Source organism: Nicotiana sylvestris, chromosome 10 (genome assembly GCF_000393655.2).
Source record: "Nicotiana sylvestris chromosome 10, ASM39365v2, whole genome shotgun sequence".
NCBI lineage: Eukaryota > Viridiplantae > Streptophyta > Magnoliopsida > Solanales > Solanaceae > Nicotiana > Nicotiana sylvestris.
Window position 1 is genome coordinate 15,982,520 of NC_091066.1, and position 72,089 is coordinate 16,054,608.

At 38.4% G+C, this 72,089-nt stretch overlaps 5 protein-coding genes across 5 annotated transcripts; 3 read left to right on the top strand and 2 right to left on the bottom strand.

Annotated features, from left to right (window-relative positions):
• Positions 1–5,715: 5,715 nt before the first annotated feature.
• On the top strand, positions 5,716–9,611 carry LOC138880505 (uncharacterized mitochondrial protein AtMg00860-like). Its single transcript, XM_070160770.1, has 2 exons — positions 5,716–7,063; positions 7,532–9,611. The coding sequence occupies exons 1-2, from the start codon at positions 6,983–6,985 to the stop codon at positions 8,117–8,119; spliced, it is 669 nt and encodes a 222-aa protein (XP_070016871.1). The 5' UTR covers positions 5,716–6,982; the 3' UTR covers positions 8,120–9,611.
• Positions 9,612–13,694: 4,083 nt separating this feature from the next.
• LOC104230579 (RHOMBOID-like protein 12, mitochondrial) lies at positions 13,695–23,341 on the bottom strand. Its single transcript, XM_009783421.2, has 8 exons — positions 22,890–23,341; positions 19,372–19,492; positions 19,158–19,277; positions 18,024–18,134; positions 16,979–17,029; positions 14,853–14,957; positions 14,721–14,762; positions 13,695–14,002 (listed from the first exon to the last, which is right to left on the bottom strand). Exons 1-8 carry the CDS (start codon positions 23,255–23,257, stop codon positions 13,913–13,915), a joined length of 1,008 nt encoding a protein of 335 aa, XP_009781723.1. The 5' UTR covers positions 23,258–23,341; the 3' UTR covers positions 13,695–13,912.
• Positions 23,342–36,362: 13,021 nt separating this feature from the next.
• LOC104230583 (uncharacterized) lies at positions 36,363–38,693 on the top strand. Its single transcript, XM_009783424.2, has 5 exons — positions 36,363–36,553; positions 36,865–37,137; positions 37,556–37,733; positions 37,841–38,242; positions 38,325–38,693. The coding sequence occupies exons 1-5, from the start codon at positions 36,363–36,365 to the stop codon at positions 38,691–38,693; spliced, it is 1,413 nt and encodes a 470-aa protein (XP_009781726.2).
• A 1,030-nt stretch (positions 38,694–39,723) lies between these two features.
• On the bottom strand, positions 39,724–40,354 carry LOC138879043 (uncharacterized). Its single transcript, XM_070158617.1, has 2 exons — positions 40,032–40,354; positions 39,724–39,949 (listed from the first exon to the last, which is right to left on the bottom strand). The coding sequence occupies exons 1-2, from the start codon at positions 40,352–40,354 to the stop codon at positions 39,724–39,726; spliced, it is 549 nt and encodes a 182-aa protein (XP_070014718.1).
• An 8,986-nt stretch (positions 40,355–49,340) lies between these two features.
• Positions 49,341–52,136, top strand: LOC138879044 (uncharacterized). Its single transcript, XM_070158618.1, has 5 exons — positions 49,341–49,705; positions 49,814–50,023; positions 50,135–50,959; positions 51,325–51,885; positions 51,995–52,136. Exons 1-5 carry the CDS (start codon positions 49,341–49,343, stop codon positions 52,134–52,136), a joined length of 2,103 nt encoding a protein of 700 aa, XP_070014719.1.
• Positions 52,137–72,089: the final 19,953 nt, after the last annotated feature.

The following is a 72,089-nucleotide window of genomic DNA, read 5'->3' on the forward strand; positions in this document are numbered from 1 at the left end:
ACTTTAAGTTCCTAAGGGAAGTGTCATAGGATATTTACACCGGGGAAATATTGTTTTATCTTTTGTACTATTTTTACGATTTAGATTCTACATTTCTTTTCTTTAGCTGATCAGCTTATTGTTCTAAGGTCTAAGACAGTTGAATCGACTGGGTCACACACGTAATCAGACACCAAAGACGTATGACAATGACACATATGACTCCTTCTTTAGTTCCATAGCACCAACATAAACAGAAGAAAGAAGAAGAAGAAAACGAAGAAGGAGAAAGAGGAGGATAAAGGGGGCTGAAATTATTTAAAAAGTGGGTACAGGTTAAAAGTTTTAAAAAAATAAGTATAGGTTAAATGAGGGCGACCAAATAGAGCGCCCCGTGCAATTTTTACAACTAAGTTTCAGTCACTTTCTTAAATTTTCGCTAAGCTTTATTTTTGTTGGTGGGCTTAGAATCAGTGGCAGGGCAGACTTTAGGGGGCAAGGGGGTTCACCCAAATCCCTTTTACCGAAAAATTACATTGTATATATAAGGCAAAATCTATTTTGCGTCTCAATATATTATATTTTGAATCTCTTCACTGGTCATGCGGTCTCTTTTAATTTTTTAATTATTTCTTTTTTAAACCCCTTAGCAGAAATTCTGCCTCCGCCACTGACGAGTGGCTTTTAAGACTTTCAACAAGAGTTAAATCATCACAGGATATGATTTAATATGTATGAAGAATCTTATTTGGTTATGATAAATAATAATACTATACTATCATTTAAGCTTGTCGCGATTCAAGTTAATTAGGAGGTAAACACGATAAATTATTCCAATAATTATGGACATCAGTCAGAATATTGGAGTAGGGTAAATATTACCTAATTCTAGAAGATAACATTGTTCATATTTGTTTAATTCTCAATTTAATGTTTAAGTTTTTATATATCTAGGGAGTACAAGATTTATAATACTTCTAAGAAAGAGATTGGATCAAAACGTGACCTCCCAATTCAGACCATCTTTGACTATTTTTGTTGTGTTCTACATATAATTTCAGACAAAGGCGCAAAAGTAGAGGGAAAGGTCATGGTTATCATCAATATGAAACATCGGCATGAAAATTCCGAAGTTCGGCAAATAACCATACCATCTAGAAAGCTCTCTGGTTGACCTTTTTTTTTCTCGATAGTAGATTGATTCCTCTAGTGAATCTGATTTACTCCTGTGAAGCCACAACCCAAACAGCGATCCAATCTGCTAATGCGATGGAATTGTTGTGAAGTATGAAGTGTTGTTATTGTTTGTACCAGAGGCGGATCCAGGATTTGAAGGTTACAGGTGCCACTATACATATGTAGCATACTTACCACTAGCCACAAAGACTGAATAAGAAGAACAGATTGATGCTGTTAGTTTTTGGTTAATTCAATTACATCATTTATCCACAAATAAGCAAATGAGTTCGGTTGTAATTTATTTTTTTTATGCTTTATTTAATTATATTCTAGAATAAAATTGTAAACAATACTAATATTTCATGAAAATACACCTCCAATTGGAAAATTTTCTTTAAAAGTAGCTTAATTACTATATATTCTTTGTTTGTGTTTATTAATTAATCATTGTTGTTGGATAATTTTTCCAATTTAATTATCGAGTTATCTAACAATTGTTTCCAAACCAAAATTTTCAATTTTTTTTCAATCTATGAAAATCAACTCAAAACCTCTATTAATCAAGACATTTTTTTTTTCAAAAGCCAATAAATGATATTTCTCAAATTATACTCTAATATATAAACTAATATTGTATTGTTAAAAAGAAAGAAACTACATGTTACCTAGAATCATTTTAAAATTTTGCATTGAAATAGATTGCTCATGAAATAATATATAATTATAGAAAGCAAAATGAAGGCCAATGTAAAGAATTTTTAAAAAGAAGATAAGAGAGATTTAGTTGCAAATAACATAAAAGGAGGAAAGAAATAGTAGGGGAAGTTAGAAGAGGCCTAAACAGAGAATAAGGAGATAGGGACTGATAAGTAGGGGGAAAATAAAAGAATGGCCAAAATGCTGAACGGGTATCGAACTCAGAACAATGCAGCCAACATGAGACTTGATAGCCAGCACTGAACCATGGCACCCACACACCATTTGTGTAATGCGGGTGCCCATTCTTTTATATATCTCCTTTATTTCATAAATATCGACAGAACTACTAATATTTACTGAAGCGGGCGAGTGGCGTGCCACCCCAACCCTATAAGGTAGATCAGCCCCGGGTTTGTTTGGTTGTGACTGTTGGCTTGAGGCGCAAGCTTTTTCATAACAGTTTATGAAGCGCTGGCTTCTCTTTGGAGGCATTATTTGTTTTAAATTAGGTATTTAAGAAGGGTATTTTGGTAATTCAACTTTTAATTTTTTTTTTTTAGGAAAAGTACAAATAAGGGGGACAATAGCACCGGTATTGTTACCCATATGTCTTGGCTATATAATCACTCCTCTGCGCCTCACATTGCCTAATGATGGCAGCCTCATGTAGAGGATTCATGGTGTAGCTGCCGACACAGTCTCACAAGGGCCTATAATCTCATAGCCGTATGGATATTTTTCCAAAGGCATAGGACCAAGGCAACACAAACCGGGCTAAACCTTACCTTACTAATCCTATTGAGGCAAAGAAAAGGCCTCACCTACTAACAAGCATGTAAAAAACAAGAACTTGAACGGACTAAATATTCAATGATCATCACAGAGTTAACATACTCTGTGATGATATTACAAATGAGTATACTTATAAAATGATAAAATAGAATGTAGTAGGAATTAAATTCGTGTCCCTTCTTTTCCAAACTTGTAAAATCTTCAATTTGTAATTCTTTGTTGTTTTCCTCAACTGTGTTCAAAATGTATTCAAAAATCAGCATTTCTTTTTTGAACGGTTGGACCTCGTTGATGTAGTTGGGGCAGCCTGCTTTTGTTTGGCAACTCTCATTGGAGGTTGCCTAACATTTAAAAAATCACTAACCTTGTCGTCCCAACTATTTTTCCTTGTATGAGTCTTCTTACCTTTGCCACAATGCATTGGTGATAGATCCCTTTTTTTGCTGCCTCTTCTCTACACTGTTGTAGCATTGCATCTTCTTCTCCTTCTTCAAAAATCTCTCTCACTAAATTCACAGGTTGTGGTTCATTTTGAATCTTATCTAGTGACACCAAGGCAGATTCTCCAGTTGCCACCATTGCCTTACTTTGTTGTTGTCCAATGTGTTGTAGTTTGTTCTTTTTCCTACCTACAGGACATGTGCTAGATGTAATAGGAATTACATGTATGTAACTTACCATAGCTTCCAAAAGCTTTCTCTCCTCCTCTGGAATAAGTGGTTTAGTGGTCACCAATTGCTGCTGCCCAGATTTTGCTTGATCAGCTGTAGGATTTTCAGCTTTAACAGTCCGCCTTGTACCTGCAGTTGCAGCTTGACTTGGACTTGTAGTTGGGGAACTACTGTTAGCACCTATAGTAAGCTGCTTGGAAGATGTTGCTACATCTTGAGGCAAAATTTCAGCTGGTGCAATTGGAATCGCATCACTAGGAGACATTCTGGGAACAAATGCAGGAGCATGGAGGTTTAATTTGCTCGTGGGGACTGCTGCAATTTTTCCATGAGACTTTGACTTATCTAGAGAGTCAAGCTCCTCCCCTGCACTCTCCTGATCCTCCTTCTCGTCACCTTCTTCAGCTGAGTAACCTGCAAAACCATCGCCCCAGTCCTCCTCTTCATCTTCCTCTCGTTGAACTTGCCACAGTTTGGATTTAATAGCCTTAAGCCTCACGATTGTTTGTATACCTCGTTGTTATTCCCCGTTGACAACATAAGCTTCCCAGATTCACCTTCAAATTCCCCAAACGACCCCACAGATTGAGAAGGGATATCATGTACGGAGGTGTTTAAGGTTGCCAACGGTTGTTTCAGCAAAGTAGGATTCATCATCATTTCATTCTGGGCATTGGAAAAATGCAACTTAGGAGCATTGGAACTGTGTGCTTCTGCCTTTTGCGCATCAACAGGAACAATGTCCTTCGAAATAATTATCCGATCACTTGTGTTTGTGAAAGTTTGTTGCTGTGTGTTACTGCCTGGAGCTTGTTGTTGCCCATTTTTTGAAGTTGTGTTCCTCATCATAGTTGCCCGGGCATTCTCTACCATTTTAGTAAGCTCTGCATTTGAAATGTTCATTGTTGATTTAGAGTCACCGGGTACTTGACTTGCCTCACCAGAGTTATTATCAACAGTTGCAATCTCAAGTCGAGCACCTATGTCCTTTGAATTTATCTGTTGTTTCCCACTACCTGTAAAGCTGGTTTTTCCAACTATTGATCGTGTGTCATCATCCATCCGTTGCTCCCTATTTTCAGCCTCCTTCATAACATGCTCACCCTTATTCACCATAGCATCAAAAGCGTTCGAGACCCCAATAACATTTGATGGAACAATCTGATTTTGCACACCTGTAGCTTGCTTCTTGTTAGTAGATTTATTCACCACTGTCCATTTGGTACTCTTTATATTTGATTTATTTGGAGCTGTAGCAGATTGCCTTACCTGCCCAACACCTTTGGCAATTGAATTATCCACATTCAACACCTTAGATCCTGTTGGGGATGTATACTGTGATGCCACCAAATCCAATGTAACAGTAGGTTTCAAAAGTGCAGAAGCTTCAACACCTGTTGCAGCTGCACTACATGAGGCATCACCATCTTCAAGTTGTTGCTCCTCATCTTGCCCTACAGTATCTTGTGCATCAGTAGTATTGATAACCCCAGTATTAGGTCGATTACCAGTTGTATTTAGTGCAACAGTAGCTTCCAATTGTGAATCTACATGGCTTGGTAGTTTTTTTAACCTTGTCCAGTTGACCTAACTCTGTTACTGCTGCATTATTTTTGGTAAAAATTGCTCGCACAGCTGCATCTAATGCATTATCATCCATCATAAGTTGCCCAGATTCAATAGCTGAACGTTTAGACTCCCCAGATAAACCTCGATCAAGCACAGTACTTTTTGCAGCCATCAAATCTTGAACAACTCTTGCAATGGCTTCAGCAACTGGAACAATTGCACCAGAAATAGAGTTTTGCCCTAGAGTTTTGCCCTGCATCACCATAACCAACCTTATCAGTTACCTTAACACTGATTGAACAACTGCTCGATTCCCATCCACAACCTTATCACATTCAAATCCTTTGTCTCCAGATTGGTGAGATGCTTTTTCAACACCTTCAACCATATTTTGTCCACCTCGTTTAGCATTCAAAAAATCCCTAGCATCACCTTCTAGTTTGTCAAGATTTCCCAAGCCTTCAGATTCATTCACTTGAAATGATTCTTCATTATTTTCCTCTATCCTCCAACGACACGATTTTTCGTCATGTCCTTGATGTTTACAATACGTACAATATTTTGGTAAATTATCAAACACGATCTGCTGGTAGTGTTCAACTATTTTTCCAGAATTTTTGTCCACTATATTTATCCTAATTCTCTTAGGATGTTTGTCCATTAAATTGATTAAGACTTTAACCCTTGCCGTACTTGGTCGTGTTCGATCTTGAGTTGCCTTATCTACTGCAAGAGGCTTTCCCACTGCTGATGCTATGGACATTAACGATTTTTTTGCAAAAAAATTTGCTGGTAGATCAGGAAACGAAATCCAAACCACGGCTTTTGACGTTTCTTCACGATGATTAAATCCCATTGTCCATGGGAATGTCCTAAAGAAGAACTACTCTCCTTTTGACTTAATAAAACCAGTCGTTCTTGATAAGCACTGAACAAAATCATCAAACAAATCAAATCTTACCAATATATGTCGAAATTCTAGTTGTCCCACGTTACAGTAGCCCTTGATATCAAACTGTTTCGGTATCGTTTGTCGCAATTCTTGCAAATTTGGTTTTCCATATGAAAATTTGAGTATGACAGCTTGATGTAGTCCGTCTTCAATGGTGAAAGCATTAACTTCTTCAATGGTGAATTCCACTGTTGGTTCTCTATGAATAACATGGACAGGATTCAAGTCGATCTTGGATATAATTGTTGCAGTATTTTTTTTTTGGACTTGATCAGCGTAGGACTGTTTTTGCTTGGTGTTTGGAATTGTTTCTGAGGTGTTTTGGTTTGTCTCTCCCACAGCCAAAGGCTGGGGAGAGATCGCAGCATTCATGAATTCTTCAGAACTCCATTTACATGAAAAAGAAGATGATGAATTTGTAGAAATTCTGCTTGCTACAGTAACCACAGAAGAAAAATTAAGATCTGGAAAAAATGGTTATGAATTTGAAGATGAAACCAATTGGGGTTTGTGCGCATTGAGTAGATGCTTCTTTTGACACCAAATTTGCATAAATCCACCGCCGGATGCCGGAGTTATGGTTCGTGAATAGTTTAGGGGTTTCAATATAGATATGATTAGAGGGAAAAGTATCAGTTATTGCAATTTGAATCTAAGAGTTACAGGATATCATGAGAAGAGGCCAATTCACATTCTTATTGACACTGGTGGTACCCATAACTTCTTGGTACTACCTTCGTCGGTAATTTGGGACATCCGGTGAAGAGTATTAACGCTCATAATGTGAGTGTAGGTGATGGACGTATTGTGCGTGTTAATGAAGCTTGTGTGGGATTCTGTTAGATGCCACAGGATACATCTTTTATTTCTGACTTTTTAGTCATGCCCGTGGTACCCTGCGACATGGTTCTAGGAGTGCAATGGTTGTCAACTATAGGAGATATTAAAATGAACTTCGGTACTTTGACTATGGAGTTCATGTTTAATGGGAAGAAACTTCTGTTGAGGGGAGCAACCAGTAGAGTTAAAACTGTTGGGGCAAAGAAATTGGTGAAATCTTCTTCTGTGGGAAATCAATTATATATGCTACAACTGGTAAATTTGTCTCAATGCAATGTAATGGAAATGATGGCACAAGGAGATGACACCAAGATGTTGCACGTATTGTTGGATAAATATGATTGTTTGTTTGAAGAACCTATGGAATTTCCCCCATTTAGAGGTCAGTTTGATAATAGAATCCCATTACTTCCTAACAGTTCACCCATGAATCAACGACCTTACAGATATCCAGGGATGAAAAAGAATATAATTGAGAAATTTGTGAATCAGATGATAGATCAGGGAATCATACAACATAGTACTAGTTCATATGCTTCCCTTGTGGTATTAGTAGGTAACAAAGATGGAAGTTGGAGATTATGTGTTGATTATAAAGAATTGAACAAGCAAACTATTAAATATAAATTTTCTATCCCTATCATTGAAGATTTATTGGATGAATTGGGGGCGCTAAGGTGTTCTCAAAGATAGATCTTAGATCTGGCTATCATCAATTGAGAGTAGCACCTGAAGATGTTCATAAGACAGCTTTCAGGACACACTCAGGCCATTACGAGTACTTAGTAATGCCTTTTGGCCTTACTAATGCTCCTTCTACTTTTCAAGGGCTGATGAGTTTCATTTTCAGGCTTATTTGCGCAAGTTTATCTTGGTTTTCTTCGACGATATTCTGATATATAGCAAGGGATGGCAAGATCATTTGCAACACTTGGAGATGGTGTTCAATTTAATGATGGAACATAAATTGCTTGTAATGAAGTGTAAATGTTCATTTGGAGTATCTAAGATTGAGTACTTAGGCCGTTTTATTGTAGCAAATGGAGTCTCTACTGATCCACAGAAGATTACAGCAGTCAAACAATGGCCAAAGCCTGAAAATATCAAGCAATTGAGAGGATTCTTGGGCCTTGGCGGCTATTACAGGAGATTCATCAAGAATTATGGCCTTATAAGCAAGCCCTTGACTGACTTATTGAAAAAGGATGGATTCTATTGGAATACAGAAGCTGATCAAGCCTTTATCAAACTTAAAGGTGCTCTTACTTCACATCCTGTTTTAGCATTACCTGATTTCAATAAGGTATTTGTGGTGGAAACTGATGCAAGTGGAAAAGGAGTGGGAGTTGTACTTATGCAAGAAGGTCATCCTATATCCTTCTTAAGCAACAACAGATGGCTTTGTCAGTGTACGATAGCGAGTTACTTGCTTTGGTGATAGCAGCCACCCAAGTGGTCACAATATTTGCTTGGTAGACATTTTGTGGTCAAAACTGATCAAAAAGCCCTCAAGTACTTGTTGGAGCAAAAGATACATACTGATTCTCAATTATATTATCACATAGAATACAAGAAAGGAGTAGAAAACAAAGTTGCAGATGCTTTGTCAAGGATGACAGGTGCACAGTTCTTTTTTATTTTCATGTCATCAGCTGATTCTTCATTATTGCAAGAGATTCAGGAGAGTTGGCAGGAGGATATGGAACTTAAAAATCTGATCACTCATCTACAACAATCTTCTGGCAGTTCTTCACAATATACTTGGGTTAATAATCAGTTAAGGAGAAAGGGAAAGTTATTGGTTGGTAGAAACTTAGAACTGAGGAAACATATTATTTCTCTGTGGCATTCTACATCTCAAAGTGGTCACTCAGGGATAGAAGTTACTACTAAAAGAGTTTTAGCTCTTTTCTATTTGAAGGGTATTAGGAAGGATGCATAAACCTTCATTCAAGGTTGTGATATTTGCCAAAGGAGCAAGGCTGATTTGGCAAAGTACCCTGGCCTCTTGCAACCTCTTCCCATTCCTAAAGCTGTGTGGGCTGAAATAAGCTTAGACTTTGTTGAAGGACTACCAAAGTAAGGATTTGGTGATATATTGGTGGTAGTCGACAGACTATCAAAATATGCACATTTTATACCATTGGCGCATCCTTTTTTAGCTAAGCAAGTGGCACAAGCTTTCATGGATAATGTCTTTAAACTTCATGGACTTCCAGGGAGTGCAATTGCATCTGTCTACTGCCTATCATCCTCAGAAGGATGGGCAAACTGAGGTGGTAAACAAGTGTTTGGAGACATATTTGAGGTGTTTCTGCAGTGATTCCCCTGGTGATTGGAAGTTTTCAGATTATTAACAAGGTTGGACAAGTTGCTTATACCCCCTTCTGCTTCGAGATTCAGTTAAAATACACCCCACTTTTCATGCTTCTTTGCTAAAGAAATGTTACCAGCTTCCTACACATATATCTTTACCTCCCATACTTGATATTACTAGTCCATTGTGTCCCAAACCTGAAGCTATTTTGCAGACGAGAATGATTAAGAAAGGAAATAAAGCTATAGCTCAAGTTCTAGTGAAATGGGATGGCATTCCAGTCGATATGGCTACTTGGGAAGTTTTTCATGATCTCTGTGTTCAATTTCCTAATTTCAATCCTTGAGGACAAGGATCTCTTTATTGTCACGCTTATTTCCAGTTCATGGATGGAATATGCAACAGGGAATTTCAATTCTGAAAAGTTGCTTGCAGTTACTATTATTCTGGAAGAATTGCAGTTGACATTTTAATTAGCATTAGAGGGAAAAGTAGTAGTTATTGCAATTTGAATTTCATTTTCGGTTGTATAAAATCGATCATATAAGTACATGTAGACAAACAGTTGGATTATGTGTGTATTGTAGATATTTTCTCCTATTTCTTCTCTAAATCTCTGTTTCTTTACTGTTGAACTAGTTTCTCGAGATCTTCCGCGATCTCCTGGACTTGTTCGATCTAATTCTCGACTGAGTTCCTGAATTGGGTCCCAGAATGAGCCGGGAAGAAAATCTCATCCTTGTCAATATAGGACTTGGTCATATTAAACCTAAAGGTGTTAAACGGATGGGCCGGGCCGGTTCCGGGTTGGTTCTTAACGGGTTTAACGGGTTCGGGTTTATCCGGGTAAAAATTGAACCGTAAGGGTTACGGGTTGAGGGGGCCGGGCCGGGCCGGGTTTAGTGTATTTTTAATTTTTTTTTGGAATTTTGTATAACTATTGTAGGTTATATTAGTACAAAGTATTAACATAAAGAATACAAGGAAGATGAAAAAAAATGCACTTGTTGCAAGTGCTGTATTTATTTCATAATTCAAACTTACAAATTGAAAGATTTACATTTTTAACAACAAGTAAATTCAAAGGTTTTGCATTGCCTCAATAAGTTCTTCATAATCAATATGAACTGATTGACCTTCTTCTGGAGTGTTAAATTCGGATGAGTTACCATGTGTTAATATATCTCCAAGTTCCTCGTCTTCTGGGCTATCAACATCTTCACGTCCTTGATTTCTTCGTTCAGATCTAATCCAATCTCTGAAACATACTAAAACTTCCAAAGCATTGCTTCCCAATGAGTGACGGGTGTCTCCAAGTTGTTGTCTTGCTTGGCTAAATGCACTCTCCGATGCAACAGTAGAAATTGGCACATTCAGCACGTCCCGAGCCATAGCGAAAAGAACAGGAAATTGCTTTCCATTCTCATGTCACCATCCCAACGGTGAAAATTCCTTTGTGCGAGGCTCTTTTTGTTTCTGCAAGTAGAATTGAAGTTCATCAATGTTCCTGCTACTGGTTTGAGAGTTAGAAAATGTAGAAAAAATATTAAAATTATCAAGGCCTTCTTCATCATCCATAGTAGCATAAGTGGTACAGTGCATAGTGGGATTAACATTGCCTACAACACGAGCAGCATCATCAATTACATTTGCATAATAATTATATAATTGTTATAAATAATCATTTAGCTTGTTCATAGAGACATATAAATCTAGGATTTCAGTTGGTCCAATCTCCGTATAAGTATATAAAGCATCCAATATTTGGTGACAATCAGACATCTTAATAGAAGGATTTAAAACTCCACCAATTAAGTAAATCAGAGGAATTGGAAAGAAATATTTTTTGAATTTTGCTTGCATTTTTTCAACAACATCCTTATATTTTTCTTTCTTCTTAAATTCATAGAGTAGAAAAGTATGTACTAAAGCCATAGTAACAGTAGGGTAATATGCTCCAGAAAACTCAACAGTAATTGTATAAAATTTATGTAAAAATTTAACAACATCACTAATGACCTCCCAAGTACTAGTTGTTAACATACGGGTTGGATCAGTACAATGCACATTAGCAACTTTAGTTATTGGGAATCTATATTTGTAGCAACATTTTAAAAATATATATGTATAATTTCATCTAGTAACAATTTCGTCTGGCATGAATCTGGGTTTAAGGTTATACTGGACACACTTATTCTTAAATTCCTTTATTCTAGATTGTCTATTATTTCCTTGAATAACAACAACTGCTCTTCTAACATGAGTAATCTCAGTTGAAAATAAATCAAGACCATTTTTAACAATTAAATTATAAACATGACAATGACATGCACACCTACCATGAAAAATTTCATCAAGGGGTGGTTGCAAATGCAGTTTAATATTAAAATTGTGGCATTATTGTTAGAAGCATTATCAAAAGACATACACAATACTTTTTGCTTTAGATTATAAAATTCAACAACTTCACAAATAGTACTACTTATAAACGCAGCAGTATGACTTCTGATCTTCATCATATCTAAAAGCGATAATACGTTTTTGCATACAAGTAGTATCATCTATCCAATGACATGTAATTGTCAAATAATCATTTCCATTAACAGCATGGTCAATATCAGAAGTTAGAGAAACTCTACAAGGAAGGTGGCTAAACAAATAACATATGTATGTTTGATATTGTCCATGAAATCTAAAGATATCAGCTCTACAAGTACTTCTAGGGATACCTTTAAATAAAGGATTGTAAATCCTTTGAATATACATAATAAGATATGATGAAGAAGCAAAAGAAAAAGGTAGACAACCCAAAGCAATCATTTTTGCTAACTCCTCACGATCCTTCATTTTATCATATTTCACTAGACCTCCAATAGTAGGGTTAATAGTTGTTTGATTTCCATCACCATCAGTGCCCTCATTCTATGGGATGCTCAGTTCTCATATGTCTACTAAGCGTCCCAGTCCCCCCTAAATTTCCTCCAGTCAAATGTTTAAAATCACATTTACAAATTTTGCATTTAACACTATCAGTACCTTCTATTATTTCAAAAAAATTCCAAACCTTACTTCTTTTTCTACGATTAGTAGTCGGAGCCACAGGTGGTCTACTACTAGTGCCACGACCACCACCCCTTGTAGCAACTTCAACACTACCAGCTCCAGCACTAGTAGGTGTAGCTGATATCTCATCTTCCATTCCTATTTCATTATCTTCTATTCCAAAATCTTCTTGTAATTGTTCATAATCTATATCTATATTATCATTATGCGATGTTTCGGAAACATGTGAAAATGATAATGGGTTATTACTATTACTACCAGATGTTGAAGGACTACCTCTTTTTTTATTTCCCCTACCAGTAACTCTTTTACACGCTCTTTTAGCAGTATTAAACATATTGTAAAAATTAAAGTATAAGCTAAAATGAAATATGCAATTAAAATAGTAAATAAGAGAAAGAGCTGGAGGGAGTGCACCGAATTCGACAATAAATTGAGCACTTGATTACCCAATTCCGATGTTACCACGAACAAACGTCAAGCAAGTATTTCAATTTTGAACTTCAATTGTTCAAACTTCAAATTCCAAATGATAAAACACGATAAATTAAATTCAAGAAAAGAGAGCCAAATAAAATTAGAAGATGAATTGAAGACTTGAAGTCTTGCAAATTGGAGAATGAGAGAATGAGAGAAATTGAGATTGAGAAATGAGTATTGAGTGAAGAAATGAAGAGGGGGGGGGGGGGGGGGGGGTATTTATAGTTTTAGAGAAGGTTAGTTTTGTAAATTGAAAAAGGGTTAAAAATTAAAAAAAGGCTATTTGTGCAATTTTTCCGTTGGCCAACGGACCAATTCAAGGTCTGACCGTTGCCAACGGTCAGTGGGGCCCACCTATTTCGAAAATAAAAAAACAAAAAAAAATTCTAGCCGTTGTACCGGGTCGGTTAACCCGGTAAGGGTAACTGTTTATTGGACCGGGTTCAACCGGTCCGGTTACCCGTTTTAAAATTCTAAACGGACCAACCCCCTCTACCCCTCCTACCCAGCCCAGCCCAGCCCCCTTTAACCGGTCCGGGCCGGTTCCGGGTTTAACCGGTCTGGGCTGGTCCGAAATCGGGTCAACCCGGCCCATTTAACACCTATAATTAAACCCGAAAAAAGTGATCCAAAAATGAATTTGGCTATGTCCGACCAAAGATGTTACATATCCAATAATGTGATCCTGAATAGTGATTGAATTGAAAAAGTGCTACTTAGTAGAAAATCGAAGACACAAGCAGAAACAAGACTCTTTCATACTTGCTAACTCCTGGAATAAGAAGTAGGTCCCTTGTTTTAGGCCGGTTTTTGTGTGACAACATATGGAAGTTAAGTTGAAAGAGGTCCATCCATTGAGGGACAAATGTCACCGAGTGTCACGGGCAAGCTACACGCTAATAAGGGTGATCAATTGACCACCTTTCACCAGAAAATTATATTGCGTAAGCACCCTTTGTCGGAGATTTTTTTTACTTCTTTCAAGTTTGAACACCCTTGGGAAAATTCCTGGCCGAGGGTGACTATTAAGAGTTATCACTAAACCGTGGTTAAGTAGTATGTATTCACTCTTTTAAGTTGTAATTCTCAAATGTTATTGTTACCACTGTGAAGAAGAAGCAAACTAGTACCTAATTGGTCAGCAGCACCATGCTTTCAGGCTGCAAATTGCATTGATAATATCCATGAATTTAGAATGTGACAATTGCTGCTATTTAAAGGGACATCTCTTGGCACTTCACCCTAGAAGAAGGCAATAACTCAAGGGTGGGAAGGAATACATCCTAACTGCAATTTGGTAATATATATCCTAACTGCATTGTTCAGTTATATCTGCCGAAATTACATTTATAAGGACAAAGCAATGAGACTTCAGAATCTTCCCCTTCTTACTCGAGTCCATGCTATGGCAGCGGCGACAGCCCCGCCCAAATGAGCAGATCCTGAGACTCGAGTGTCCCCCTGATTAAGACAAGAGATAAGAAAATGCATCATTATTCATATAAAACAAGTCATAGCAAGACTAATGTTTACTCTTTTGTGGCAAAACTATAGAGTACGTTGAGATAGGATTAAGGCTCCAATGGTAGAACTGGCTCAAAGGCAAATATTTCAATCTGGCACGTGAGCACCGGGCTATCTGATTTTGTTAGTTCATTCCCTCAACCAACACAGAAAATCAGCATAAGGATGGAGTTGGAGAGGTCGTACGACCTTTTACAGCAGACCATGTAACTGCATGCATTGCTCTGCTAAATATTCTGATCATGCAAATCAAGCAGTGGAGAATCTAGCAAACTAAAATACAGAAGGCATTTTAATGATAGAACACTAGAACAGAACACGTAAACCTTACTAACATTTTGGTTTTTATTTTCATTAGCAACTGAGCCGAAGGAAAGCATGACTTCAGTGCATAGTAGTCATTGATAACTTAATTTCATGATAAAGTTGAACAACTAGGGTATCCCGGTGCACTAAGCACCCGCTATGTGCGGGGTCCGAGGAAGGGCCAGACCACAAGGGTCTATTATACGCAGCCTTATTCAGCATTTATGCAAGAGGCGGTTTCCACGGCTCAAACTCGTGAGCTCCTCGTCACGTGACAGCAACTCTACCAATTATGCCAAAGCACCCCTTCATAAAACAACAAATGACAAATAGAGCTAGAAGATCATACCTCCAAAATTCTTAAGACATCTTTTCCAATGAGGAAGATTCCCTGAAGATTAGGATCATAGGCGTGTACAAAATATTAGCCAAATTTAGCTTTGGAAACTACCATCTAGAAAACAAATACACAATTACATACCAGTAAGATTGCTGGAACGGGAATAATAAAATCAAGATAGAGAGTCTTTTTAGGGAACAGGAATATATCAAGCAGCATCACTGCATTTACAGCCCCACTTGCACCCTAAATAGAAAAGCATGAACAGAAGTCAAGGCAAAGTGTAAAGATTGCATGACGCTTTGACTATCAAGGGGGGAAAAACAAAAAAGACGTGCAGAATTTTCCAATATTCCAAAATAATACCTTTTTGTTGTAACTTCCCATAAAGAAGTAAAAGGTTCAATTTCATCCATTAACCATTCAATTAGGAATTTCAAGGAATTCGGAAATCAAAGAGTAGTCAACAGACATCTCCATGCAAAGGATGAGAAACCAAACCAAGAACCATGTTGTTTAGAACCTGGAATTATTGCCAAGATCCCACATGCTGAGTAAGATAAGGATTCAAATAGAAATTCATAGGACAAGACCGAAGAAACAAAACATCATTTTGGGTTTCGCTGGGAGTTACAAGGAGTTATAACAGTCACATATAGTGGCTAACGAAAATGAAAACTGGAGAATAATGAAAAGGAGTTCTAGATGTTACTTATGTGGGGAGGAGGCAGAGACAATCAATCATCTCTTTTTGCACTGCAGAATCACTTTACAACTATGGAGAATATTCATCAGCTTAAGAGGAATCTTGCAGCTATGCCAAGAAGAATATCTGAAGTTCTAGCCTGCTGGAACAGAGAAGGGAACCAATCCAGTCATAAAGAGATGGAGAATTGTCCCAGCTTGCATTTGGTGGACAATATGGGAAGAAAGAAATCAAAGATACTTTAAAGATAAGTCGAGCAGTATTCAGAAGATCAAAATGAAGTGCTTAGTTCTTTTCTATTTTTGGTGTAAAGGAGAGTAATTAGAAGATCATGAATCAATTTTTTATATTTTAGAATCCTTGTGAGATGACAAAGGATTGGAGAATTTTCTCCTGTATCCCACCTTGTAATTATGGGGGACTACTAAGGGTGTCTAACGGGTGGGCCGGGCCGGGCTGGGTAGGCAAAATTTGGAACCATACGGGTTGGGTTCCGGGCCGGTTACGGGTTGGGGCTTACCGGATTTAACGGGTTCGGGTTCATCCGGGTAAAAAATGAACCGTAAGGGTTACAGGTACAAGGGGCCGGGCCGGGCCGGGCCGGGTTAGTTTTTAATTTTTTTTTTTTTTGTATTTTGTTTTTGTATAACTATTGTAAGTTATATTAATATAAAGTAAAAATACAAAGAATACAATGAAAATGGAAAAAAATTGCAAGTACTACATTTATTTCAAAAAGGTTTACATTTAACAAGTATATTAACGAAAAAAGAGTAAATTCAAAGGCTCCATTATTAAAAAAAAAATTATAAAAAAAAATTAAAAAATTAAGTAGCCGTTATACCGGTCTGGGCCGGGCCAGGCCGGTTAACCGATTGTACAGTAAAAATCATTGATCGGGTTTGACCGGTCCGGTTAACCGGTAGCCCCAAGTTGAACGGACCAAACCTCCCTACCTCTTTAACCCAGCCCTACCCGGCCCCCTTCTACCGGGCCGGGCCGGTTCCGGTTTTAACCGATCTGGGCCGGTCCGGAGACGGGCTGGCCCGGCCCGTTAGACACCCATAGGGACTACACAACTTTTGTGTAGTCTACTTTATATATATATATATATATAGAAATATGGTACCTTATCAAAAAAAAAAAATGAAAACTTACGGCAATTTAGGAAACCATGGTTTGATAAGTGATAACCTTCCAAAAGTAATGTTCACTAATTACAAAGATCGAGACCAAAATGTATACAATTGGAGTGGCTTGTAGCCTTATACTATGACATTACTCCAATTCTTTTCTCCAGAGCATATCTATTAGTACAATTACCACAGCAAACACTACAAAGTCATGCAAAAAAGATGCTTAACTACTGAATTTGAAGAAGACAAAGTACTATGTTAAAGAAAACTTGATAATCTTCATTGAAGATGAGAGAAAAATGACAATCCTATTTCAGATCCTTAGGAGTCCCATAAATTGTTAACATGGTAACACAAGAAATTGAAACTGGTGAAGGAAAAGGAAGAGCTAGCAAAGATCAACAAGACGTAAGATATGAATTTACCAATCCCGGAACTTGCGATGGATGCATGCTCAGCATTTGTCTTCTTTGTCCCTACAAAAGAAAGGAAACGGCCATGAACAACTTTTACAACCAAAGAGGTAGTGACGTTACATTCTCTCCATCAATTCATGTCACACAATTATCCCGACAAAGAGCTTTTATTATGTAAATTTGACCGGCTAATTTATAGGTACTAGTGGAATAATTTATTTATTTATTCAATAAGGAGAAAATGAAGCTACAGAGGTTCGAGCTTGTGACAATTTTAAAGAAGCTGAAGCGCTTGACCAGTTGAGCTACACAACTGTTCTTAAGAAAATATTAGAATATTAGCTGTGGAGCAAGTTTGCTAGGAGACCATGACATTAAAACACAAATTTGATCTGTCAATTTATAAAAAATAATACTATCATAGATGTTTGTTAAACATTTTAGCACTCTCATCATGAAAAGCGACACAAATTGGAACAGAGGGATTAATTATGAAATAAAGTGATCAACTCAAATCCTGCAGCACAGTCCACTTTAACTTTTCCTCATCCTTCTTTCTCGAATGTGTGCATAACTGAGAAGGTGAAGTAAATCCAAAAACATACGCAAGCCAACTGAAAAACAGAAGCAACCTATAATTACAGTATAAGCCCGTACACAAGTACCACAACTAACACCAGTACAGTATATCCTAATTTTTCCACTACCATATTTAATCACTTTTCATGTAGCGTTCTAACTGCCCCCCCCCCCCCGGTTCCTGGATTCTTCTGAACCATTAATAGGTTAAATGATTGAGATTTCCAGCTTCACTTTGTTGTGCTTTTCATGTTTCAGAAATAAAGTCTAAACCATCGACTTCTTTAAAATATTAACCGTGAATTTTGCATGTATATGGCTGATCTTGGGTATTACCAAAAAATATCAATTGGACTGAGGATTTAATCATCATTTAGTAGGCAGGTAACATACACAGGTGTAATTACAAAACATTTCATCAACTTCTTGGCTATGGGAACAAATAGATATAATAAGGTTGCTGCGCCAAGATTACCTGTAGTGATGGAGCTATAAAGGCATGATATACCACATAAAAAACAGAGCCAACAACTGCTCCAGATAGATACAGCTTCAGAAGAAACTGAGGCCCAAAAGTACTACCGATCTGCCAATAGAAAGAAATTGGAAAAAAAAATACTAGTCAGTGAAAAGAGATGTCGAAGTGGGCACATATAATACAAGAGTTTCCTTTTAGGTTATAACAAATTTTCTTGGTCATCTCTCTAATATGTTAATACCACTTATTATGGCATATTGTTAAGGAAAATGCCTAATTTACAATATGCCAATGAAGTAATTGCTTAATATAAATTAAGTGATTAATCAATTACCCTTATACTAAAAAGGTATAAATAACCAAGACAAATTGTGACGTCGGGCCAAATGGCTTAGCATTAAGCCATGTCCCTTTAACTGAGTTGACAGATAAAGCTGGATCATTTCCACAAGTACTGCACTAGTTATCTTCTCACTTAATATTGACTGTGATCCTAAAGGTGTAACCATCTAATGCGTCATTTCTGACAAAAGTAGCTCTTTCATTTTTCCAAGATAAGGGCTGCAGTCTGTATGCAGAATAATGGTATAAAATAATCAGAAGTAAAGATGAAGATCTGCGGGTCATTCAAGAAGCTTGCTAATGCATTTACCCCATCTAAAATAAGTCATTTCAAAGTTTAAATATCACAAGGGAGGATACTAACCTTCTCAGCACTCAATCCCACCCATTTCAGTTATTTGGTTCTATCTAATGTCAATTCCTTTTTCCCCCTAAATACCATCACTTTTAAAACTGAGATTGCTTAGAGGAAAAAAAAGTAATGAAATTTTTTATCAGATCAGTATGCATCAAGTTTATCACTCTTCCATTCATTAGCCCAAAGTCAGCAAGTGCTCAGACAGGTTACTGAAACACTATACGTTTGAGCTTGGCCATATATCCATTAATGCCAGAGACAATGTTTCTTGCTAGGAAATATTTTTAAGACCCTTCCTTCCGAATGAAAAACAGTTACAATTCCATTAGTTGCTAGATTTCAACATCAAGAATTTTCAATGAGGTTACTGAATTACTACGAAGATATAAAGCTTAGACATGATATAGAAGTAGAAAGACAGGTGACCTTACACTTGTTCCAAAGAAGTAGAATCCAACCATGTTAGAGATAAGATGCCAAGGATCAATGTGACTGAAAGCAGATGTTATCAATGTGTGAACCCGTCCACTTGTAACATTGTCCACTGAAATCTGAGCACCAGAACAAAAAAAAAGTTAATCTAGTTGGAAAAAAATGTCTTAGCTGTCAATTGCATCAAAAAGATAAGTTATCTTAGTGACTTACCATGAAGTTCCTTATCATGAACCTATTATCAGCAGCACGCCATAACAAAAACACAGCTACATTAGCTAAGATTATTCCTAACACCACTCCATCATTAGAAAACCTCCCAAAACCTGATTGCCTACAAATTGGAAATGCCCATGACTTAGAAAATAGAAAACGTATGAAGTTGGACTAAAGGCAAGGGAATGGCATCACAAACATTGCCTTTTCTCCTGCCATAATTTTGAAATACAAGAAACAGGTGAAACATGACGAACTCCTAGCTGTCACAACTCACTAGTCACTGCATATCAGTGTCAACTAAATACTAATCAATTCATTCCATTAAAGGTGTCATAACATTCCTTATCAAAAATATGTCATAACTTAGAAAATAGAAAATGTATGAAGTTGACTAAGAGCAATGGAATGACATTACGCAGATTGTCGCCATTTCTCCCATCAGAAAATTGAAAATGTTAGAAACAGTTTAAACGATTACGAACTCCTAGCTGTCACAACTCATTAGTTATTGCAGGTCAGTGTCAATTAAATACAGCTCACTTCATCCCATTAAAAATGGCATACCTCCACCTTGGAGACTAAGAGTAAAACGTTCGAATAGATTACTAATATAGGGAAATAACTATTTAAATAATCAGTTTGTATGTGCAAAGAAAAAAGTACAATAGTTCCCGAAGACTATGTCAAATTAACTTTAAGATATAAAGTAACATTACTTTATATTAGCTTTTTTATCAGCAAAATTAATTTATAGGAGTATTAGTTAAAACGGTTGAAGGGTATATTTTTAGGCCTTATTTGTTTGCACTTAATGGAGATCTGAATCTTAATATTCAGATCTCAGACATTAAATACGTTTGTTTTTAAAGTCTGAATCTTAATTATTCAAATCTTAATCATTAAGTGTGTTTTTTTTTTTACCTCACAACCACTTAATGGGTCTGAATAGGTCTGTATGATTAAGATCTATAACAGAGACTTAATTTCATTAAGATGCTATCACATATTCATTATTAACTGCCGCCACCGCCTACCTTTATCAACTACCACCATGCCGCCACCGCCATACTCAACTACCACCACCACCACCACCACCTCCACTACCACCACGCCACCATCATCCTCAATCATAGCCGCCACCATTATCGACCATCACCACCCACTATCCCACCACTCCGATCACCATCATTCTCACCCACAATAACTACTCATCCACCTCAATTACCACAACTGACCACCCCATCACCATCAACAACCACAACCGGCGCTACCCATCATTATAACCTACCACCACCCGCCCACCACCTTCCTCACTCACAACTACTACCACCACCCGCCATATTAACTATCACCACCACCATCCTCAATCATAATCGCCACCACTACCAATCACTACTAGCTACTAGCATGAACCACTATCATCAACCAAAACTACCACCAACCACCGCCTCTACTCGGCATTCACCCGTTAGCCATCACCACCAACAACTATCATATTTTAAAAAACTATATATTTTATTGATAGAATATTAGATTAGTTAGCATTTCATTTGAATTTTATGTTTATTAATTTTTAAATAAAGATAAATTTTATACATTCAAATGTTATAAATCAAACAGTCTTAATTATTTAGTATTCAGATCTTAATACACATCTTAATATATTCAGATGTGTATTCAGATTCAGATGTCTTAATCTTAATACACATCTTGATATTCAGATGTGTATTCAGATTCAGACGTCTTAATCTTAAAAAAACAAATGAGGCCTTAGTCAGTTTGAGGAAGTGGGTCAAGATTTTCCGAACGGACAAGAAAGTACAGTAGCTATTTTTTTTCTTAAATTTTTCACAGAGCAATATTTATCTTACTGTTGTACATAACAGCACCAGAAGCTCAAGAAACATCTAAAGCTCTACTTCTATCATCAGCAGTGCTATTCTTAAAATTCAAATCAACCAGAGATCCCAGAGATCTTTGCACTTGCTGCTTTAAAGCATACTCCCTTCCATTATTTACACCTGTTTCTTTTATTTATTATGATCAATCCCATAATCTCTAGGGCTTTTTGCAAAATCATGAGTTAAGTGAACTGTAGGCCTAATGTATGTCCCGTTTATGATACCTGGCCTAAAGTTTTAAGCCTGCACATGAGAATAGGTTAAATTTCACATGAAGATATGCCAGGTCATAATTTTATGATCTAAAAGTGAAATTAGGTTGCACCTGTTATGAGATTTATGTGACTATCTATGAAGGACAAAATCAAAATATATAATTCAAACTTCTTTAGACCTTTTATTCTTTTTGACAATGATGGTGTTTGGGCTAGCTTGCGCTCACCTGGACGACGAGTAACTACGCCCACTAAGGCTTAGACAGATGGAAAAATCACCTAGTGTTTTTTCTCTATTTGGATTTGAACCCTAATCTCTAATATTTGTACCCACTTTATTAACTATTAGGCCACAGGGTTAGGTGCTTCTCTAGACCTAATTTCACATACATGAGATTGAGTTTGTTGATTATTTCCCACCTACTATACACGTGAGACCCAAAAAAGGAAAAGAAAAGCTCAAACCTTGTGAATGCACGATGAGCGGAGGTAAATAGAATTCTTAACTCACAAAATGTACCTAACAAACATGAAAGTATAATGATGAAACCAAATTTTTAGCAAGAACAGTTTGCCCCTTGGAGAGGTGCAAATTGATCTCACAATCACTAAGGAAAAAACTGGACCCAGTTTATTTAAAAAATGTAAACATAATCTCAATGGTTTATTAGAGGAAAAAATAGTGTGAGCATACATTATGGTGCAAAAGAACTTTACAAAAAAAAATGAAGAGATTAGGGTGTAAATCTGAAAAATATATAGGGTGCAATTACAAAAGACAACAACTGCTACAACAACAACCCAGTGGAATCCCACGAGTAGGGTCTGGGGAGGATTAGTGAGTAAGCGGGCTTTACCCTACCCTGAAAGGTAGAGAAGATGTTTCCGATAGACAGAGGCGGATCCAGTATTTAAACCTTATGGGTTCCCACTTCCCAACGATCTCAAATAATATACAATAATAACTGATTGGGACAAAAGGTTTCAGCAACTTTTTTATTTGGCTGGCCTCTTTTAATTTAACTTCGTTTGTAGTGTTTTTTAAGAAGAAAAGAGAAATAACAGTCCACAAAACCAACCCCTCGTCTCAAAGTAAAGACTAAGACTTTATTCACTATACTATCGCAACAACAAACAAATAAACTTAATTAGTCAAAACAGGAAAACTTGTATGTCAGTGTAAAGATAACTGTGAAATGAAAAGGAAAAAGAAAAACTAGAGAACCTCTATTTTGCCTTTTAAAAAAATGTATAACATTAGAACAAAATGGGTATGAATACAGCGTAATGTATATGATTTCTGTAACAATTTATTTAGTATTGCAATGAAATGGACAACCTCAAATAATTTGATAAATATATTAAAGCTGCTAAAAGGGGGGGAATAATAGAGTACCAGCCGCGGCGAGAGGAACCAAATGAGAAATTGGAGTGAAAATTTCTTTTTCCAAATTGAGTCCGCAGAATCCCAACTGTACGGTTAACCAAATCCTTGCTCGGATCACCTCTGAAAATTCTGTTTGTTAACAGCTGCTTAGAGAAAAGTGGGTTTGAGAAAATCCCATGGGAAAATTTCACATTTTGTAGCCTAATTGAGTGTGTGTGAGAGTGTGAAAAAGCAGAGAAAAATTGTTGTTGCTGAGAAGGGTGATATGGGTTTATCTTGGAAGTTAGAGAAAGGAAAGTTTGTGAGGGATTTGTGGTTGCATTTGAGAGATTTCTGGGGATTTTAGAGAGGAATTTGAGGGACAAGAGCCTCTGCATAATTTCCAATAGGCTTTTTTGTTTGAGTTCCGTTTATGCTTGGAATGGTGTTATTACTTATTAGTCTGGTTTTTTTCTTGTGGAAAAAAGATCAGTAAAATTGAACAGCTTCCATGTTATACAACTGACAGTAAACAAGTACATTTTTGGGTCATGAGGTCTACCCTACTTGCCAAACAGTTTTTTCTTCTTTTTCTTTCCTTTCATTTACCATCTTGTAAAATAGTTTGAGATATTTGTATGAATGTGCATGTATATATGTGTAATATTTGTATATGTATTTTAAAAATATATATCGGAGTCGAAATCACAAAATAAAACATATTTTTTTAGGAAAAAAACGATCGAAACTTGCCGCCTACTAAAACAAGAAATGATTCAAATTTGTCAGCAGTTAATAGTTAGATTCAAATATATCCTTGACGTAACTCTCCCCCTTCCTCTTCCTTTTTACTTTCTTCTTCTCTTTTATTAGCATCAATAGCAACTACTATCTTTCTCTTTATATTTTTTGCCATAAAAATTAAAGATCACTCGCTTTGAGGGTTACTCGCTTTGAGGGTTATTTGTGTATTTCACCTGCCAAATGACTATCTACGTAAAAAAAATCCCAAAAAAGGTTTCATTTTATTTGTGGAATTGGGCCTCATCCACAAATAGTCCATATACAGGTCCATTTGGTCTAGCGATGTGCACAAATAGCCACTAAGAGCATCTGTCTTTATTTTAAAGTCAGTGTTTTAAATATTTTTAGTCTTTAGCCACTGATTTAATAAACTTATACATGGCTAGACGAAAATACCCTTCTGCTATAACTTATACCTACGCTTTTATTAACGATCAGCAGCAGCAGCACACGTAACTAACTTCACTGTGATCGTCGAATTTCAAAGTATAGAATTGCAGAAGCTTCTCTTCCGATTTCAAACTATAGAATTCAACTTTCTCGTCCAAAATCGACATAAATTTACAGTAAGTTATACTTTCGTGTGTTTCTATTGATTTTTATTTCGTTACTAGGAATTTGATGCTAGAAATTTGATTTTTTTTTTTGAATTTCTGGATTGATAAGGTTAAGGACATCGCGTCCTGTGATAATTCAATAAAAATTGAGCACATAGTATTAAGGACATAGTGTCCTGATTTTGCAAATTGAATTGAAAAAGTTAAGGACACAGTGTCCTTAACTTTTTTGTTGTTCTTTTGTATATTAAGGACATACTGTCATAGTTTTGCAAATTGTTTTGAAAAAGTTAGGGATACTTGGTCCTGAAGTTTGAGTTTCAAGTTGAAAAGTTAAGGACACTTGGTCTTGAAGTTTGAGTTTCAAGTTGAAAAGTTAAGGACACTTGGTCCTGAACTTTGACTTACATGTTTAATAGTTAAGGACACTTGGTCCTTAACTTAGAGTTACAAGTTAAAAAGTTAAGGACACTTCGTGTCACGACCCTAAACTCGGACCCGGTGGTGATGGCGCCTCTCGTGAAGACAAGGCCAGCCGTCACATTCCCAATTCTCTTTTAAGCAGTTAAGATAATATAATTAAGTCTTAAACATGATAAATCCCAAAATAAGTAGTGACAGTACAATTTGCGAAATTAAAACCAACACAGCCCGACATCGGGGTGTCACCAGTCATGAGCATCTATCAATATACTACAAGTCTGAAGAGTCTACATCGCCTAATACAGAGCTAAAACAGAGAAAATAAGATAAGGGAAGAAGCTCTGGGCTGCGAACCCCAGCAACTACCTAGAGAATCTCCGAATCCGCTTGAGCTGGAAGGATCAACACTCGCTAGCGGGACCTGAAGCGCCTGAATCTGCACACGTGGTGCATGGAGTAAAGTGAGTACTCCAACTCAGTGAGTAATAATAATAAATGAAGACTGAGTAATAAGAAATCACGTAAAGCACATTACATGCTATAAGGAAGTAGTAAAAGCCAGTAAAAGTAATGAAACAGTGAAAATATGCAAAGTCACTTTAGTTCAGTTTAAGCTTCTTAAATTGCCTTTTTAAATAGTTAAGCAAGTAAAAGACAGGCAACTAGAAAAGGTAAACACATAAAGAACCGCCCCTTGGGTAAAATACCAATAGAATCAGCCCCTCGGGCAACACATAGAACAATGCCAGCCCCTCGGGCTCTATCTCATATCACAATGGGTACCCACGCTCACTGGGGGTGTGCAAACTCCTGGAGGGGCCCTTTACGGCCCAAACGCAATATCAAACCATCTCGTGGTATAATCACATAGGCTCTCGGCCTCATATCAACAAGCCACCTCGTGGCGTACAAATCTCAGCCCCTCGGCCTCATAATCCTAATTAGTGTTTCCTCACAACATAGGCCCTCGGCCTTACCCAGTCAGAATTTCACAAGCCACTTGTGCAACAGTAAAATGTGATGCTCAGCCCAACGTATCATTTAAAATATCATTTAAGTGTTAAAGCAGAGTAAACATGACAGAGTTATGAAAACAGTAGAATATAGCATGACTGAGTTCAAGTTTAAAGTCAACACAGTGAGAAAATATTAGTAAAAATCCCCTAAGGGTCCAAATAGTTGGCACGAGGCCCAAATAAGGCATTCAGCCAAAAACATGATGATAGCAAATAGTTTTCAATCATTTACGCGATAAAACAATCATTCGGGATGAACTAAGTCACAATCCCCAACAGTGCACGACCCCACGCTCGTCATCTAGCATGTGCGTCACCTCAATATAGCACAACGATGTGCAAATCCGGGGTTTTATACCCTCAAGACAACATTTACAATCATTACTCACCTCAATCCAGTTCAAACTCTTGCCCGCGACGCCTTTGCCCCTCGAATCGGCCTCAACTTGCATCAAATCTATCCAAAATCAGAATCACGACGTCAAAATATGGTAAGGGAACGAAGCCCAATCGAAAATATTCAATTTACAACACAAATCCCGAAATTACCAAAACCCGACCCCCGGGCCCACGTCTCGGAATTCGATGAAATTTACATCAGTAGATTCCTTATCTCCCCATGAGTTCACACATATCAAAAGTCCCAAAATCTGACCACAAATGGTCCCTTAAATCCTCAAGTCTAGGTTTCCAATACCAAGCCCTAGTTTCCCCAATTTTAACCCTTAAATTCCATTAGTTACAACTCTAATCCGTGAAATAATACCATAGAAATGAGTTTTAGGTCCAAAATCCTTACCTCAATGAAATACCCTTGAAATGCTTCTTCAAATCACCCCAAAAGCTCTAAAAGCCGACTTAGAAATGGTGGAATAGCTCAAAAGTCGCGAAGGAAATAATTTATACCTTCTGGCCCAAGGATTTCGCATCTGCGACAAAATCCCGCTTCTATTGTACCGCTTTTGCGGTCCTTGAACCGCTTCTGCGATTTTCACTTAAACCACTCAGACTCCGCATCAGCGATGCCTAACCCGCACCTGCGCCATCGCAGGTGCGGTCATTCAACCACTTCTGCGGTTCATACCAACTTCACCATCTTCTGCTTCTGCGACTCTTTTCCGCATCTGCGGGGGTCGCACCTGCGGCCTCACAACCGCAGATACGGTTATGGCAATAGATTCCAACTTCAGCTGCCATTCCAAACTTCCTTTCTTTTCGTTAACCACCCAAAATCACCCTGAGGCCCCCGGGACCCCAACCAAAGGCACAAACAAGTCACATACCACCATCCAAACTTGTACCAATCTTCAAAACACATCGGATTCAAGCCGAAATTTCCAAAATCTTCCAAATTACGCTTTTGATCGAAAAGTATACCAAACCACGTCCGAATGACCTGAAATTTTGCACACACCTCCCAATGACCCAACAAAACTACTACAACTCCCGGAATTCTATTCCGACCCCTATATCAAAATCTCACCTACCAACCGGAAAACGCCAAAAATCCAATTTCGCCAATTCAAGCCTAAATCTACTACGGACCTCCAAAACACATCCCGATCACACTCCTAAGTCCCAAATCACCTCCCGAAGCTATCCAAACCATCAGAACTCACATCCGAGCCCTCTAACACATAAGTCGACATCCGGTTGGCTTTTCCAACTTAAGCTTCCTCAAAAGAGACTAAGTGTCTCAAATCTTCTCAAAACCTTTCTGAACCCGAGCCAACCAACCTGATCACATATAAAACCGATAAACAAAGCAATAAGAAGCAGAAATGGGGGAAACAGAGCGGTAACTCATAAGACGACTAGCCAAGTCATCACATCCTCCCCCTATTAACAAATGTTCGTCCTAGAACGAGTCAAGAAACATACCTGAAGCCTCAAACAGGTGAGGATATCTGCTCCGGATCTCCCGCTCGGTCTCCTAGGTAGCCTCCTCCACGGACCGACCTCTCTATTGTACTTTTACTGAAGCCATATCCTTTGATCTTAACTTTTGAATCTAACGCTCCAAAATAGATGTTGGCTCCATATCACAAGTCAAATCACCATCCAACTAAACCGTGCTGAAATCCAAAACATGAGACGGATCCCCAATATGCTTCCGGAGCATAGAAACATGAAATACCGGATGCACACTCGACAAGCTGGGTGGCAAAACAAGCTCATAAGCCACCTCCCCAATCCTCCGAAGTACCTCAAAAGGCCCAATGAACCGAGGACTCAACAGAACCTTCTCACCAACCATGTAGGACATATCTCGAACCTTCCTATCAGCATAACTCTTTTGTCTCGACTACGCTGTACGAAGCCTCTCCTGAATTACCTTCACCTTTTCTAAAGCATCCTGCACCAAGTCTGTCCTCAATAGCCTAGCGTCACCCGGCTCGAACCAACCGACTGGAGATCTACACCGCCTCCCATACGAAGACTCATATGGAGCCATCTGAATACTCGACTGGTAGCTGTTGTTATAAACAAACTCTGCAAGCGGTAGGAACTGATCCCATGACCCTCCAAAATCAATGACACAAGCACGCAACATGTCCTCTAAAATCTGAATAGTGCACTCGGACTGCCTGTCCGTCTGAGGGTGAAACGATGTGCTCAACTCAACCTGAGTACCCAACTCTCGCTGCACAGACCTCCAAAACTACAATGTAAACTGAGTGCCCCTATCTGAAATAATAGAAACTGGGACACCATGCAAACGAACAATCTCCCGGATATAGATCTCTACCAATCTCTCTGAAGAATAGGTAGTACACACAGGAATGAAGTGCACGGACTTGGTCAGCCGATCCACAATCATCCAAATAGCATCGAACTTCTTCAAAGTCCGTGGAAGTCTAACTACAAAATCCATAGTGATCCACTCCCACTTCTACTCTAGAATATCCATCTGCTGAAGCAAGCCACCCAGTCTGTGATGCTCGTATTTCACCTGCTGACAATTGAGATACTGAGCTACGAATCCCGCAGTGTCTTTCTTCATTCTCCTCCACCAATAATGTTGTCTCAGATTCGGATACATCTTCGCGGCACCCGAATGAATGGAATACCGTGAGCTATGGGCCTCCTCCAAAATCAACTCTCGAAGCCCATCCACATTGGGCACACAAATCCGGCTCTGCATCCTCAACACCCCATCATCACCAATAGTCACATCTCTGCCATCATCGTGCTGAAATCTGTCCTTAAGGACAAGCAAATGCGGATCATCATGCTGGCGCTCTCTGATGCGATCATATAAGGAAAACCAAGAAATCACACAAGCCAATACCCTACTAGGCTCCGAAATATCTAACCTCATGAACTGATTGGCCAAGGCATGAACATCAACTGCAAAAGGTCTCTCTCCAACTGGAATATATACCAAACTCCCCATACTCATCGTCTTTCGACTCAAAGCATCGGCCACCATATTGGCCTTTTCCGGATGATACAATATAGTAATATCATAATCTTTTAGCAACTCCAACCATCTCCGCTGCCTCAAATTGAGATCCTTCTGCTTGAACAAGTGCTGGAGGCTATGATGATCAGTAAACACCTCACAAGACACACCATACAAGTAATGCCTCCAAATCTTTAACGCGTGAACTATGGCAGCCAACTCCAAATCATGAACGGGGTAGTTCTTCTTATGGGGCTTCAACTACAGAAAAGCATAAGCAATAACTCTACCCTCTTGCATCAACACACACCCAATACCAACTCTCAAAGCATCACAATACACGGTATATGAACTTGAAGCTAATGGTAATACTAACATTGGAGTTGTGGTCAAGGCTGTCTTGAGCTTCTGAAAGCTCTCCTCACACTTATCCGACCATACAAATGAAGCACACTTCTGAGTCAACTTGGTCAAAGGCGATGCGATAGATGAGAATCCCTGAACAAACCGGCAACAATAACCTGCCAAACCAAGAAAGCTGCGAATCTCTGTGGCTAAGGACGGTCTGGGCCAACTCTGAACTGCCTCTATCTTCTTCGAATCAACCTGAATACCCTCGCTGGACACCACGTGCCCCAAGAATGCCACTGAACTGAGCCAAAACTCAGACTTGGAGAATTTTGCATAAAGCTTCTCCTCCCTCAATCTCTGCAACACGACTCTCAAATGCTCCGCGTGCTCCCCCTGACTACGCTAATACACCAAAATATCATCAATGAAGACTATGACAAATGAGTCGAGATAAGGCCGGAACATGCTATTCATCAAATGCATGAACGATGCTGAGGCATTGGTCAACCCAAAAGACATCACCAAGAACTCATAGTGACCATATCGGGTCATGAAAGCTGTCTTAAAAATATTCGAGTCCCTGATCTTCAACTTGTGATAACCTGAACGGAGATCAATCTTGGATAACACTCTCGCTCCCTGAAGCTGGTCGAATAAATCATCAATGCGAGACAAAGGATACTTGTTCTTAACTGTTACTTTGTTCAATTGCCTATAATCAATGCATATCCTCATAGTGCCTTCCTTTTTCTTCACAAATAGAACTGGCTCACCCCAAGGTGGCACACTAGGCAGAATGAACCCTTTATCAAGAAGTTCCTGAAGCTGCTCCTTTAACTCCTTCAACTCCACTGGTGCCATACGATACAGCGGAATAGAAATGGGATGAGTGCCCGTCACCAGGTCAATACCAAAATCAATATCTCTGTCAGTGGCATGCCCGACAGGTTTGCAAGAAACACATCGAGAAAATCCCTAACAACTGTAACGGATCAATATTGGGAGTCTCTGCACCGACATCCCTCACAAAGGCTAGATACGAAAGGCAACCCTTCCCAATCATATGTTGGGCCTTTAAGAATGAGATTACCCTACTAGGAACATAATCAGTCAAACCTCGCCACTCAATTCGTGGCACACCTGGTACAACCAATGAGATTGTCTTGGCATGACAATCCAGAATAGCACAACATGGAGATAGCCAATCCATGCCCAAAATGACATCGAAATCCACCATACATAATAATAAAAAATCCACTCGGGTCTCCAGACCCCCAATAGTCACCACACATGATTGGTACACACAGTCTCCAATAACAGTATCGCCTACTAGAGTAGACACATGAACAGGTGAAACAAGAGATCCACGGGGCGTATCCAAATAACGAGCAAAGTATGATGACACATAAGAAAAGCTGGAACCGGGATCAAATAATACAAAGGCATCTCTGTGGCAGACTGAAACAATACCTGTAATAACATCATCGGAAGAAATAGCATTGGGTCTAGCTGGAAGTGCATAGAAACGAGCCTGACCACCACCTGATCGACCTCCCCCTCTAGGGCGACCCCTAGCTGACTGACCTCCACCCTTAGCTAACTAGGTGGGTGGTGGTGAAGTAATTGGTGCTGAAGCCGATGACTGACTCCTCTGCTGAGATGAAACCGCAAGACGACGAGGACACAACCTCCACATATGACCCATCTCCCCATACTCATAGCAACTCCCAGGTGCTAGAGAGGGGGACTGAAGGGAACCCCTCGTACTGAAATGATTAACAGATGCACCTGGCATAGAAGAGCCCTAAACTGATGGAGCACAGGACGAACTCTGAGCTGGAAAGGCTACTAAGTGATGACTGACCCTGATGAGAATTGTGAGAACCATGACCTGATGACGCCCCACAATAACCTGGGCGAGCTGGCTGAGCATGCCTAAATGGACGGCCTCTGTCGTGCTGAAACTGACCTCTCGAAGGAGCACCACTATAACTACCAGTTCCTCGAGGCCTCTTGGCCTCCCTCTTCTCTCGCTCCTGGTGATGAGCTAACTCAATCTCACGAGCAATGTCTACAACCTCCTCAAAAGTCGCACCAGTCACCCTCTCTCTGGTCATGAGAATACAAAGCTGATAAGTGTGGCCATCAACAAACCTACTAATCCTCTCTCTATCTGTCGGAACCAACCAAATAACATGGCGAGCTAACTCGTAGAACCTTATATCATACTGCGTCACAGTCATCTCTCCCTGACACAACCACTCAAACTGCTTGCGTAGCTCCTCTCTGCGAGACTATGGCACATACTTCTCCAGAAAGAGAACAGAGAACTACTGCTAGGTAAGGGGTGTTGCATCAATAGGCCTACGCCTCTCAAAAGCCTCCCACCAAGTGAAGGCAGCTCCAGAAAATGGATAAGTAGTGAAAGCGACCCCGCTGGTCTCCAGAATACCCACTGTACGAAGCATCCTCTAACACTTATCCAAGAAACCCTGGGCATCCTCACCCACTGCACTGCTGAAGGTCGGAGGCTGAAGTCTACCAAACCTCTCCAACCTACGCTGCTCGTCCTCTAGCATGGCAGGAACTACATAGTTCTGAGCAGCTGCAACTGACTAAGCTGGATGCGCCCCCGGTGTCTGAAGTCCCTACACGGCCTGCTCAGGTGTGCGAGCGGCAGAAGTCTGAGTGCCTCCCACTGCCTAGGAAGTAATTGCGGTTGTAGTAACTGGGACCGCTTGAGCTAGGCCAGTGCAAACTAATAGAATCTGAGCCAAGGCCTCCTGAAGAACCGGAATCACAATGGCATAACTGGTGCTTGAGCTGGTGCTGCTGGAGCGTCCACAACTGAGACCTGATCCTAAACTGGGGCGGTTGGTGGATCTGCAGGTGCTGCCCTAGATGTTGTGCAGACTAAACCTCTGCCCTTACCGCGACCACGACCGTGTCCTCGACCTTTAGTGGCCACAACTGGTGGTACTGGTGGTCGTCCATCCTGACCGATAGCGCGTGTCCTCACCATCTGTGAGAGAATAGAATAACAAAAGTTTAGTACCCGGATCAACAGATTTGCACGACAAGAATTTCAAGAATATGAAGTTTTTTCTATAGGTTTTGCAGCCTCTCGAGGATAAATACAGACATCTCCATACCGATCCGTGAGACTCTACTAAACCTGCTCATGACTCGTGAGACCTATGTAACCTAGGCTTTGATACCAACTTGTCACGATCCTAAACGCGGACCCGGTCATGATGGCGCCTCTCGTGAAGACAAGGCTAGCCGTCACATTCCCAATTCCCTTTTAAGCAGTTAAGATAATACAATTAAGTCTTAAACATGATAAAATCCCAAAATAAGTAGTGACAATACAATTTGCGAAATTAAAACCAACACAGCCTGACATCGGGGTGTCACCAGTCATGAGCATCTATCAATATACTACAAGTTTGATGAGTCTATATCGCCTAATACAGAGCTAAAACAGAGAAAATAAGATAAGGGAAGAAGCTCTGGGTTGCGAACCCCAGCAGCTACCTAGAGAATCTCTGAATCCACTTGAGCTGGAAGGACCAACACTCGCTAGCGGGACCTGAAGCGTCTGAATCTGCACACGGGGTGCATGGAGTAAAGTGAGTACTCCAACTCAGTGAGTAATAATAATAAATGAAGACTGAGTAATAAGAAATCACGTAAAGCACATTACCGGCTATAAGGAAGTAGTAAAAGACAGTAAAAGTAATGAAACAGTGAAAATATGCAAAGTCACTTTAGTTCAGTTTAAGCTTCTTAAAATGCCTTTTTAAATAGTTAAGCAAGTAAAAGACAGGAAACTAGAAAAGGTAAACACATAAAGAACCGCCCCTCGAGGCACAATACCAATAGAATCAGCCCCTCGGGAAACACATTGAACAATACCAGTCCCTCGGGCTCTATCTCATATCACAATGGATACTCACTCTCACTGGGGGTGTGCAGACTCCTGAAGGGGCCCCTTACGGCCCAAACGTAATATCAAGCCATCTCGTGGCATAATCACATAGGCTCTCGGCCTCATATCAACAAGCCAACTCGTGGCGTATAAATCTCAGGCCCTCGACCTCATAATCCTAATCAGTGTTTCCTCACAACATAGGCCCTCGGCCTTACTCAATCAGAATCTCACAAGCCACTCGGGCAACAATAAAAAATGATGCTCAGCCCAACGTATCAATTAAAATATCATTTAAGTGTTAAAGCAGAGTAAACATGGTTGCGTTATGAAAATAGTAGAATATAACATGACTGAGTTCAAGTATAAAGTCAACACAATGAGGAAATATCAGTAAAAATCCCCTAAGGGTCCAAATAGTTGGCACGAGGCCCAAATAAGGCATTCAACCCAAAACAAGATGATAGCAAATAGTTTTCAATCATTTACGCGATAAAACAATCATTTGGGATGTAATAAGTCACAATCCCCAATAGTGCATGACCCCACGCTCGTCATCTAGCGTGTGCGTCACCTCAATATAGCACAACGATGTGCAAATCCGGGGTTTCATACCCTTAGGACAACATTTATAATCATTACTCACCTCAATCCGATCCAAACTCTAGCTCGCGATGCCTTTGCCCTTCGAATCGGCCTCAACTCGCATCAAATCTATCCAAAATCAGAATCACGACGTCAAATATGCTAAGGGAACGAAGCCTAAGCTAAAATATTCAATTTACAACACAAATCCCGAAATTACCAAAACCCAACCCCCGGGCCCACGTCTCGGAATTCGATGAAATTTACATCAACAGATTCCTTATCACCCCATGAGTTCATATGAATCAAAAGTCCCAAAATCCGACCATAAATGGACCCTCAAATCCTCAAGTCTAGGTCTCCAATACCAAGCCCTAGTTTCCCCAACTTTAACCCTTAAATTTCATTAATTACTGCTCTAATCCGTGAAATAATACCATAGAAATGAGTTTTAGGTCCAAAATCCTTACCTTAATGAAATCCCCTTGAAATACTTCTTCAAATCTCCCAAAAAGCTCCAAAAGCCGACTTAGAAATGGTTAAATAGCTCAAAATTCGCGAAGGAAATAATTTATACCTTATGGCCTAGGGATTTCGCATCTGTGGCCAAAATCCCGCTTTTGCAGTACCGCTTTTACGGTCCTTGAACCGCTTCTGCGGTTTTCACTTAAACCACTCAGACTCCGCATCTGCGATGCCTAACTCGCACCTGCGCCATCGCAGGTACGGTTCTTCTACCGCTTCTGTGGTTCCTACCAACTTCACCATCTTCCGCTTCTGTGACTCTTTTCTGCATTTGCGGGGGTCACACCTATGGCCTCCCAACCGCAGATGCGGTTATGAAAGTAGATTCCAACTTCAGCTGCCATTCCAAACTTCCATTCTTTCCGTCAACCACCCAAAATTACCCCGAGGCCCCCGGGACCCCAACCAAAGGAACAAAAAAGTCATATACCACCATCCAAACTTGTACCAATCTTCAAAACACCTCAAACAACGTCAAACCAACCAAAACACATCGGATTCAAGCCTAAGTTTCCAAAATCTTTCGGATTACGCTTTTGATTGAAAAGTATACCAAACCACGTCCGAATGACTTGAAATTTTCCACACACCTCCCAAATGACCCAACAGAACTACTACAACCCCCAGAATTCCATTCCGACCCCTATATCAAAATCTCACCTACCAACCAGAAAATGCCAAAAATCCAATTTTGCTAATTCAAGCCTAAATCTACTCTGGACCTCCAAAATACATCCAGATCACGCTCCTAAGTCCCAAATCACCTCACGAAGCTATCCAAACCATCAGAACTCACATTCGAGCCCTCTAACATATAAGTCAACATCCGATTGTCTTTTCTAACTTAAACTCCCTCAAAAGAGACTAAGTGTCTCAAACCTTCTCAAAACCTTTCCGAACCTGAGCCAACCTACCCGATCACATATAGAACCGATAAAAAAGCAATAAAAAGTAGAAATAGGGGAAATGGAGCGGTAACTCATGAGACGACTGGCCGGGTCGTCACACTTCGTCGTGAACTTTGACTTCATGTTCAATAGTTAAGGACACTTGGTCCTTAACTTAGAGTTCCAAGTTAAAAAATTAAGGACATGCAATCCTTAACCTCAAGTTTCAAGTTCAAAAGTTAAGGACACTTGGTCCTTAACTTTGAATTCCAAGTTCAAAAGTTAAGGACACTTGATCCTGAACTTTTATTTCCAAGTTCAAAAGTTAAGGAAACTTGTTCCTTTACTTACAGTTCCAAGTTCATAACTTAAGGACACTTGGTCCTGAACTTTAAGTTCCAAGTTCATAAGTTAAGGACACTTGGTCCTGAACTTTGAGTTCCAAGTTAAAAATTTAAGGACACTTGGTCCTGAAGTTAAGGACACTTGGTCCTTAACTTTGAATTCTAAGTTCAAAAGTTAAGGACACTTGTTCCTTAACTTGGTCTTGAACTTACAGTACATGTTCTTAATTATACAAGGATTGCTCTATAAAATATGTCCTGAGTTTCCCATTCTCTTGACTTGCAGAATGGAAACAATATGCACTATAGTTGCTTTTAATGGTAGATGGACTGAAGACTATAAGTATCTTGATCATCAAACAAAGCTTGTTCTAGTACCTGAGACAATTTGGTTTGAAGATTTCATTAAACATATCTTTGAAGTTATTGAATTGGATAGAGACAAGTTTGAAGCAGTGATATGGTTTGATATCAACCTTGGAACAAGCAAGGGAATGCTTGTATCCAAAGATTTAGATCTTCATACATGTATAGAGTTACTAAAAACTCATTCACTCTTCAAGGGCTGTCGTTTCATTGTTGATATTTCGGAAAGAGTTTTTGGATCAACAAGCACCTTTGAACATGTCAACAAAGAAACTCAACATGAAAATTAAAACAAATGCCAACATATAATGGAAATAGATATGGTTGAAGCTCAACCAATAACTGAAGAGGTGCTTCAAACATTTGATTCTATTCAAGTAGAAGGACAAAGCATTATAGAGATTGACAACGAACAAGCTTTGGGTATTCAAGTCTTAGAGAGTGCACCGGTAATCGAAGAAGTTGCTGAAAAAACCTCTACTCAACTAACTAGACGAAGGTCAAATTTGAAACAAAAAGAATCCCCAACTACGATATTAAGAGAAAATGCTTCGTTGGATGAAATAAAAGTGGGATCAATATTTGACAAAAAGAAGAGTATAATTAACTATTTTTCTAATATAGAAAATTAAAGGACATTTTGAATTTAAGGTTGTTAGATCAAGCTCAACAAGATATTCATTGAAATGCAATGATGATAGGTGGGTGGTGTGTGCGTGCTTTCAAAATTAAAGATTTAACACTATTCAAGATAGCAAAGATTGAGAAAAATCATGATTGCTCTGTTAACACTTTGAAAGCTAATTAAAGGCATGGAACTTCAAAGTTGATTAGTGGTTACATTATCGACAATCTTCGAGACCCAAGGTTTGAAGTTACACCAGCTTTTGTCGTAGCAGAAATGCAAAAATTACATGGACTAGACATTGGGTATCACAAGGCGTGGCGTGCTATTCAATGTGCTTCCGCTTTAATAAGAGGAACTCCTGAAGAGAATTATGAATTATTGTCTTCATACTTGTATATGATGAGAAGTAAAAACCCGGAAACATATACTAACATAAATATAGACGACAACAACAGGTAAACAATTAAAAAAAAGTTTATTAGTCCATTTTATAAAATTTAGGACATGCTGTCTTTAACCAGTTAACTTTTGAGCTTGTATCCTGAAGTTCAGAACTGGATGTCCTTAACTTTTGAACTTGTAAGTCAAAGTTAAAGACTGTTTGTCCTTAACTTTTGAACTTTGAACTCAAAGTTAAGGACTGCATGTCCTTAACTTTATAACTTGTAACTCTAAGTTAAGGATTGTCTGTCCTTAACTTTTGACCTTGTTAGTCTAATTTCAAGACTACTTGTCCTTAACTTTTGGCCTTGTAACCTGAAGTTCAGGACTACCTGTCCTTAACTTCTGTTAACCTTATTTTATACTGTATTTTCAAGTTTTTTATATGTTTTATGCATATGAATCATCAATATCTGGTTGGAATCATTGTAGACCAGTGATTGCTGTTGATGCAACTTTTTTGAAGTCAAAATTTCGTGGTGTTTTAATGATTTCAGTTTCAAAGGATGCAAATAACCAAATTTTCCCACTAGCCTTTGGAATAGCAGAATCTGAAAATAACAATTCCTATGAGTGGTACTTTACTCAGTTTGCAATGCAATTGGGAGCCGTGAGAATTTAATGTTTTTATCAGACAGGTATCAAGCTATTGCATATGGCATTGCAAAGGTATATCCTGAAAGCCATCATGAGATTTGTATCTATCATTTGGAGTAGAACCTAAAGCGAAGGAAAGTGAAAAGTGAGGTCATAAAACTTTTCCAAAGTGCTGCAAGAGTATACAAGTGCAAAGAATTTGATCTATACATGTCAGATATAGCAAAAGTAGATAAGAAGACTTATGACTACTTGTTGGAAGAACCACGAGAAAGGTGGGCACGTTCTTGTAGTCTACGACGAAGATATGGCATGCTCACAACAAACGTAGTTGAGTCAATGAATTCTGTCCTATTAGAAGCAAGGGAGCTGCCTATATTAAGAATGATGGATTTCATTCAACTAAAGCTACAACATTGGTTTTATGAAAGAAGAAATGAAGCAGAAGGAACTTTTTATGATATTTCTTGTTGGGTAGAGGAGAAATTGAAGAAAAAGATAGATTTAGCATTTACTTTGAATGTAAGTATATGTTCTATGTTTAGGTTATGATTTTAATATAATTTAACATAATGTACTAACTTATAATTTTTCAACATTGAAGGTCTTCCCTGTTGATTCATGGCGTTCTAGAGTTGAAAAAGAAGGAATAACTTTCTTGGTGGACTTAAACAAAAGAACATGTGATTGTTTTCAGTTTCAATTTGATGAATTACCATGCATACATACAATTGCAGCTATCGAGAAGAGAAACATCAAGAACTCCAACCTTTGCTCGCATTGGTACTTAAAGGAATCTTGGCTGAAAATATATGAAAGACAAATACATCCTGTAGGACATACTGATTCTTGGATTGTACCAGAGAGTGTTAAGTCACAAATTGTTAAACCTCCAGATTTCAAAGTGCCACCAGGTAGAAGGCAGAAGGAAAAGGCATATTCCAGCTACCGAGTCATAAAAAATAACATTTAAATGTGGTCGTTGCAGAAGAATTGGTCATAATAGAACAACTTGTATATATTCTCCGGCAGTCCATCCATTTTCAAGAAAGCATAGAGAATAGTAGATATATCTACTTATGTTTATCGACTCTTTTAAGTTTTTGCTATAAATTGGATTTATTTAGATTATTCTTATTTGAGCAAATGTCTGAATTTTCAAATTTTCTTTATGCTTACGTTCTTTTTGTTTCTTTTGAATTCAAAGTTCAAAAGTTAAGGACAAACAATCCTTAAGTTTGAGTTACAGGTTCAAAAGTTAAGGATATGCAGTCCTTAAGTTTGACTTACAGGTTCAAAAGTTAAGGACAGGCAGTCCTTAACTTTGAGTTCAAAGTTCAAAAGTTAAGGACTGTCTATCCTTTACTTTGAGTTTCAAGTTCAAAAGTTAAGGACATACAATACTTAACTTTGACTTACAAGTTGAAAAGTTAAGGACACTTGGTCCTTAACTTACAGTTCCAAGTACAAAACATAAGGACAATTAGTCCTGAAGTTTGAGTTCCAAGTTCAAAAGTTAAGGATTCAATTTCAAAAGTTGAGGACACATGGTCCTGAACTTGGACTTTCAAGTTCAAAAGTTAAGGACACTTGGTCCTGAAGTTTGAGTTTCAAGTTCAAAAGTTACACTTAGTCCTGAAGTTTCAGTTTCAAGTTCAAAAGTTAAGGACACATGCTCCTGAACTTTGACTTACAAGTTCAAAAGTTAAGGACACTTGGTCCTTAACTTTGAATTTGACGTTCAATTACACTTGGTCTTGAACTAATACTAATAAGCTCAATGGACAAATCAATACTTGACAGAAACAAAGAAATTAATAACATGATGCCTTCATATTACTTCTGAAATTGTAATTTTGCATAGTTGTGACAAAAAATTATGCTATGCAAAGAAAATAAAAGTGCCTTTTGAGGAATTTACAAGATATTTTAGAATTCATATGGATTCTTTACAGCAATTTTATACAAAAAATCAACCACAACTAACTTTCTTTACAACTAAACTACAAGTCCTTTGGACAACAAGTTTCATTTTCACTATCATAGCTGTCGCCAACATTTTCTGGTGGTGTATCATAACCAGAATTTCTTTTCCACTCTCCATGTTCCCAAAGATTTGCTGCAAGTTCTTTTCTAAAGTCTTTTATGTCTTCAGGTTGGAATTTCTCCACATCCTTTCCCATCATCAACAACTCCACATACTTAATTAGGAATGCACCACAATCAGTCCTAAGAAAAATGTAAGATATGGAGTCAATTAAACAATAAATGTAAAGTACATATAAATTATATAACAAATAACAACAAGTACGATCCAGTTTGGTGTGGTGATCTTTGCCACTGAATATCAAATTTGTTGAATGCATTTCCAAAAGACTTGTGATGTTTCTCAAACTGTGAGAACTTTAGCAAGTTATGGATCATGCGTGCATACATTTCAATGTGATTCATTCTTGCCTCATATGGCTCACTATATATGGAATCGTACCCATCAATCTTTTTCTCATTCAAGTCCAATACCCCCAAAAGAAAATGTGTCACAGCATTATCATCTTCTGAAGGAAGCCGACATGAAAAAAAGATTTTGTCAACCTCTGTCCAAGCAATTGCACATCTACGACTGTCACCCCACATATATGGTGTCAGAAACAATTGATTATCACCACATCAAAACTCATCTACAGCATCTTCATTGAAATCCTTATACACAAGCACCATATAGTTATCAAAAGGTATATCTGTAGTTGTGAAACGAAAAGGATGGTCGCGAGGGTGGTAGCATTCCTTCTTTCTCAGATAATATAGGGCAATGCCAATATGCTTCATAAAAAGGCCAAAAATAAAATAAATCCATGAGTCATAAAATAATTAAAAAATAATAAATTAAGAATAAAGAAAATAAATGCCTTGCGAATTATCAAACCTTATCATCAAGTACAAAGCTACTATCCGAACTCAAGGAAGAACATTTTACGACTGATTTTTTATGATACAATTTGTATGGATTCTTTCTCACACCATTATCATCAGCATATATATCAGTTTGTCCCCTGAAAAGTTTGAAAATATCAAAGTTAGAAGTTAGTCCTGAACTTAGACTTTCAAGTTGAAAAGTTAAGGACACTTGGTCCTGAAGTTTGATATTCAAGTTCAAAAGTTAAGGACACTTGGTCCTGAAGTTTGAGTTTCAAGTTCAAAAGTTAAGGACACATGGTCCTGAACTTAGACTTACAAGTTCAAAAGTTCATGACACTTTGTCCTTAACTTAGACTAATAAGTATAAAAGTTAAGGATAGGCAGTCCTTAACTTATAGTTCCAACTTCAAAAGTTAAGGACACTTGGTCCTAAACTTCAAGTTTCAAGTTCACACATGGTTCTGAATTTAGACTTTCAACTTCAAAAGTTGAGGACACTTGGTCCTGAACTTAGACTTACAAGTTCAAAAGTTAAGGACACATGGTCCTGAACTTTGACTTACAAGTTCAAAAGTTAAGGACACTTGGTCCTTAACTTTTATTTCCAAATTTAAAAGTTAAGGACACTTAACTTTAGGAATTTAAATATCAATTTACTTAGTCCTAAATTTAAGATTATAAGTTAAGGACACGAATTTAAGTAATTAACAAATAATGAAATACATTTAGGGACTTACGCTTTTTGCGACCTTTCCTTTTCTCCTTGCCCAACCACATAATGAATTTCTTCAATAATTTTGTATCATCTTTGGCATAATAAAAAATACATGTACGAGTATATTTTGATTTTATCCAGCCCGTTTTCTTGGGAGTATTTTCATTGTGTGCCATCGATGTTCCTGTTTTTCTTTCTTGTTCAAAAGGAGATTTCAACTGCCAACTAAGCTTCTTATTTCTTTTACCTCAACCAAGCTCTTCTTTAATATTTCCTTCGACCTCCATAGACAAACCCTCATCAATGCTCATTTGTGTACTTGTAGGAGTAGGAGTAAGAATAGAAAATGATGGACCATCATAACCAATACTATCTCTCTTCCTTTTCCTAGTATATTGGTTAAGATCTTCATCTTTTGCTCTGACAACACTATATATATATATATATATATATATATATATATATATATTAGTTTGGTGCAAGTCGTCAAATGAAGAGACAAAACTAAGAACATTATTTTTGAAATGTACTGGCACTTTTAATTATGAATATAATATTTAGGACACAATCAATACATGTCTTGTTCACACTGCCTTCTTGTATTTTTTCAACAGACAATTGAGCTGACATATTGGTTGCATTTTCTTTATCTTTCAACTGCATATTTTCTTTATCTTGCAACTGTTCTCCATGTTCTTCAATTGCAAGTTCACAAGATTCTGCAAAATATTTACAAGAGCTAACACAATTAGTACTTGTTACTAATCTTTGATTAAAACAAACATGTATAAAATTAAAAAAAACACTATCTAACCATTTGCAACTGTCAAGATCATCACAATTAAATCATTATCTTCACTAGCATTTTCTTAGCTTCCAATATTGTCGGTAAGAGAGTGAGCTGTAGAGAGATCACATGTTCCGTCTATGTATTTGGAAACAATCTCACTTATGCTTGTTCCTTGGGTATTTTCTAAGTCTTGAGATTGTACTCCACTTTTGTCTTGATACTCCACTCCATCTTCTTCCCTCGCAGCTTCAAAAGATTCTGTAACATTTACAATTAATACCCATTCTAATAGTTCACTAAAACTAACATTCAACATATCATGAAAATTTCATCTAACCTTGATTGGCATAATTTTGAACTCCAAATTTCTCTTTATATGATAGAGGTGTAGACATATCATATGTTCCTTCTAAACATTTGCATACAATCTCACTGACACTTATTCCCAATGGACTTTCTAAATCCTGAAATTGCACTCCACATTTACAAATTTTTTCTGTTACTCTTGTCTCTTTTGGATTTTTCTGGTCTTGACATTCTAATACATCTTGAACATCCACTCCATCAACAAATTCTACATATATTTATAATCACAAAAATGTTTATATGTATTACACTATTGAATATAAATTTCTTTGACAAAAAATTCAAAATCTATATCTAACCTTTCCCAATTTCAGTGCCAATATCAGTTTCATCATCTAGACGTGCATCTCTATAATCGCTTTCATACTGAACTTCTGCATGCACATCTGTATCATCACATTCATCACCATCTGCATCTTTGTTAATTGTAACAGTAGGTTCTGTACCATCACAATGATCATCAACTCCATCTTTAGTAATTGGAACACTAGATTCTCTCTCTATGTTCCTTTCATCAGGTTTCACAAAAATCTTCAACAAAGTATCAATCTTTGATCCTAGACTTTTCTTTAAATCATGTGAAAGAAACTAAGTTAGAAAGTTAAGGACAGGTAGTCCTACACTTCAAGTTACAAGTAAAAAAAGTTAATGATAGGCAATCCTTAACTTAGAGTAACAAGTTTAAAAGTTAAGGACACTTGGTCCTAAACTTCAAGCTTCAAGTTCAAAAGTTAAGGACATGCAGTCCTTAACTTTGAGTTACAAGTTAAAAAGTTAAGGACAATAGGTCCTGAACTTCAAGTTTCAAATTGAAAAGTTAAGGACACTTGGTCCTGGACTTCAGGTTTCAAGTTAAAAAATTTAGGACAGATGATCCTGAACTTAGACTTACAAGTTGAAAAGTTAAGAACACTTGGTCCTAAACTTCAAGTTTCAAGTTCAAAAATAAAGACAGACAGTCCTTAACTTATAGTTACAAGATCAAAAGTTAAGGACAATAGGTCTTTAACTTCAAGTTTTAAGTTCAAAAGTTAAGGACCATGGTCCTGAACTTCAAGTTTCAAGTTCAAAAGTTCAGGACAGATGGTCCTTAACTTAGACTTACATGTAAAAAAGTTTAGGACACAAGGTCCTGAACTTAGACTAATTGAAATTAATGATATTACCTTGATATCATTTTGAATCTTTTTTCTGATACAACTATTTTCTGATTTATTCTAGTAACTTCAGCATGCAGATCCTTTTTAAACTTCTTTGATAATTTCTGAATCAAAAACCATAAAAACAAAAAAGTCTCTTAAGCAAAAAAGAATCAAATAAAAAACTAATGTTATTCAAAGACAGAAAAACTACTTTAATAATTTCCTTAAGCATGACTTCATTAAATTGTGTGGAAGAAGGTATTGAGCTTTGATCTTGAGAAATTGGCTCATGCACACTAACAGGCTCTGTATCTTCTTCAATAAGAATAAATGGTGCCACCTCGATCAGCTTTTACACCTATTATATAACCAAAAAAATATAAGTTTTCAGAACTAAAACAAATAAAAAAAAAGAAGAAGCTAGTAATTAGATTAACTTACATTTTCATTATGGAAGTATTTTTTACACAGAGAATCATATTGTGGAGATTTTATTTCCGAATAACATAACATCCGAGGAAAACCACATTCTCGGAAGTTCACAAATTGTTTTTCATGGAAAATAGGCAATACTTCCATAATCCGAACACAAAAAACAAAAGGAAAGCCAAGTATAGTGTAACTATCCTTGTATTTATCTTTGTCATTCTCATTGGGCTTCAAACAACTCTTCAATGATTTTAATAACGTTTCATAACAAAGAGAGCCCCAGTTGAAAGATGAGCAGAGTTCATCATCATCTACAATTTTTATTATCTGCTCGGACACATTCTTATTCTTCTGCTTCCCCATCAAAATAGATTCAAAAAAATAAATTGTTGTCAACTTCACAGCATCATCGTCGTTGCCTACTGATGATGCAGATGTACCATTTGGGTAACTAGTAATAAAATTAAACAAATCACCCAACTCAACTCTATCCTTTCCGAGGAAATAGACTTTCGAAAGCCTATTCTCCTTTTCATGCAAACCTTTGATGTCCAGTGAAGAATAATACTTCAAACAAGTAATTATATGAAATGCTTCACGTGTAAACTTAATTTCATGGTCAAAAACCTTGAATGTAATCGAATCAGGGTCATTATCTACAATTTCTGAAAGCAATACACAGTGAATAAGTTTACCACAGAACTTCACACTTTTTAATCGAAAAAAGTTTCCAAAAATACCATCCCTCAACTTTTCCACTGCCTGTTCGACAAAAAACTTTTGATTGTTTTCTTATACTGTAAATCTCCTTTCCAATAGATCATTAAATTATGCCAAACATCAAAGTCAAACACACGATATCCTTCCATTAGCACACTACAAAGAAGGAAAAAGATTATAAAAGATTAGGACTTACAGTTACAAGTTGAAAAGTTTGGGGCACTTGGTCCTGAACTTCAAGTTTCAAGTTAAAAAGTTAAAGACAATAGGTCCCGAACTTCAACTTTCCAGTTCAAAAGTTAAGGAAACTTGGTCCATAACTTCAAGTTATAAGTTAAAAAGTTAAGGACAGGAAATACTTAACTTATAGTTTCAAGTTGAAAAGTTAAGGACACTTAGTCCTGAACTTCAAGTTTCAAGTTCAAAAGTAAAGTACACTTGGTCCTTAACTTTGAATTCCAAGTTCAAAAGTTAAGGACACTTAGTCCTGAATTTTGACAGACAAGTTCAAAAGTTAAGGACACTTGGTCCTTAACTTAGAGTTACAAGTTAAAAAGTTAAGAACAGGCAGTCCTTGACTTATAGTTTCAAGTTGAAAAGTTAAGGACACTTGGTCCTGAACTTCAAGTTTCAAGTTCCAAAGTTAAAGACACTTGGTCCTGAACTTCAAGTTTCAAGTTCAAAAGTTAAGGACACTCGTCCTTAACTTTGAGTTCCAAGTTCAAAAGTTAATGACACTTGATCCTTAACTTTTATGAACACAGTTAACTAAAATTCATAAACACAGTTAGCTTATGAAATTGTACGACTATTTTTATGAAATGTCCTTACATAATCAAATATGTTGATTGAACCACAAACACATTTCAATACTAAAAATTTCTGAATAACTTCCTCACAAAAATTCGCTACTTATTCGACACTGAATCAACTTATAATCATTATTTTTGAAATTTCACACATACTTGACACAACATTGATCGCGATTAAACATATACAAAAATAAAAATGCATAAAAGCGAAAAAAATACCAGTTCGATCGTTCAATGCAGAGAAGATGACAGAGAATATGAAGAAGGAGAAAGATTAAATACAACTGGTTTGCATGCGAGGACGATACAAATACTGAGGAGCACGCGAAACTTGCCTCTGAAATTTTTGCTCTCAAATTTTCCCTCTGAAGGTTTGAACGAATAAAACAAGGGTTTGGGAATATAAGAATTGAAGAAAGGGTAAAACTGTCTTTTCAAAATAATTTTAATGATGTAGCGACTATTTTTGCTCAGCATTAAAATTAATGGATAAAAAATAAAGACCACCTTATTTAATGGCTACCACACGCCATTTTTTCGCATTTGTTGGCTCTTTTATCTGTGGCTTTTGCCACGGGTGATCATTTGACATAATTTGCAAATATAAATAATAAGTATGGCTAGTCACAAAAGCTCATCTTGGATAAACAGTTAAGAAGTCATAATTCGTACTGAAAATTTCAAGTAATGTCATGTTTGCTAATATCTAGTTAATTATAGTCTTTACGACTTTACCGACTGCATGAAAGAATAAGAGAGTGTTTGGTTAAGCTTATAAGCTGGTCAAACTGGCTTATAAACACTTTTTGCTTATCTACGCGTTTGGTAAAATTAAAAATGCTTATAAGTTAAGTACTTATAAGCCAAAAGCCATAAGTTGGTCTCCCCCAACTTATCAAATTTCAGCTTATAAGCACTTTAGGTTTGATCAAAATATTTACTATTCTATCCCTAAAATAATTCTTTTTAAACAAAACTCTTCGTATACCCAATTCTTCAACTGCTTATTATTAATTTCAGCACTTTTATCCAAACACATAATTATTTATTTTTTAAATTAGTTTCAGCACTTAAAGTACTTTTCAGCACCTAATGCTTATCAGATACTTAAATCAGCTAAGCCAAACGGCTCTAAATCAGGGACGAAGATCTTAAAAAGAAAAACAAAAGACAAGACTCATTATGGATGAATAATAGTTTAATGGTCAAGAAATCATAATATTACACTGCATTTACTAGTACAACTCTAGTACTCATTGGGTTGCGAACACGTGTACAAATTAAAATGATGGTATTGTGAGTTGGGACCAACGAAGAACTAAGAACCTTAAAACATTGCTCCACAAAAAAAACTGTTGTGGGGAAAAAGAAATAAGAAAAAAGGGAAAGGTAATAAAATTAATGTATGAATTTTTAATTTATATTAGCTTTCTTAATAGAAGTTATTTCCTCTTTCAAGTTCGAAGGTAAAAAATCGAATGTGTATTAAATTAATAAACGCATGACATGTTCTTTTGTAAAATTTAACTGTGGTTAATTGCTCTTTTAAAAGTAAGTTTATTAATTATTGCAAATATCGAAGGCAGGGAAGCCTTTTTCTTTTGAAATTTAATTACTTGAATGGAGTAGAAATTATTTATCCACCACCAAAATTTAAATAGGTTAACGCGAAAGAAATCCTAAAAAAGATATGCCGATGCCATTCAATTTCCAATTTCCCGGCATCCATTTAAACAATAGCAAATTTACCTAGAAAAGGAGGAATTTAAGCAAACTATACCTACCAACCTATTGAAAAGTATATATATATATATTGATGAGCCATTAATCATTCAGGGTACGTAGTGGAATGAATGAAGCTTATTCATCCTTAACATAAAGTCTAAGTTTGAGCATTAGAAATGAAACTAAAAACTCGTAATAAGAAGCCCCTTTAATGGGTTTTACACGACACTAATTTGAAATAGCCTCACTATCAAGTTCCATTTACCAGATGAATTATACCATAAATACTACTAGTCAATAGCAGTGAATATTCATATAAATATGATATTCGAAACAACGGAGGCACTCACTAATATTTGTATTAGGGTATGTTGTCTACATCACACCCCTTAATGTACGATCTTTCCTAAACATTATGTGAACATATGATACTTTATGTACCGGACTGCCCTTTTAACGGATGCAAAGCAAAATAAATGTCTAAGGTTACGAGTGAACGAAGTTTTAGAATGAAACATCGAAATGAGTCCAGTACTGCCCAAAATAGCCAATTGCCCCTAATTTACTCCTCAAATTAACTCTAACTTAAGCAATAGAAATTTTAACAACTCTCCAAAACAAGACAGGCATGAAATCTCAAGATGCTGCATTTGCCGAAACAGCATCAAGAATTGCAGCATTAATTCTTTTTCTTTGTCTTGTGATTTGATGCAAGAATTCTGATAACACAAATGACTGATTTATGATCAATTTGAGAAAAAGGTAAGGAAATTTCCACAAGATAAGCATATCCTTCTTATCATGCTCTTAGCTGCTGCTTTATTGTCCACTTATCTTCTATTATAATTAAACTCTTGTCACGTACCAATTTTAGCTTCCATTTGACATGCACGATTAGATAGAGGGTCGCAAAAGTGGAGGTATTTCTTTGTGATTGTTGGTCCAAGTGAAATTTGTTTTGATGATTGACAAAGGAACTCAAGTATGAACCAGGTTTATTCACAGTGTACACAGACATGGGCAGATTCAAGCATAAGGGATGCATGTGAGGGAGATAAGCTTAACTTGTTATATCTGATATCTCCTGATCTTAAATGTTACATAATTGATAGGGAAAAGGACTCCTTACTCAAAGAGAACACTATATCCAAGATAAGGAAGGGATTAGAAGTTGAAGTTAACTAGAACTCTTCCATCAAGGAAGAGTATAGCATTGAAACTCTAGTTATTTCCTATTCTACTAACTATATATATATTTCAGGATGTTCTCACTTTATAGGCACGCACAAAAGCTGAAGTTAAACATGAGTTGAGAGCAAAATAGCAAGGCATTTTGCAACCAATTCTTGTGTGATTCATGTGTGCGAACCTGAAGCTACATGAACCAGATAGAAAAACCAGTTTTGAGTGTTTGTCTTTTATTCTAGTTCAGTTGTAGTAGGTATTTTCAATTTGTACCATTCAGCTTTATCTAAAAAAAATTGTATTAGGTACTCTGAATATTCAAGTTAGAGTTAACTTGAAATTGTCGCAACAGTTAGAGGCTAGTTGCCACAATGAGATTAGAGGTAATCTTTAGGTTTACAAAGAGTTTTTGTAAATGTTATTTTGGCTTAGTGATTTAATGAAGTGTTGGGGAAAATCCTACTGAGTTGTAGGTCTTGATTTTTTCACCTTTTGAACCGGGTGTTTTTCACGTAAAAATACTTGCGTTATTTACTTTTCACATTTATTATTTCCGCAATAGTAGTATAAGGAACACATAGAAGAACCATGCCCTTCTATAATCCGTGCACGTGAAAGTTGGACACCATATAAACCACCCCTCATCTTTTGTGGCATTGAAGTATAAAACATCAATTGGTATCAGAGCGGGTTATCCTTGAAAATGCTTACACATTTGGAAAAGATCAACATGAGTACACCACTTGAAAATTAGGAAGGGCAATCCACTGCTAGGCCGCCACTCTTTAATGGCCAGTACTACTCTTGGTGGAAAAATAGGATGAGAGATCACGTTATAGAAGAGGACTATGAGCTATGGGACATCGTCAACGATGGTCCATTGGCCACCTTGAAGAAAAATGCTGAAGGAGTAAATGTGCCAAAGACAAGAGCTGATTGCACTACTGAGGACTTGAGAAAGTGGGAGAAGAATGCTAAAGCGAAGAAATTGCTTGTTTGTGGACTTGGTCCAGATGAGTACAATAGAATTCAAGGGTGTACCACTGCTAAGCAAATATCGGACACACTAGAAGTGGCTCATGAAAGAACACCTCAGGTGAAGAGATCCAGAGGAACTCTACTGTACTCTCAATATGAGAGTTTTGTTATGAAGGAAGGAGAAACTATTCAAGAGTTGTACATAAGGTTAACTACACCGACAAATGAACTAAAGTCTCTTGGAAGGATTATTCTTGAAGAATAAAGAGTAGAAAAGATATTGAATAGAGTTTTGCCTATCACTTGGGAGAGTAGAATCACTGCCATAAGGGAATCAAAGAATATCGCCACTCTCCCAGTAGATGAATTGATTGGAAATCTTATTGCCTATGAACTTGGGAGACAAAATATTAATATAGATGTACCTAAGAAGGAAAGGAGTTTGTCTCTCAGAATCACTAAAGGTTCTAATCTGGAAGATGATGAAATGACTATGATTACCAAAGACTTCAAGAAGTACCTAAGGTGAGGACAGAGTTCTTCAAGAAGTGGAAGCTACAACAAACCAAATGCTCTTGAGAAGCAAACTAATGATGGCTGCTACAAGTGTGGAAAGACTGATCACCATATCAAAAGCTGTTCTTTATGGGAAATTGAATGGAATAAGAAAAGAGTTGAACGGAGGAACATGAAGAAGGAACAAGTTCAACCCAAGAAAAGCAACAACAAAGGATCAACAAAGGCTATGGTCTCTGCTTGGGGAGATAGCTCAGATGAATGCTCAGATGATAATAACGATAATGAACGAGCACTTATGGCTATTGGAGAATCTGATAAAGAAGCTGAGGTAAGTGTTTCTCATCTCAAAGATAAGATTAAATTTTTGCCTAAGGAAAGGTTTTCTGAGTTGCTCCTAGAGCTAATTGATGAATCTGAGGATGTAAACAATGAAAAGGAACAACTGTCAAAAGGGTGTGTAGTTTTAAAAGCTAAGTGCAAAAACCTGGAACATATGGCTAGTGAAACTGAAAGTGAAAATGTTGTGTTGAAGAACCATGTTCATGAACTTGACACAACTATCCTAGAGCTTATATCTGAAAATCTAAAATTGAAACTAGGTACAAGTAAAAAGACAGTTGATCACACACAACTCACTTTAGAAGAAAATGTAGGAAAAATGAAAGATTATTTGTACAAAAGAGATGAACAAATAAAAATCCTAAAGGAGGATCTAAGAAAGGTCAAGCATGAGCTAGACAGAACCTATAAATGGAACAGGTCCTCCGATGCACTTTCATGGCTACAAGAACACCATAGTAGCAACAAAAGAGGACTTGGCTTTGGGAACCCTGCACCTAAGTGGGATCCCAAAAGCAAGTACCTCACACTTTCTGAGAACAAAATTTGCACACATTGTGGTAAAACGGATCACTATAAAGTGAATGCACTGCAAAAGAAAAGGCAAGTCAAAAGAATAAAGAATTTGTTCAAGGGAAAAATAGGCTGCCAAGTTGGGCTAAAAAGAATTTGATTCATCCTTTTGCCTATAAAAAGGGACCCAAACTAGTTTGGGTTCCTAAGACTAACCCCTGATTTCCTTTTGTAGGTCCAAGTGAAGGGGAGTAGACAAATGTGGTATATGGATAGCGGCTGCTCAAAACATATGACAGGAAGCAAGAATCAATTCCTTTCACTTGAGGACCTTAAATGAGGTAATGTCTCTTTCGAAAATGGGAAGAATGTGAGATCATTGGGGTTGACAAGGTAGGTAAGACTGACACTCACTCTATTGAGAATGTCTACCTGATTGATGGACTAAAGTACAGTCTAATAAGTGTATCACAATTGCGTGATAGAGGTAATATGGTTGCATTCACCTCTATAAAATGCTTTGTGATTAATCTCATCACTAACAAGATAGTTTTGCAGGGGAAAAAAGTGAACAACATATATATTGTGGATCTGTCCACACTCTCAGATAATGAACTCACTTGTTTAAGTGTATTGGATAATGATCCCATCCTTTGGCACAAAAGATTTGGACATGCCAGTCTAAGTCAACTCAACAAACTAGTCTCCAAGGACTTGGTGATAGGACTGCCTAACATTAAGTTCAAGGAAGATAAAGTTTGTGACGCTTGTGCAAGGGAGAAGCAGATAAGATCCTCTTTCAAAAGTAAGAAAATGATAAGCACCACCAGAATGATGGAACTGGTCCATATAGATCTTTGTGGACCAATAAAAACATTGAGCAGAGGTGGTAAGAGATATGTTATGGTGCTTGTTGATGATTACTCTAGGTTTACTTGGACACTGTTTCTAAGATTTAAAGATGAAGCATTTGACATATTTACTTCTTTTGTTAGAAAAAACTCAGAAACAACTAGGTAATCAACTCGCATCAACTAGGTCTGATCAAGATACTGAATCTGAAAATGCTAAATTTGCTGAATTTTGTGATGAGCATGGCATATATCATAATTTTTCTACTCCTAGGACTCCACAACAAAATGGAGTAGTTGAAAGAATGAATAGTACATTGGAGGAAGTGGCTAGGACTATGCTTCTTTCTAGTAAACTGGCCCATAGTTTATGGGCAGAAGCTGTGAACACTGCATGTTACATTATAAATAGGTGAATGTCATGACCCCAGTTTGCCCTCAGTGAACTGTCGTGATGGCATCTAGTCTCTACGACTAGGTAAGCCTAACAAATGCAGAACATAAACGATGCTTGCGGAAGAAATAATAAAAAAAAACCTAAATAACTAAATGTAAACAATAGTTATAATGCCGCTCGGCATATACAACACAACATTCTCAAAACCAAGTACACTATCCCAAAACCCGGAAACTCACGGAAACACAAGCCTTTGGAATATCTAACAGTCTAACTCCAGAATATCTAACAAGAAAGAAAATATAGAAGGGAAATGTTTAACAGCTAGAATAGAAAGGGACTTCTCGGTCTGCGGACGCAGCAGATGTACCTCGAAGTCTCTAGAGCAGTCGACTCCTCAAGGATGGTAGGACTGAGTAGTGGTACCTGGATCTACACATGAAAAACATGTGTAGAAGGGGCATGAGTACACCACAACGGTACTCAGTAAGTGCCAAGCCTAACCTCGGTTGGGTAGTGACGAGGAAGGTCAAGGCCCTACTGAGGTTAAATAAAATATAAAGATCAACAATATAGAACAGAACAATATGAATAAATACGGTAGTAAAATATCACAGGATGTACAAGACAGTAACAACTATACAGAAACAAGGTAAACACAAAAAGGAAATATAGCTCAGCACCAATAATAACAATCGGGAATCTCTCAGGATACCGTCCTGTAGACCCATATGTACATATCCAATGGATCTCTCGGGATCCCATCCCATAGTCCAACTCATAGTGCACAGGGATCTACTAGAATCCCGTTTCGTAGTCCCAACTATAAATACCCAGTACTGGGAGAATTTACCGGGTGCATTCCCGTAGTTCCATTTAACTGTGTAGGGGGATCTACCGAATCCCACATTCGTAGTCCCAAAATAAACATACAAGGGGGAGCTACCGGAATCCCACATTCATAGTCCCAAAATAAATACACAGCAGCAACAGGGAAATATACAGAAATGACAATATTTCATATTAAGGCAACAAGTGATTCTAGCCTAGCATGTTGTACAGAATTCAAGTAAGACAGGTTGAACAAATAAAGCAATTAAGTCACTTAGACATGCTTTCCTAAGCTAACACCAGTTTTTATAGTGCAAGTAATAAAAACAGGAAAGGAAACATACTAGTAATTACTTAAAGAAAACTGGATTTCCAACAATTAGCACAGGTACGCACTCGTCACCTCATGTACAAGGTATTTCAATTACCAAATATACCAATCCTAAGGGGAAGGTCCCCCACACAAGGTTAGACAAGCCACTTACCTCGAACCGGCTCAAAATCAACCCGAGACCAAGTTCTTACCACGAGTACTCGACTCCAAATGGCTCAAATCTATTCAATTCAATTTCATAATGTAAATAACACTTCAAGTAACTGATTCTACAATTAAATTCTAAGCTAATACACGAAATTAGGTAAAATGACCAAAACGCCCCTCGGGCCTACGTCAAATCCCTAATCAAAACTCAATTTCTTTGTCTAAGAACTTTTCCCCCAATTTCCACCAAAATTTCGAAATTAAAGGATGGATTTAAGTGTAGATTCATGGAAATTAGTCTAAATCGAGTAGGAATCACTTACCCAAATTGCCCAGGTGAAAATCTCTTCAAAAATCGCCAATCTACCGAGCTCCCAAGTCCAAAATATGAATTATGGTTTAAACCGTCGATTTTGGGTTTTAAAAATAATCCCAGGTGTTTTGTACATCGCGATCACGAGAAATGATGTGCGATCGCGAAGAGGAAAAATTGATGGCTCCTGAACTGGGTTATGCGAACGCGAGATGATGTACGTGAACGCAGAAGAGGAAAAGGGCAGGCTTACGCGTTCGCGGACCAGGCAATGCGAACGCGAAAGGGAAAAGGTCACTGTACCCCAGGCTCCTAGCTCTACTGAGCGAACGCGAAATGAGGGGTGCGAACACGAAGGAGGAGGGGGCAGACTTCCGCGATTGCGAAGAACAATTTAATCATCCTCCGAAATTACACTACACGAACGCGGAGGGAAGAGCGCGAACACGATTAAGGAAACTAGATACCAGATTTTCTGCAATTCCAACAAGTTCTAAAATGATCTCGTTGAGCATCCGAAACACCCACGAGGCCCCCAGGACCTCAACCAAACCTGCCAACCAATCCTAAAACATCATTAAAACTTGTTCCAACCTTCGGAACGCTCAAAACAATATCAAAACACATATCTTTCATCAGATTCAAGCTTAAGAATTCGAAAAACTCTAAAAACACGCTTTCGATCAAAAAGTTTATCAAACTCATCCGAATGACCTAAAAATTTGTACATACATCACATTAAACATTAAGGAGCTACTCCAACTTTTGGAATTCTATTCCGAACCTCGGATCAAAATCTCACTATCAAACCGGAAACTTCAAAAATTCAACTTTCGACATTTCAAGCCTAAATTAGCTACGGACCTCCAAAACACAATCTGAACACGCTCCTAACCCCGAAATCCCCAACGGAGCTAACAGAACCATCGAATTTCCATTTCGAGTCCGTCTTCACACTGTTCCGACTATGGCTAAATTTCCAACACTTAAGCTCTCATTTAGGGACTAAGTGTCCCAAAACTCTCCGAAACTCAAAATCGAACATCTCGGCAAATAAAAATAGTAGAAATAAACTGGGGGAAAGCAATTAATAGGGGATCGGGGCATAAATTCTTAAGACTACCGGCCAAGTCGTCACATCCTCCTACACTTAGACATTCATTTATCCTCGAATGAGCATAGAGACATACCTGAAGTAGTGAAAAAATGAGGGTAACGGTTGCACATATCCTGCTCGGTCTCCCAAGTCGCCTCCTCGACCTGCTAGCCCCGCCATTGAACTTTCACTGATGCAATGTGCTTTAACCTCAGCTTTCTAACCCGCCTATCCAATATTGCCACTAGCTCCTCAACATAGGATAGATCCTTGTCCAACTAGACTGAACTGAAATCCAACACGTGCGACGAATCACCATAATACCTCCGGAGCATCAAAACATGAAATATCAGATGAACTCCTGCCAAGCTGAGAGGTAAGGCAAGCTCATAAGAAACCATCCCAACACGCCTCAATATCTCAAAAGGTCCAATAAACCTTGGACTCAACTTCCCTTTCTTTCCAAATCTCATAACGCCCTTCATAGGTGAAACCCGAAGCAGAACCAGCTCTCCAACCATATAGAAAACATCACGAACTTTCCGGTACGCGTAACTCTTCTGTCTGGACTGGGCTGTACAGAGTCTATCATGAATCACCTTAACCTTCTCCAAAGAATCCTGAACCAAGTTTGTGCCCAATAGTCTAGCCTTACCCGGCTCAAACCAACCCACCGGACATCTACACCACCTACCATATAAAGCTTCATATGGTGCCATCTGAATGCTGGACTGATAGCTGTTGTTGTAAGCAAACTCCGCCAATGGCAAGAACTAATCCCAAGACCCTCCAAACTCAATCACACACTCACGGAGCATATCCTCAAGAATCTGAATAGTGCGCTCGGACTGTCCGTCCGTCTTAGGGTGAAATGCTGTACTCAACTCCACCCGAGTACCCAACTCATGGTGAACGACCCTCTAGAACCGTGATGTGAACTGTGTACATCTATCTGAAATGATGGACACTGGAATACCATGCAGACGAATAATCTCTCGGATATAAATCTCCGCCAACCGCTTTGAAGAATAAGTAGTACACACAGGAATGAAATGAACGGACTTGGTCAGCTGATCCACAATCACTCAAATAGCATCAAACTTCCTCAAAGTCCGTGGGAGCCTAACTACAAAGTCCATGGTGATCCACTCCCACTTCCACTCCGGAATCTCTATCTGCTGAAGCAACCCATCCGGTCTCTGGTGCTCATACTTCACCTGCTGACAGTTGAGACACCGAGCTACGAATCCAACTATATCTTTCTTCATCTGCCTCCACCAATAGTGCTAGCTCAAATCCTAATACATCTTCGCGGCACCCGGATCGATGGAATACCGCGAACTATGGGCCTCCTCTAGAATCAACTCTCGCAGCCCATCAACACTGGGTACACAAATCTGACCCTGTATCCTCAATACCCCATCATCACCAATAGTCACATCTCTGGCATCACCGTGCTGAACCTTGTCCTTGAGGACAAGCAAATGGGGGTTATCATACTGCCGCTCTCTGATACTATTAAATAAGGAACACCGAGAAACCACGCAAGCTAGAACCCGACTGGGCTATGAAAGATCCAATCTCACAAACTGGCTGGCTAAGTCCTGAACATCCATCGCCATAGGCCTCTCCGATACTGGTAAATAAGCCAAACTCCCTAAATTCTTCGTCCGACGACTCAAAGCATCGGTCACCACATTGGCCTTGCCCGGGTGATACAGAATAGTGATATCATAGTCCTTTAGCAACTCTAACCACCTCATCTGTCACAAATTTAGATCCTTTTGCTTGACTAAGTGTTGCAAGATCCGATGGTCAGTATAAATCTCACAGGGAAATGATCGCGGCCTACTATGCACTACTAATGAGCAGCGAGAGAGGGTCAGAGCAGCTTTTACCCGATTTAGGGTCAGGATCGATTTCCACAGAGAGCTAGAATTTGGAATCGAGCATCTACCTAGTTTAGGATTGCGTATGTGTTCCAAATTACACTTCTACTCATTTTTGGGGTTTTCTTTTTTACTTCTACTATTATCAAAATACAAATGGTAAATACAACTAGATTAAGCTAAGAGTTAAACTAAAAAGGGGTGTTCAAATGGTTTAAGAGGCACTAGGGTAATGACTTTCACCTTGGTGGTTAATTAATGGGTAAATGAATATAAGACACGATTGACATAATTGGGGAGTATGATATAACCGTTGCACGATATTACCTACTCTACCCCTCTCGGTGGTTTGAGTGATTTTTGCCCGAACTGACTTTCTCAAGACCAATTAGGTATGCAAATTTGCACAAGCAACTAGGGATCAAGTCGGGTATTACTCTCTCGAGGTTTAACCCTTTAATTGGGGCTATCAATCTCTTGAGTACACCCCAATTCCTTGTTGGACCGATTTTAGAGACTTAGGCTCTATTTCTCAAGAAAAACCCTAGTCAACTAAACACAAACTAGTGTTTGCAACCACTAATTCAGTAATTAATCATGAAATTGGCCTAAATATCAAACACCCATAGTCAATCTAGCCCTAAAATACAAGACCCATCAATTACCCACTCTAGGGTTGAGCCACAACCCTAGCTTATGGGTCTAACTACTCATAATTAAAGAAGAAAAGCAAGAAATAGATGAGAACAACTCATATTAATTAATCACTAAGGTAAATAACAAGATTCAATGATGAAAAGTAGATAAAATTGCCCAAAATGGCTAAGAAAGTCGAACCCACGAGCGCAACTACATTACAAAACTATCTGATACCCTAAAAAATGGGAAAAAAGCTATTTATACTAAGCTAAAAATTCTGGACAAAAATGCCCCTGCGGGGTTAGTGCGGACCGCACAAAATGGTGTGTGGCTGAACTAGGGCTCTAAACTTGAAAATACAGCGCTCTGAACTTGGGCAATGCGGACCGCGCATAATGGACTGCAGCCGCATAGGCTTCTAGTGTGGTCCGCATAAAATGGACCGCGGACCGCATAGGCTTCAATCCTCAAATCTGGCACCTCTCTGATCTTGGGTTCTATGGACCGCACTAAACCTAGTGCGAACCGCACAGAATGGAGTGCGGCCGCATTGGGCCTGCTTTGCTTGAGCTTGTCTTGTCTTTGGCACTTGTGCAAGTTACACTCCTTTTGAGCTGATCTTTGACATCTTGTCACTTTGTTGATCAAACCTGCAATCAAGTACAACTTGTGAGCCTTTTGGGACTATTTTGTACAAATATATAATCAAAACTTAAGCAAGAAGGAGTATAAAATGTATTAAAATCCCTAGTTATCAACTCCCTCAAACTTAAGCTTTTGCTTGTCCTCAAGCAAACAAAATAAGACCCACCCCTTAAGAGAACATCCAAGAAAATTTCAGCTATCCTAAAGTAACCTCATCTAGTATCAATTGGGACTAACAATTGCCCTCAATACAAATCAATCATTAACAACTTTTACTCCTTTAAACACGATGGATTAAGTGTGGCACAAGAGCATCAAGAATTGACTCAATACATCAAAGAACTCTTTTCTATTACTTAGGTCATTGTGGAACCCAAACTCACACATCCTCAACTCTCCCTAAGCAATCCTCACCTTTAAGATAGTGGCACTCAGAACGAGGATAATGGAAATTCACTCATCTCTCTCAAGAAAAAGCCACAAGTCCGGCTCTCTGTACCATATGCTTTCCCCTTATGTGAGTATCCACTAATGTAAGCTTTATTCAACTCAAGATTATATAGGGCTTTTGTGGAGACATTGTGACGGCTTTTGGTTCAGGGTAGGAAATGTTTTGGTGTAAGTAGGTTCCATCTTCCCTTAAGCACTTCTTTTGATTCATTTGGCACACATTCACGTGACTTTTTGAGTCATTTCACTTCTTTCTGAGGGGTTAGAGAGACACACTGTCACTCTTTCTTATACATTTCTACCATTTCTCTTTTTTCAACTTTCCACACCTTTCATTCTTTGCTTTTCTTGAATCCCTTTTTATTCTCTTTCATATTGAACATTCTTTTTGTTTTTTTTGCTTTTCTTTCTTTTTATTGCCTTTCCTTTTCTTCATTTTTGTGCCTTTTTACCACTTTGTTACAATCTCGTCTCTCCCCCCAAACTTATACTTTTGCCATGTGATAAGGAAAGATCGGGTGCCCAGAGAGGGTATCTTTTAAAACGGGTATAGGCTTGTATTATGAGTTTTGAAGGAAAAAGGTCTAAGGCTCAAAAGGGTTGACTAGGGATCTTATCATTGGTAGGTTATGGAAGTGTTCAAGCTATCATTTGGACGAAAGAGAGCCTATAATCATGTCTCAAGTCAAAATTCACTTAGGATTTCGCCTCAACAAACATTCAGGGCAAGTTCTAGACCAATAGCTCGGGACTTGGACTTGTAATGCAATTACTCACCACACGAGCTATGGGATCGCTAAAGACATAGAGTCGGGGGCCCACAACAACCTTAGATAAGATTTGAGCCACAATGGTCCCGAAAAACCACTTGATGATTATTGGCCAATACAAGAGTCTCAAGGCCACGACTTTCACCATCCTAAACACAACAACTTATTTTTGACCATAAGATCAAAGGCAAATGTGCTAGGCCCAAGTGAAGCTTTACTTGAGGCACCCATAACTACTAACTACTAAAAATAAAAAGAAAAACGGACTCAAACCCTTAAGAAGGTTGTCATGCCATCCATCATTGGGAAGAGCCACCCGGTTCACACAACACTCCACCTTTGGAAAAATCGTGGCATTAAAAAAACTAAAGGCTTATTGCAAATTTTAAAAACAAGAAGCTACGAATCACAAATAAGAAGCTAAGAACGAAAAATTTGAGGAAAGTAGAATGAATATATACAAGAGGGGGTTTGAATATACAATAGATGGGATGAATATGTATGATGTAACATAACTTTATATATAGACCCAAAGTAAAATAAAAGTGCGATAAATATAATGAAATATTAAAATTATATACAACCCAAAGATGAAAAATCAAGAAAGCATAAAAAATGTCAAATATATACAATCATCCGAATTTAGGGCCTACCCCCTCAAATAAAAGTTGGCATTGTCCCCAATGCACACTAAACCAAATAAAGCATCAAAAGAGAAAGGAAAAGGATATAGGGACTCCCTATGGCCTGTCTGTCTACATAGGCTCCTGAGTGGTCCCAGGGTCCTCACTATGCTCGGGAACCTCAGACTGGTTCCTGGTGGCCTGCTGCTGTGCTGCTAGGACCTGAGCCTGGACTTGGACAGGATCTTGAAGTGTATCCTGTGGCTGACTGGAGGAAGCCTCCGGTGGGTCGGCCAACTGGATTACTGTATCATCCACTGTAGGAATCATGCTCTTCCTTTTGGGAGGCCTCTATGACTGCTCTGGCTGGGAATGAGCTACGGGTACTGGGTCCTGGAGTAGTAAGTCTAAAGGCAGCTGATCTGCCTTCAGTCTATCAACATCAGCTCTCAAGTGCTTCACGGACTCCTTAGATGCCCGTGTCTTCCTCATCTTCTTATGATCCCAAGCAAGCTCCTTGAGAGCCTTGCTATGTGAATAACTTCCTCAGTCAGTACCTTTTGAGTGTTGAGGATTTTCTTTTGGTTGTCTAGTATCTCCTTGAGAGCATGCTTTATCGACTGGGGAACCTGTGGGGGTGGAGGTGCCGACTGAGCCTTTACCATGGTAGTGAGTGTAGACAACTAGGAGGATGCACTCTATATCTAGTTGTTGATACTAAGAAGTTCCCGGCTCAGTTGGGGGGCAGTAATAAGATGTGCACAGGAGGATGGAATCTCCGGGTCCGCTGAGGTGGATGGACCAGGAGGGATAGAAGTGGAAGTAGAGGCAGGCTCAGCAGGAGTCACTACCACAATTGGCTCTTAAGACTGGCCAGTTGGAGCAGTAACTGTTGCCGCGGCCCTTTTTCTAAGGCGAAATCGGGTTCATGACATTTGGGAGGACAACTCGTTCCCTCTTGGGAATTGGTTTTTTTGGGTTGAAGAGTCGCCACCTAATGATTAAAGTGCATTAGGACACTAAAGAAGAGTTTGAGTTGGAAAACCAGAGTTCGGGTAAGGGCTAGAAATTATCTCGAGGGGAAGGTGTTAGGCACCCCCAAGATCCACTAGTGTGGTTCCCGACCATTTTACAATTGTGACTTTGAATAACAAGTAAGCAAATAGAAGTCTCAAGTAGAGGGGGTTTTTCACATAATATTGCAAGCAAGTTGAGAGTTTGACGAAAGTAAAGAAAGCAGAAATTTTAAAGAAACAGTTTGAGAATAAAATAAACAAATAAAGGAAAGGGGGTCCTAGGTTTACAAATAATATGGATCACATAAATGCAATATCCGGTAATCACTCCTCAAAAGAGGGGCTACACGTGGTATTAGCGCACCGGTCATCATATCCATATCTACCCTTCCCACCCTGTTAAGGTATTAAAGCGCAGAATAGTATCGTTTCTTATTGCATGCTATTACCCGTCCCAATCCTATCAGTCCCGGAGGCATTTGAGACTACTAATCCTAAAGGGGAGGGAGTTGGAGCTTTTCATAGTTTTAAAAGAATAAAAAGTCTAGGCGGCAAATAAAACACATAAGCTATTAGGGGAAAAACAAATAGCAGTTAAGGCTCAAACAAGCCTCCTCACCTAGAGGAGCAAATATATAACATGACTTCAAATACTGGTTATGGTCTGAATTAAAGCGTTAGGACAGGCTGATTTATCATATATTTCACAGATGAGGAGTCCGAATTAGCCTTGTCTGATTGTAGTTTATCAAAACTGACACAGTTAATTGATCACCTAATGGTTTGCCTAGGTGATACCTATAGGCATGACATCTAACAACACTGATTTTAAAGAAAGGATTACTGGTTTTATAAACAAGAGTTCTGCAGATTGTAAATGATATTACTACTAATTTTAAACTCAGAGATGGAATAGCGAAACTGATTCAATTGATTACTCCTATAGGCATGATTTCTAAGCATTATTGGTTTTTAAATGATTGCAAAAATGCAAGAGTCCTATAGGCATGCTATCTAGAATGAAGTTGATTATTATTAAATCTATGATTGTTTGCCTAATGACATGTATATGAAGAAGTGCAGAAAACCTATGATCATGATTTCTATATGCAGAAATTCAAAAACTTAGAGACAAGATTTCTATATGCAGAAATGCAGAAACCTAGATACAGGATTTCTATATGCAGAAATGCAGAAACCTAGATACATGATTTCTATATACAAAAATGCAGAAACCTAGATACAAGATTTTTATATGCAGAAATGCAGAACTTATAGGCATAATTTCTAAGATGCAGAAATTTATAAGTAACCTATAGGCATGCTGTTTATGTGAATGCAAGAATCAGAAAGTCCTATAGGCAAGTTATCTACCCTTTTACATGCATTCATCCCATCCCTCTCCACTAGCCATCCCCAATAGTTATTATAAATTATTACAGACCCGAATGACTCAGAAAAAGGTAAAAAATTACATCAGAAGTTCCAGCTACAACCGAACAGCCTAATTTAGACTCAAAGTCCAACAATATGAGATAAACCAACTTCCAGGATCGGATTTCCAAAAGCCTTTCTCATACTTGGGATGTGTCAAAGTTCCTAAGAGTCTCAAAGGGGCTCCGGGCAGTGCTTACACCCCAAACACATTGCAGAATTAAGATCATAATGCAGTGTGAAAGGGTCAACCCTCAGATGTCCAAGTTTAAAGAGAACTCAAGGTCCCAAAGCAAGGCTCATAAGAGGGGGGAAGAACTTAATATTTTAAGATTAAATGTAAGTGCATAGGGGGGAATCAGGGAAAGCCATGGCAGGCTGGTGGTCATGCTCAGCAATTGGGAGTGCTGGCACACCCCTGACCTGCCTGTCAGCCAAAATTGGGAGTTAGGACCCATTGAGGATCAGGTTTGGACCCGGGCAATAATTTGGATACTGTCAGGCCATGAACCTTAACCCAAACACATAGAAGAGAATAAGGGTGGGGATTCATAATAGAAAATAGATGCAAGGAAAGAACACACATAGTTAACATTAATCATGAACACCAAAGTAAACAGTATTGCAGAAAACTGTAAATAAACACATAGGGGTGAGGCAGGAAAGCTAAATTAGAACATATCAGTTTCGGAGAAAACAAACAAGTAAAAGTAGTCTTGAAAAGGCCAAGTTGCAAACAAAAGTTCCAAAAGATCCCAGAAAAGAGAAGAATGTTGTAAGAGTATTGAACTCAAAGCAATAAAGTGTGTAAGTAAGTTGAAAGTATTGATCTAAAAGTTCGAGGTATTGAACTCAAAGTGGTGTCAAAAGTGCAGAAGGGTAGTCCCTTTTATAGTGCAGAAAACGAGTAAGAAAGGTAAGGAAATAACTTTGAAATCAGTCTCATATGATCTCCCTTCAGTTAAGGGATTTGATTTCAAACGGGTAGAATACAATTGAGGAAATAAATTTGATTAAAATCTTTTCACAGTAGCATAGAAAGGGTAAATACATAGAGTTTATTTAAGGCAATAGTCCATTGGTACTTGGTTTGTAAAGAAAAAGGAAAGGGAATCAATCAGACAGCCAGTAAAATCAACATTACAGGCTTAGTTTGAATGAACCAAGTTAGGAATAAGTAAAGAAGGTTCAAATAAAGGAAATCAGTAACAATTAGTCAGGACTTATTAAAAGGAATTCGAAATCAATCAATTAGTTGGTAAAGACCTTTTGAAAGAAGAGTTATCATATATAAAAGCACACAAACATGTGAATCAAGAAGTTTATTTAGAAGAGAGTTTAATCAAAGAGAGGTTCAGAATCATAAGCAAGAAAGGCTGCAAGTCCCGTTTGTAGACTCACAATGAGTCTGAGAGTTCAGGGTCCCAAAGTGGAACCCTAATTCAAACACAAAAATCAAAATTGCCAAAGGAAACCCTAAATACTAGGGCTTTAAGATGAATCAGACAATAGAGATGAGAAGGCAAGCCACTCGATAGAGGCTTAGAAGTCTTTTCCAAAGACTTATGAGAAACAAACAGACACGATACACAGTTAAGAGCATGGAGAACACGCTTTGAGAAAAAAAAACTCAGAACTTAAACAAGTTCAGAAGAAAAAGTGATACAAACTTAGGCAAAAACAGATGAATCATGCTTAGTAAGAACACAAACATAGTCTAGTAAAGCCAACAACATCAAAGAACTCACAGTAAACACATATAGTAGAAGAGTAAGGAAAACATAACACAGATTAACATGTGAGTACATGAGTAACGTGTATAGTAGAAAAAGGAAGTAGAAGAACAGTACATGCATAGTAAAAGAAGTCATACGAGCATAACACAGACAAACACACATAAAGAAAGAACAAAAAAATTGAGAAAGATGCTTTTGGAAAAGATTTCAGAAACCCTAAATCGATATTAAACGATTTTGAAAAAAGAATTTGGGGAAAACCTTTAAAAAGTTCAATAGAACACAGACATTTTCCAGATCTAAGAAATAAACAAGTAAAGAACCTCGAACAACTTAGGGTTTCAGAGAAAACCCTAGAAATAAAAAAGGTCTTGAGGAAAGTCAGATCCTGAGTCGAAAAGACTCATATTGCTTGAACATGCCTAGGTAATGGCCGGAGAAGCCATAGATCTACAGATCTGAGAAGGATCTGAAGAGAGCAATTGAAGTCGGGCTTCAAAACCTTGAATAGTTTAGGTCTGATGGTGAGAAAGGATGAGTACAGACCATCTATGGCTGGAGACGCCATGGATTCCGGGGTAAACATGGTGAGATAAGGTGGGAGATGATTTGGGTTTCAGAGAGGCTCGGGAGGATTTGAGAGATGAAGGGGTTCAAAGGCGGCATCTCAGGTGAAATGAATTAGGTCAAAGGGGGTTTGGGAATTAAAAGGAAAGGGTGAATTACGGCCGTTGATCAAAATGATCAACGGCTTAGATCAAAGGGGAGTCGGGTGGGTTTTTTAATCGGGTCAGGGGTCGGGTAATTTGGGGATTGGGCTGGTTTAATTTGGGGGCGGAATTGGGTCAAATTGAGGGCCAAAATTGGAAGGTGAAAGGGCTGTAATTGAAATAGAAATGGGCTAAGTTTTAAATAGCCTATTTTCCCTTTGTATTTTATAAAATAGTAATAATAATTTTAAAAGTAAATTGAAAATACTGAGCCAACAAATACTATATAAATATTAATTTAAAAATACTGAAAATAATTTTATAATTATAAAATGCTACTAATCATGAAATAGGCTATAATTGCAATTACATGCAATTTAGCTTAAAAATACCAAATAGATTTGTAAAAAATATACAAAAATCATATTAATTATATTTTGGTGTAAATATGAGAATAAAATAAATTATTCACCAAAATGATAAACTTGGGAATAATTATTGGATTTTGTACTGCTAAAAATAGACAATAAATTGATTTTAAAATCTTAAAAATTAGGAAAAAATACCAAAACTCTTGGGCATGCTTATATATGTATGTACATGCTATTTTGAAAGTATTTTGTATATAAAAATACATAGGAAAAAATTGGGTATCAACAACTGCCCCTCTTTACCCGGGAAGGATGAAAGAGTTGTCGGGTAAAGATATGATGGCCAATTTTGACCGAATGAAACGATTTTGTAGAGTTTTGACCGAGCTCTAGTTTTTGAGCTGCCTACATATCCCTGGTATTACAGGAATCAGGCCATATGTAGTTCGAGATCCATTGGCGGAGTATGCCGATGGAGATTTTCGAAAAACGGACGCGATGTTCAGGTTGAGAAAGGATGGTCAGAGTCTGATAGGCTACGGGAACTGGAGCGGGATCGCTCCTGCTGAGACGGCCGTTGCTAGCCGGTGTACCTGCGAATGAACAATACCAGCATATATATATTTTGAATAAATTTAAACGTGATTCAAGTTCCTATTGGACCGTGAATGCTGTCTTTGGACGGTTAGGATGACGTCCTCGGACCATGATGTCCTGGGCCATGAAGCGTATGATAAAAGATTTGCAGGCTATGAAATGATGTTCTCGGGCTATGAGGATGATGCCTCCGAACCATGATGCCTTTGAATAATGATATGCAAAAGATAAAATGGGGTCCTCAGGCCATGGCATGGCGTTCTCGGGCTACGAAAATGGTGCCTCTGAATGATGACATCTTTGGACAATTTGGCAGTCTTTCAGCCCATGAAAATGCAGAAGGTGGCGATCTTTCAGCCGATGCAAGACGTAAATAAAGACTGGCGATATTTCAGCCATGCAAGAGAAATAAGGTGGCAGTATTTCAGCCATGCAGATGGAGGTAGAGTTTAACCTCAGAAGGCAGAAAGGTAGCCTTATGCAATTCAGGAGATGCAGATGGAGGTAGAGCTTAACCTCGGAAGGCAGATATGCAATGCAGAAAATGCAAATGGAGACAGAGCTTAGTCTCGGAAGGCAGAAAGGTAGCCTTATGCAATGCAGAGAAATGCAGATGGAGGCAGAGCTTAACCTCGGAAGGCAGAAAGGTAGCCTTATGCAATGCAGAGAAATGCAGATGGAGACAGAGCTTAGTCTCGAAAGGCAGAAAGGAATCCTTATGCAATGCAGAAAATGCAGATGGAGATATAGCTTAGTCTCGGAAGGCAAAAAGGTAGACTTATGCAATGTAGAGAAATGCAGATGGAGGTAGAGCTTAACCTCGGAAGGCAGAAAGGTAGCCTTATGTAATGCAAAAAATAAAAGGCGAATAGTAATGAAATCTCTTAGCTGATAACTGATTGCTATATTGTGGCTGCTATGGATGTTGTGTACGGATAGCAACTGTAAATAGGTGATGATTTCGAGAGTTGTATTCCCAGGAAGTATGAGTGTATAGATATATCTGATGATTTTATGACTTGAGTGCCTGCATCCAAAGAAAAATCGTGAGTTTTGTAAAGGGGGGAGGGGGGGTAAGGTTAGTTTGTTTCCCCATGAGCTTCTCTTGTCCTGCTTGGCATTGTGTATCATTGGGGTAGCATTGCTAAACAAAGCAATTTTGATACCAGACATGCATGATTTAGAAAATATGTAACATAAATACATAATTTAAAATATTTTTCTTTAGATGAAACGACGAATGCAACGTGGTTCAAGACATTGCAACCTCTCTCGCTCCGGAATTTTGAGGGTCCTCCTTAAAATTCTGCCCCAGTTTACTAGGCTGGTGCTTCTGACAGCTGCGTGCGATAAATGGCTGAAATCAACTTCGGAATTTTGAGGGTCCTCCTCAAAATTCTGCCCCAGTTTCCAATAGCGGGGGGAAATGAATATTTTATTTAATTGTGATTGAACCCATAGGGCTACCTACGTATCCCCTCTTAAATGGGAATCAGGTCAGGCGTAGTTCAAATTACATCATATAGGAAATCGTAAGAGCTAATTGCTCCTAGCGACTCTTTACCCATTCTGCATCGTCAAGTTCTGTTTCCTGTATGATTCTCAAGGAGGGAATTTCTACCTCGGCGGGAATGACTGCTTCTATACCATAAACCAACAAATAGGGAGTTGCCCCGGTTGATGTGTGAACTATGGTGCGGTATCCCAATAAAGCAAATGATAACTTCTCATGCCACTACTTATGCTTCTCTATAATCTTCCTTAGTATCTTCTTGATATTCTTATTGGCGGCTTCTACAGCTCCGTTCATCTGAGGTCTGTAAGCTGTAGAATTCTTGTGTTTGATCTTGAAGGTTTTACACATGGCTTTCATCAGGTCACTATTGAGATGGAACCATTATCAGTGATGATTGACTCCGGAATTCCGAACCGACAAACAATACGGTCGCGGATAAAATCTGCTACCACTTTCTTAGTCACTGCTTTGTATGATGCTGCTTCAACCCATTTGGTGAAATAATCAATTGCCACTAGAATTAACCTGTGCCCGTTTGATGCGGCAGGCTCGATAGGTCCGATAACATCCATTCCCCAAGCGGTGAATGGCCATGGCGAGCTTGTTGCAGTAAGCTCGTTTGGAGGCACCTTTATCATGTCTGTATGTATCTGATAGCGATGGCATTTTCGGACATACTGGATGCAGTTCGTTTCCATAGTCATCCAAAAATAACCAGCTCGGAGTATTTTTTTGGCTAAGACAAAACCGTTCATATGTGGACCGCATGTCCCTACATGAATTTCCTCCAATAGCCTGGATGCTTCCTTTGCGTCGACACACCTTAGTAATCCCAAATCAGGAGTCCTCCTATACATGATTCTGCCGCTATGAAAGAAGTTGTTAGATAATCTCCGATGTGTGCTCTTTTGAGTAGAATTTGCGAGTTCTTGATATTCTCCCTTCGTCAAATATTCCTTGATATCATGAAACCAAGGTTTTCCGGCTGCTTTTTCTTCTACATGAGCACAGTAAGCTGGATAATCATAGATCTTTACCGGAATAGGATCAATGAAGTTCTTGTCTGGGTGTTGTATCATGGACGATAGGGTAGCCAATGCATCGACAAACTCATTCTGAACTTTGGGAACATGTTGAAACTCTGTCTTTGTGAACCTTTTCCTCAACTCCTGTACATGATGCAAATAAGGGAGTATCTTGGAGTTCCTGGTTGCCCATTCTTCTCGGACCTGATGTATAAGCAGGTCTGAATCTCCGATCACTAGCAATTCCTGAATGTTCATGTCAATGGCCAGCTTGAGCCCTAAGATGCAGGCTTCATACTCGACCATGTTGTTGGTGCACGGGAACCTGAGCTTGGCAGACACCGGATAATGCTGGCCGGTTTTTGATACTAGGACCGCTCCTATGCCAACTCCTTTGAAGTTTGCTGCTCCGTCAAAAAACATTCTCCAACCATCATAGGATTCTACAATATCTTCCCCTATGAATGATACCTCTTCATCAGGAAATTACGTTTTTAGAGGCTCGTATTCTCCATCCACGGGATTTTCAGCAAGATGATCTGCTAGTGCTTGTCCTTTGATTGCCTTCTGAGTCATGTAAACAATTTCGAATTTACTCAGCAGGATTTGCCACTTGGCTAGCTTGCCAGTGGGCATGGGCTTCTGAAAGATGTACTTCAAAGGATCCATTCTTGATATGAGATAAGTAGTATAGGCACAGAAATAGTGCCTCAACTTCTGAGCTACCCAAGTCAGAGCACAACAGGTGAATTCCAATAGAGAATACCGGGCCTCGTATGGGGTGAACTTCTTGTTGAGATAATAGATGGCCTACTCCTTTCTTCCCGTTTCATCATGCTGCCCCAGAACACAACCGAAAGCTCCATCCAATACTGCAAGGTAGAGTAATAGAGGTCTACCCGGCTCGGGCGGGACCAAAATTGGCAACGTTGACAGGTATTCCTTGATTCTGTCAAAGGCTTTTTGTTAATCATCAGTCCATCTGGTAGCAGCGTCCTTCTTCAACATCTTAAAGATTGGTTAACAAATGATAGTGGATTGAGCTATGAACCGGCTGATGTAGTTAAGTCTTCCCAAGAAACTCATAACCTCTTTCTTGTTCTTTAGTGGTGGCAATTCTTGGATGTCTTTGACCTTTGACGGATCCAGTTCTATTCCTCGGCGACTCACAATGAACCCAAGTAGTTTTTCGGCAGGAACCCCGAATGCACACTTGGCGGGATTTAGCTTCAAGTTGTACCTTCTTAGTCTGTTGAAGAACTTCCTCAGATCTTCCATATGGTCAGTGGCCCTCTTGGATTTGATGATGACATCGTCTACATACACCTCGATCTCTTTGCGTATTATGTCATGGAAAATAGTAGTCATGGCCCTCATGTAAGTGGCCCCAACATTCATTAACCCAAACGACATCATCTTGTAACAATACATCCCCCACGGCATAATGAAAGCCATTTTTCTGCCTCTTCCTCATCCATCCATATCTGATAGTACCCAGCAAAACAATCAATGAACGACTGCAGTTCATGCTTGGCGCAGTTGTCAATTAGAATGTGTATATTCGGTAAGGGGAAGTCGTCTTTAGGACTAGCTCGGTTGAGATCTCGGTAGTCGACACAGACTCTAACCTTCTCGTCCTTCTTCGGCACTGACACAATATTGGCTAACCATGTTGGATACTCTACTACCTTGAGAACCTTGGCTTTGATTTACTTGGTGAATTCTTTCTTGATTTTCAAACTTATGTCAGGTTTGAACTTCCTGGGCTTCTGTTTTACTGGTGGACATGTCGGATAGGTTGGCAGTTTGTGAGCTACAATAGATGTACTGAGACCAGTCATGTCATCATAAGACCAGGCGAATATGTCCTCATATTCCCTTAGAAATTCCGTGTACTCTTTCTTTTCTGATGGTGACAGATGAACAATGATGCACGTTTCTTTGACATTTTCTGCATCTCCCAGGTTGACAATCTGAGTTTTGTCCAAGTTAGACTTAGGTCTGTTCTCAAAATCCTCAACCTCTTTAACAACCTCTTCTGGTATATCATCTTCTTCTGAGTCTATATCCTTTTGTTGCGTTGTCTCGTTGCATGTCACAATCGTCGATTCATCAAGATAAGTAACAGTAATGCTTTGGGGAGGGGAATGAAACAAAAAAAAATAAAAACAAAGGTAGCAAGTTATTGCTCGTTATGAGAAGAAAACGTTGCAATATTTAAACACATAGTGCAAGAATATAAATCGTGTCCTAATTTGGGAGCCTCGTTGTGCCCGAGGTAGGCCTAGCGACAAGTTAATTTGGAGAACTTATAATGCTAAATACCTCATTTTATTGATAAAAATAAGACAAATCCCAAAACGACACTAAAATAGAAGAAAATAAAATGTCACTAATAGCCATTGGCCTTATTACATTTAAAGCAAAATGAAAAGATCCTAACTACTTGGTCCTAGAAGGACCTTCCCCAGACTCGACATCTTTAGCTCCATTGAATAGCTTCACCAGCTCACGCAGTCCCAGCAGCAAGTAGGCACTAGCCAGGTGTCCTCCTTCGTTTCCCTCAGCATTCTGGCGGTTTTTGATCCTCTGGATGAACTTCCTTTCTAGCTCCACTAAACCTCGCTCCAAATATCCCAGCCGCTTGTTGGCGCTGACAGCCATATCTTTCCATTCTTCAATCATCTTTTGATGGGCTTCCTGAATTCCCCGGTGCTCACTTTCGCATTCCCGAATCCTCTTGCGCAATTGGTTGTACTTAACCTGTACTTCAGCCTTTTTGTCGATGATTCTGTGACCTCGAACAAGACCGGGTTGTTTTAACCCACTATGATCGTCTTCCAACCAACTGGGATAGTATGGAGTATAACCAGCATGGTACCTATCTAGTTCTAGGGAATCCTTTCCCAGGATGATTTTGCAGTGCCACATATGCTGAGCTTGACACTTGTATGGACTATCGTCATCTTGAAAGTCGGCCCTGAAGTGACTTATTTTGTCGACCCTTGGTACAACCTGCTTCCTTCCTACCTGCCTCATGACTCAGAGAGGGACATAAGGATAAGTTCCTATCAGACCAATGAGTATAAGAAGCGGTGCATCCCGAGATCAGGCAATGAACTCTTCAGTAGGGAACCATTCGAACATCCATTGCACTTGGTCCTCTTTCAAATTATCGAACAACTCTACCCACCCTTTAGCATCTTCTGGTTGGGCAAACATGTTAGGAATATAGTTCATTTGCCTTGGCTGATGGAAGGAAATATGATCATCCCAGTCTCTGCGCAGAATCTCTTGCCGATATTCACCCTTTTGGAGGTGCTCCATGAGCCAGAGTTGGAGCAGTAAATTACAACCTTCAAAGTGTTTGGCCCCTCGTTGACAGTTTTCCAGGGCTCGATATATCTCCACAATGATCATAGGTACTATGCTAAAAGGCTGCCCGCCAATTCCTTCCATCAAAGTCTTGGTGACCATGGCCAGTCTGGTATGAATCCTAGCCTTCTTCATAGGAAATACTATCATCCCCAAAAAGCAGAACATAAAGACGAAGACTCTTTTATGTATATGCCCTAATGATGTGAGGGAGAATTTATCTGGGTAAGTGCGGTAGGACTTGCTATGGTCGTACCTCTCATACAGATAGTCGAAAGGAATGTAGGAATCCTTCAAGCAGGTCAAGTTTGTGTTCTTCTTTAGTCCCATCATTTTGAGAAAGCCCCTACCCTTGCGATTTTTCGGCATAAGTAAACCCGGAGTCTCCCATGGAATACCAACTAATCCTCCTATTTCCTCGAGCAGAGGTGTCATTTCAAGGTCCCCGAAGCGGA

Excerpts from the sequence above, each read along its gene's own strand:
- LOC138880505 (XM_070160770.1), top strand. The coding sequence starts at position 6,983 with ATGACACCAAGATGTTGCACGTATTGTTGGATAAATATGATTGTTTGT. Across the intron at positions 7,064-7,531 it reads GGAATTTCCCCCATTTAGAG|GCTTATTTGCGCAAGTTTAT; the intron begins GTCAGTTTGATA and ends TTTCATTTTCAG.
- LOC104230579 (XM_009783421.2), bottom strand. The coding sequence starts at position 23,257 with ATGCAGAGGCTCTTGTCCCTCAAATTCCTCTCTAAAATCCCCAGAAAT. Across the intron at positions 19,278-19,371 it reads TCATGATAAGGAACTTCATG|ATTTCAGTGGACAATGTTAC; the intron begins GTAAGTCACTAA and ends TCTGGTGCTCAG. Across the intron at positions 14,763-14,852 it reads CCGTTCCAGCAATCTTACTG|GGAATCTTCCTCATTGGAAA; the intron begins GTATGTAATTGT and ends CCTAATCTTCAG.
- LOC104230583 (XM_009783424.2), top strand. The coding sequence starts at position 36,363 with ATGGAAATAGATATGGTTGAAGCTCAACCAATAACTGAAGAGGTGCTT. Across the intron at positions 37,734-37,840 it reads TTGCAATGCAATTGGGAGCC|AACCTAAAGCGAAGGAAAGT; the intron begins GTGAGAATTTAA and ends CATTTGGAGTAG. Across the intron at positions 38,243-38,324 it reads ATTTAGCATTTACTTTGAAT|GTCTTCCCTGTTGATTCATG; the intron begins GTAAGTATATGT and ends TCAACATTGAAG.
- LOC138879043 (XM_070158617.1), bottom strand. The coding sequence starts at position 40,354 with ATGTGGGGTGACAGTCGTAGATGTGCAATTGCTTGGACAGAGGTTGAC. Across the intron at positions 39,950-40,031 it reads TCACCACACCAAACTGGATC|GACTGATTGTGGTGCATTCC; the intron begins GTACTTGTTGTT and ends CATTTTTCTTAG.
- LOC138879044 (XM_070158618.1), top strand. The coding sequence starts at position 49,341 with ATGAGAGATCACGTTATAGAAGAGGACTATGAGCTATGGGACATCGTC. Across the intron at positions 49,706-49,813 it reads ATTCAAGAGTTGTACATAAG|AATCACTGCCATAAGGGAAT; the intron begins GTTAACTACACC and ends TTGGGAGAGTAG. Across the intron at positions 50,024-50,134 it reads GACTTCAAGAAGTACCTAAG|CTGTTCTTTATGGGAAATTG; the intron begins GTGAGGACAGAG and ends CCATATCAAAAG.